Source organism: Salvelinus alpinus, chromosome 2, assembly GCF_045679555.1.
Source record: "Salvelinus alpinus chromosome 2, SLU_Salpinus.1, whole genome shotgun sequence".
Lineage (NCBI taxonomy): Eukaryota > Metazoa > Chordata > Actinopteri > Salmoniformes > Salmonidae > Salvelinus > Salvelinus alpinus.
This window is the reverse complement of record NC_092087.1, coordinates 98,637,638-98,709,538: the sequence shown is the minus strand read 5'-3', so window position 1 is coordinate 98,709,538 and position 71,901 is coordinate 98,637,638. Positions and strand designations below refer to the sequence as shown.

Sequence of the window (71,901 nt, the reverse complement as noted above, 5' to 3'; positions counted from 1 at the left end):
AATTTGCAGTACGTTTGCCAATCGGTTGTACAGCCAGACCTATTTACCATTTATTTTGCCTCATCCCTCTCAACCATACAATTTTTCAGATCCTCATCAATCCACGGGGATTTAAGTTTTTACATTCATTTTCTTAATGGGTGCTTATTAGTAACTGGAATAAGTCAATTAATAAATGTGTCAAGTGCAGCATCTGGTTGCTTCTCATTACACACCACGGACCAACAGATATTCCTTAATAACACAACATTGGAATCACTACACGACTTATTGTATGACCTCTTATACACTATATTAGGCCCAGCCTTTGGAACGTTGGTTTTCCTAGATATGGCTACTGTATTGTGATCACTACATCCGATGGATTTGTGTAGAGGGTCATTTTTATGTTTTGGTCTTCAAAGTATCACAGCCTATTTCTGCATATTGATTATGAATTTGGACATTGAAAACTGGTGTTTTGACACTGGGTTGTAAATCAAAAATATGACAACAGGAAGCAGTAACAGTATAATTTAAGTTATGTTTTATGAATATAAAATGGTACTTTTTACAGTTTCTCGATCGCTTTGGCTAATTTTTTTGAAACAGTCTTAATATTTTCTAAACTCTAAGTGAAATTGTCACAACAGTTTTATGGGACATCACAACTCTATTGCCCCCAAAACATTTAATTCATGCTTCAAAATCTAGTTATTTTTCAGTAAATTGGCCAATGCCCCCAAAATGAAACAGTTTTTTTTGTCATTGTGTTGAGCCGTACTGGTCAAAATGTTTAGATGTTTTTTCACCATGGCAACCCTGGAAATGTTTTATATACACATGTCAGTTTTGTTCTACTTCTTTGTTGACACTGACTGCTTACGGTACTATACCAGAATGTCAGTTCTCTCTAGCTGAATGCTGTTGTGTATCACACTGAGCTTTTTAGATACCGATCTCAACAGTCGGTAAAAGTTTGCTGGGAAGAGTCAATACTGTCGTACACAGAAAAAAAGGAAATGCACATATGTATGTCTACAGTAAATATATTTTTGTAGCAATGTGTTACATGTAAACAGAAACATTTGCATGTCCATTTTTACATTTCTTACATGTAAAGTCATATAGTGAACAGAAAAATTTGCCACAAAATGACATCCATGTAAAATAAAAAAATGTAAAACAAGCAACAATGAAAACCTGAGGTAGTTCTGTAAAAAAACTAACTGTACCTCCTCACAGTACATCACACTACAAGTTCCCATCTTCTTGGTGGACATCCTGTCGCTCTTGTTGGTCTGGCCAGAGATTTTTTGTCAACATCCCATCATATCTTGGCTAATAATAGAATCCAGTCCCTCTGGGCCCAGACGTCAATTCAACGTCTATTCCACGTTGGTTCAATGTAATTTCATTGAAATGACATGGAAACAACGTTGTTCAACCAGTGATTGAAATAAGCTAGCAAGCTTACCTCAATTACCTCGTTAGACTCTTGTATTGCCCTTGATCATGATGTTCAGTTCCGTTACATCACACAGAAGAGAGATTGGACAGAGGCAGCTTCTGAATGGGGAAGTTGTGTTAATTAGGAGCCACAATGCTCGGTCTGAACATTAACAAGCATCGCTTGCGATTAGGTTTTGGAATCTGCATCTTTAAAAAAAAATATATATATATATACAAAAGGTTCAATTGATACACACCTTAACATTTTGTTGCTGCAAATATATTTTCCGATTTTGGTTTGCGCAAATGTGTAAGCTAGTTCTAAGGCCCTTTCGAGACTGCTCTCCAATCATGTCCTTTCCCAGCCTCCGTACTTTCTGCTGGCCCCGCCCCTTTGTTGCTTCTTCTCGAAAGCGTACAGGCCGCTCTTTGAAAAGCTAGTTAGATAGCTAACTAGAAGACAATTGGACACTTCGAAATGAAAACATAAAACTTGAGCTGGTGAGTAAAGCATTAGATATCTACCAATGGTCATAACGGGTCGCCCAAACGTCGTTATTAGTCGTTAGGTTTGCATAACCACTAGCTAGCTATCTGCCCCTCAGACCAGCTGCTGTTTAGCTTGGTAGCTAGCTAGCTAATAGCTCATACTAACCCATTTGAAGCGGTGCTCAAACTCAGTCGATACACAAATACAATTATTGTTTTCTGACTGGTAACTACATGCAGATCGATTATAGCTGTAAAGAATCAACGAGTTACTGTTGTACTTTCTGTTCGTGTTAGCTATGTTAGTTATCTTGTTAGCTAGCGGAATTATGCTTCCAGGTTGGATCCTTCAAAATAAAAGCCGTCATAGGAATATTGAAATTAATTAATGGTCACTGATATTGTTCTATTTAGTAAAAACAAAATATTTAAAATTAATGATAGAAAATGTAACGATTTGACACACTTGACAGCAATGGAATCTGACTATACATGTAGATATTGGATCGTACAGAGTGTTTTGTATTACACCACATCCTCCTATCTACACAGGTGACCTCACAAGGAATTCCCCTCCTGCTCTGGTGGGAGGAAGAAGATCCAGTGTTATGAGAACTCAGAACCTGGGATAACTTGTCTTGGTCGGAGACTCACAAAGCAGCACTTGCTAAAACTCCCAGTGGGAAGAGAGATCTAGGAGACCTTTGAATCCATATGAAAGGAAAGACACCTCACCCTATTTTGGACCAAGACACATTGTAACTCATCAGAATAGGATCATTAAGAATCTGCTGGGACCAAAATGGATCGAGAGATCTAGGAGACCTTTTGAATCCATATGAAAGGAAAGACACCTCACCCTATTTTGGACCGAGACACATTGTAACTCATCAGAATAGGATCACTAAGAATCTGCTGGGACCAAAATGGATCGAGAGAAAGGAATGTTGATGGATGAAATAGAAAAGGGTTTATGGAATTTAACCGAGGACAATTTACGTTACCTTTGTGAACGCCATGGACACGGTGGCAAAGATGGCTTCGAAGTTAAAGGCATGGATCACCGCTCGTTGCGGCGTAAAATCCTGGAGGAAATGTGGGACAATACGGATTCAATGAAATCAGAGGAGCAGGGAATATCTTGGTTAGTCCGACTGAAGGAGGACATCAGAAAGATACAGGAGGATGCTAGCAGTGCTGATGAAGATGATGCTGTAGACTGTGACGAAGAATGGAACGGAGAGGGCGGGGTTCAGTTACCTAGCAATGGGTTGGAGGTGGAGCCCATGAGTTCCAGCCAATCTGATGATGATGATGGCGATGTAGACTGTGATGAAGAAAGAGACGAGGAGGTCAGGGATTGGATGGCTAGCGATGGGCTGGAGGTGGAGTTGTCTCCAGAGAGACACACACCAGAGCAGAGAGTGAGAGGGGTGAGTATTTCATTTCCCAGTCTTACATTATGTTTCACAGGTCTTTCCTTGATTCCTCGACCTCCTTTTATAAAAGGATCTGATGTTCCTCCTCTTGGTCTTTCTCCACATCTGGGGTGTAATCATTATTCCAAACAGTTGCAAAAAGTTTCACAACAGGGGGGGGAAAAAGTGTTTATATTAGACGAAGTCGGGTAGGTCCCTCCCCGTTTTCATTCCGTTGACTTCTGTTTGTGTTGTAGTGAATACACGCCTGGTGTTCCTCCTCTTGGCCTTTCTCCTTCAATGGATTTTGAGAAGTAGTTTGAATAATTGAGGATGAGAGGAATTGAGGAAAGACTTGCCGGGTAGGAGATGGTGTCCCACCCTGTTTTATTCGGTCACTATTTTTACCATTTCCAGGACAAGCCTCCCCGGCCCCCCTCCACCCTCTCGAAGTCCCCGGGTCGTGCGTCCCGCGGTAGCGCCCTACTGCGCTGTCTGAAGAAGAGGGTGTCTGTGCAGCTAGACGACAGCAAGACAACTCGCACAGGAGAGAAATCTCACAGCTCGTCTAGAGCTAAACGATGCCAGAAAACTCTCCCAGGAGACAGGCCTAGCTCCCATATCTGTGATCACTGTGGGAAGAATTTAGGAAGTCAAAAAAGCCTGAAAAGCCACATGCGCGTTCATACCGAAGACAAACCTCACGAGTGCTCCGAGTGTGGGGAGACGTTCCGTCTGTTAAGAAGCCTAAAAAAACATCAGAAACTTCACACTGGTGAGGTTAGAGGGACGAAGAAAGTCAAAGTCCCGCATCCGTGTCCTCACTGCGGGACGATGCTAGCTTCGAAGAAAGAATTAAAGGATCATCTGCGAATCCGCCACACTGAAAAAACTCAGCTCTGCTCTGAATGTGGCAAGAGATTCTCTAGCACCTACGCCCTGAGGAAACACCAGAGACTACACACTGGGGAACAGCTCCACCTTTGCCCTGACTGTGGGAAGACCTTCTATACTCAGGCACACTTGATATCTCACCAGAGGGTCCATGCTGAACACAGGGAAAGGCCGCATGTGTGTCCCGTCTGTGGGAGGGGCTTTACAGCAGCTTCGTCCTTGAAGTCACATCAGAGTATTCACACCGGAGAGAAACCTTACCTCTGCTCTGAATGCGGGAAGAGTTTCAGAACATTAGGACACTTCACAACACACCAGAAGCAGCATGTAGAAGCAAAGCCATCTTTCCCTTGCCCTGTTTGCAATCAGTGTCTCTCAACAAAGCGAAATCTTCTATTTCACCAGAGAATGCACACGGGAGAGAAGCCTTACCACTGCACTCAGTGTGACCGGCGCTTTGTTAATGAGCAGAAATTGAAAAGTCATCAGCGTGTACACACTGGAGAGAAGCCCTACCTTTGCTCCCAGTGTGGGAAAAGTTTCGCTCTTTCACAAAATCTTAAAAAGCATCTCAGGGTGCATTCAGGTGAGAGGCGTTACAGATGTACCTATTGTGTAAAGAGTTTCATTTCTTCATCTGGTCTGAAATCACACCTGCAAACACACACTGGAGTGAAACCCTGCCACTGCCCTGAATGTGGGAAAGGTTTCTCAGAGAAGAGAGCTCTGAAGAATCACATGCTCACACACGGGAGAGAAACCGCTCCAACGTTCCAATGTCTGTGAGAATGTAACACAGGAGATACACACTGGGGTTGAAGAGCATAAATAACTGCCATTAGACTGAGTCGCTCTGGATAAGAGCGTCTGCTAAATTACTAAAACATTTTTAAAATACAACTTAGATATTGTACACCGCTGCCTTCCCGACTCCCACGTGATAGTTCATTTCTGTCTTATTTTCTCTGAAAAGGCTTACTAAAACTACCATAACTAGTTATTTGGTGTCTGGGTGTTCTGTTTTATGAGTTGTCTGCTTGCTTTGAACTGTTCTATCTAGCCTGAATCCAGAACCTGTTTTGTGCTAGTATCTATGTATGTGTGTGTGTGTGTGTATATATATGTATATATGACTCCCATTTTGGCATGTATTTAACAGTGCAGTACCAATGTGACCACTAAAAGGACACCACTTGCCTGTTTTTTTAATGTTGTGACGTTGCTTCACTTGTCTTCTACTATGGTGGGCTCCCGCTATGGCAGTTTTAGAAGAAGTCTGCCAAGACAACTGTACAAATCTGAACGAAGCAACGAGATAAATACATGATGACATCTTATTCCCGAGGTAACGGACACGCCTGCACTGATCTGTCTCGTATCTTTTGCAAAGAGTCATGGGATTGATCAAAAGGACTCCGCCTACAATGGGCTGTTATAACGTTCAAAATAATACTGAAGTGAAGTAAATTTTTGTCAAACAGACTGAATTTAAGCGAAATCGATGTTTATTTTGGGGGGGGGGGTTGTGCTGAGGGTATCTTAGTCGGTTGCTCATTGTAAATAAGAATTTGTTCTTTACTGACTTGCCTAGTTAAATCAAAAATATATATATATTTTTGGATGACGTGATGATGTCATTACTGCTCGTGGTGCAACCTGTGCGCATTGAGTGCTAGTGTGCATGTGAGTTGGTCCCAATGAAAAGACTGCAACCCGGAGATATACAGTGCGGCAGGTAACCTAGCGGTTAAGAGCTTTGGGCCAGTAACCGAAAGGTCGCTGGTTCGAATCCCTGAGATGAAAAGGTGAAAAATCTGCCCTTGAGCAAGGCACTTAACCCTAATTGCTCCTGTAAATCGCTCTGGATTAGAGCGTCTGCTAAATGTTTTAAAATGTTTTATATGGACCGTCCACAAGTCAGCGTTTTGCGAACGTGAGTAGGTTACGTTGAAAACAGTCTTCCATTTTGAATGCTGTCTCCAGTTAATTTATAGGCCGAGGCTAGGAATATAAAGTTTTCACCTCCGCCTCCGTCCCTCCCCTTTTAGAAACATATTTCTCAAAAGCTAAGGATACAAATCATGTTTTGCGTATGTGTTTATTTTACACACGCATTGAAGTTTCTATCTTTTAATCTATGCTTTACTCCCCCTCTTCTGAACCCTCGACCAATGTGATCGACATGGTGCTGTAGCCTCTATCTGCCTCATATATTTCTGAACAGCTGGAATATATAAACTCTGTGGCGATTTTGAAAGAATATTCCCCAAAATATATATGTGAAGGCTAACTGTCTGTTGTGACGGATATTGCCTTGAATAAGACGCAGTCTACACGCTGCATTGGAGCAAAAACGATCAGCGTTTTGTGTGATGATGTCATCTTCATAGTTAAACTGCCATATAGCCAGAGTTCCTAAACACTAAATGCGTCCTCCATAAGCTAGCTAGCTACTGGCAACATTTATGTTATCGCAATAAATGAGTTTGTACTAATAATAATAATAATATCCATGAATTAAATGGCAGTTTAGAAGAAGTCTGAAGAAGCAACTAGCTACATATGTGTTTATATATTTATTTAAAAGGCTCCAATTCTTCTGAATGAGTGCATCTCTATCCGCTTCTTGTAATGTGTCATTGCTTAATAACTAATGTATGATATTTTAACAGACCCACGTTCCCCGGGCGCTGAAGACGTCGATTTAAAGGCGGCCTCCCCGCACCGCTCTGATTCAGAGGGGTTGGGTTAAATGTAGAAGACCCATTTCAGTTGAAGGTATTCAGTTGTACAACTGACTAGGTATCCCCCTTTCCTTTCCATTTCCATAGTAATGGACCGACAGGTAACATAAAGTGTTTTAATTGGCTGTTGCATTTCAGTTGAAGGTATCCCCCATTTTTCCCTGGACTCCCAGGAGTCATCTTTTAGTTCTACATCAATACATGCACCATTCATCATGTAGATTATAGTGTAGTGTAGTGTAGTCATAGTGTAGTTTTTAGCTTACACTGTTCATAGTGTAGTCTGTAGTTTTTAGCTTACACTGTCCATAGTGTACATACTGTATGTGAATTGTGTAAATGCTGCGTGTATATCTAGTTTGTTGTCTGTCTGTAGCCTATATTCTGTTTATTGTGTCAGTGCCATATCACCGAGTCAAATTCCTGCACATGCAAATGTGTTTGGCGAATAAAGGTGATTCTCCGTTCCATCTGTTGATTGGAGGGGGAAGTTACAGATGTTGATTGGAGGGGGAAGTTACAGATGTTGACATGATGTCTCACACAGTTGTTCATCTAAAGTTTCATTCTGATATGTTTTTTTTTTTTATGTTTAAAAATTAAACACGTGTTTTTCAAATAATAAGTGATGTTTGTTCCTGTTTGGCCCCAGTGGTGAGACTGGTTTGGATGCTGAGTCATGAAGTTGAGCTAATCTTTCAGTCTTGTATCTTTCTTTCTTCAGCCAGGGTTTCCCAACCAATCTCGGTCCTCTGGAAACCAAGGGTTGCCACGTTTTGATTTTTGCCCCTCCCCCCCTAGCACTACACAGCTGAATCAACTAATCATCCAGATTTGACCGTTTGAATCAGCTGTGTAGTGTTAGGGCACAAACCAAAACGTGCACCCTTTTCGGTCCTGAGGACCGAGTTTGGGAAACGCTGACTTCATCCCGGCGGAAGCTAAAGCGGTTTGAAGTGGATAGAAATTGGGATGTATTCATTGGTTGCAGACCATAGCAAACAGTTTTGCAACATAATGCAATGTTATGCAATGAAAACTAGTTTCGTTTGGACAAATTCCTAGTGAATACACCCAATGGATTAATTTATAGATCATTTCATAAAACTACTTTCAAGTTTGCTTTCACCACCCCATTTGGTAAATTGCTCAATCATAAACATAAAACTAGTGAAAATCACATGTAAACGCACTGGACACTCCTCTTTCTCTCTGTGCCGTGTCATTACATAGGCACGTGGGATAGTACGTGTACTGAGTAATTGTTCTTATTATTTAGCTATGATGCAATATAGTGTATCTATGACCTCAATGAGCATAGTCGTATTACTATTCTCGACTCTCTCTACCCTCGGCCTTCTGCTCTCATGTCCTTTCTGCTAGCCTCGCCCCTTTGTTTTCTGCTCATCTGGGAACGTGAACAGGCCGCTTGCGTTTCAACAGGTAGCTAGAAGACGACTGAATACTAAGAAAGGATTATGTTACAATCGAACCGGTGAGTAAATCATTAGGTATCTACTAACGGCCAGAAGGGGTCGTCCAACAGATGTAATTAGCAAGTAGTTAGGTTTACATAACCGCTAATTTAGCTGGCTAGCTGCTCTTCAGACTAGCTGCCTTTTTAGCTTGGTAGCTAGCTAGCTAATTGCTCCTGTAAACAATGTTTAAGCTGTAGTCAAACTGAGTCGATATTCGAATAAAATGAATGTTTTCTGACTCGTAGCTACAGGCATATCGATTGTAGCTATATGAAATCATCAACGAGTTACTGTTGTATTTTCTGTCTGTATTAGCCATGTTAGCTAACGTTAGCTGCTTCTTCTTCTTTAGGATTTGGTTGGCGGATCGCATCCAACCTTTAGGTGCGTACAGCGCCACCTACTGTACTGGTGTGTGAGGCCATTCGGCCTACGTACGTTAATTGATATGGTAATACAAAATTAGGGGAAATGAAAATTGCCCTGCCAACTATTAGCCCTCTATATAAAAAAAACACCACCCCATTCCACTATTTAACCCTCTTCTAATTCTACTCTAGACCAATGGTCTGAGAGAACAGAACACTACCACTCAACACCCCCCTGCAGCTGTTTTGCAGTAAATCCTCGCAATCTCAAGTACTTCTCAGCCACTGCCACCACAACCTCTATTTTCTGTGACTTCTGATCCATTTCTGCAGTACAATTAACAACCGTGTCTATGAACGCTAAAAAGCCCCACCTTACTGAATCACATTATTTCCTTCACTCTGCCTACTCACAGGAATCCTCTCGGTATCCCTCAGCCTGTAACCATCGTTCTCTACCACTGTCCACTGCCTCAGCCTGTAACCATCGTTCTCTACCACTGTCCACTGCCTCAGCCTGTAACCATCGTTCTCTACCACTGTCCACTGCCTCAGCCTGTAACCATCGTTCTCTACCACTGTCCACTGCCTCAGCCTGTAACCATCGTTCTCTACCACTGTCCACTGCCTCAGCCTGTAACCATCGTTCTCTACCACTGTCCACTGCCTCAGCCTGTAACCATCGTTCTCTACCACTGTCCACTGCCTCAGCCTGTAACCATCGTTCTCTACCACTGTCCACTGCCTCAGCCTGTAACCATCGTTCTCTACCACTGTCCACTGCCTCAGCCTGTAACCATCGTTCTCTACCACTGTCCACTCCCTCAGCCTGTAACCATCGTTCTCTACCACTGTCCACTGCCTCAGCCTGTAACCATCGTTCTCTACCACTGTCCACTGCCTCAGCCTGTAACCATCGTTCTCTACCACTGTCCACTGCCTCAGCCTGTAACCATCGTTCTCTACCACTGTCCACTCCCTCAGCCTGTAACCATCGTTCTCTACCACTGTCCACTGCCTCAGCCTGTAACCATCGTTCTCTACCACTGTCCACTGCCTCAGCCTGTAACCATCGTTCTCTACCACTGTCCACTGCCTCAGCCTGTAACCATCGTTCTCTACCACTGTCCACTGCCTCAGCCTGTAACCATCGTTCTCTACCACTGTCCACTGCCTCAGCCTGTAACCATCGTTCTCTACCACTGTCCACTGCCTCAGCCTGTAACCATCGTTCTCTACCACTGTCCACTGCCTCAGCCTGTAACCATCGTTCTCTACCACTGTCCACTGCCTCAGCCTGTAACCATCGTTCTCTACCACTGTCCACTGCCTCAGCCTGTAACCATCGTTCTCTACCACTGTCCACTGCCTCAGCCTGTAACCATCGTTCTCTACCACTGTCCACTGCCTCAGCCTGTAACCATCGTTCTCTACCACTGTCCACTCCCTCAGCCTGTAACCATCGTTCTCTACCACTGTCCACTGCCTCAGCCTGTAACCATCGTTCTCTACCACTGTCCACTGCCTCAGCCTGTAACCATCGTTCTCTACCACTGTCCACTGCCTCAGCCTGTAACCATCGTTCTCTACCACTGTCCACTGCCTCAGCCTGTAACCATCGTTCTCTACCACTGTCCACTGCCTCAGCCTGTAACCATCGTTCTCTACCACTGTCCACTGCCTCAGCCTGTAACCATCGTTCTCTACCACTGTCCACTGCCTCAGCCTGTAACCATCGTTCTCTACCACTGTCCACTGCCTCAGCCTGTAACCATCGTTCTCTACCACTGTCCACTGCCTCAGCCTGTAACCATCGTTCTCTACCACTGTCCACTGCCTCAGCCTGTAACCATCGTTCTCTACCACTGTCCACTCCCTCAGCCTGTAACCATCGTTCTCTACCACTGTCCACTCCCTCAGCCTGTAACCATCGTTCTCTACCACTGTCCACTGCCTCAGCCTGTAACCATCGTTCTCTACCACTGTCCACTGCCTCAGCCTGTAACCATCGTTCTCTACCACTGTCCACTGCCTCAGCCTGTAACCATCGTTCTCTACCACTGTCCACTGCCTCAGCCTGTAACCATCGTTCTCTACCACTGTCCACTGCCTCAGCCTGTAACCATCGTTCTCTACCACTGTCCACTGCCTCAGCCTGTAACCATCGTTCTCTACCACTGTCCACTGCCTCAGCCTGTAACCATCGTTCTCTACCACTGTCCACTGCCTCAGCCTGTAACCATCGTTCTCTACCACTGTCCACTGCCTCAGCCTGTAACCATCGTTCTCTACCACTGTCCACTGCCTCAGCCTGTAACCATCGTTCTCTACCACTGTCCACTCCCTCAGCCTGTAACCATCGTTCTCTACCACTGTCCACTGCCTCAGCCTGTAACCATCGTTCTCTACCACTGTCCACTGCCTCAGCATGCAACACCTTCTGTACTACTGTAACCCTGGCAACCTCAACCTGTCTTTCTCTCACCTGACACCTCCGGTCTCCAACCCCATGGGCACCCCCGCAACTAACACCCCCCCACAACTAACACCCCCCCACAACTAACACACACCCGCAACTAACACACACACACAACTAACACACACACACACAATTGTCTCCAACGATACTACACATTGCTTCGTCTTATGCCCTCCTGAACACTTCTCACATCTAGGACTCTCCCTCCTGAACACTTCTCACATCTAGGACTCTCCCTCCTGAACACTTCTCACATCTAGGACTCTCCCTCCTGAACACTTCTCACATCTAGGACTCTCCCTCCTGAACACTTCTCACATCTAGGACTCTCCCTCCTGAACACTTCTCACATCTAGGACTCTCCCTCCTGAACACTTCTCACATCTAGGACTCTCCCTCCTGAACACTTCTCACGTCTAGGACTCTACCTCCTGAACACTTCTCACATCGAGGACTCTCCCTCCTGAACACTTCTCACATCTAGGACTCTCCCTCCTGAACACTTCTCACATCTAGGACTCTCCCTCCTGAACACTTCTCACATCGAGGACTCTCCCTCCTGAACACTTCTCACATCGAGGACTCTCCCTCCTGAACACTTCTCACATCTAGGACTCTCCCTCCTGAACACTTCTCACATCTAGGACTCTCCCTCCTGAACACTTCTCACATCTAGGACTCTCCCTCCTGAACACTTCTCACATCTAGGACTCTCCCTCCTGAACACTTCTCACATCTAGGACTCTCCCTCCTGAACACTTCTGCAACATGGCCCATCAACATCATAGTATTTTCAGAACAAAAGCAGAATAACTTAGACTTTCTAACTTAACCATGTCGGGCAAAGACTCTACATCGAAACTCAGGACAGACAATGTCTTCTCTGTTTCCCCACCAGGTCTGCGTCGCACCAAACAGCAGGTGTTACAGACACTGGGGAATCTTCAATTTCAACTGATCCTCCTCAACACTTAAACCCCCAAACCCCCCCCCCCCCCCCATGTATCAGTCCTTTTAAAGACGCCCTGCGCCATAGAGCAAAGCAAATGTCCCTAATCACGTGATCTGTAGCGCCCACTCCCCCTGGTCCCTAATCACGTGATCTGTAGCACCCACTCCCCCTGGACTGAAGAAACACAGTAAATCATCACTAATCCACTCCGAGTTACTCTCACCACCTCAACAGTCCCAAACCTCTTCTCCACCCAACCTGACAGCATATATGGATCTTCCAAAAAATGCAAGGATCCATTCTCTCCACAAATCTCACTCTCACTGGGCCAGAATTATCCTCTTGACGAGGCCCGAACTCGGCGGTCCTCGCCGCAGGTGAGCTTGTAGTAGCTGTTGGATCCTTCCAAATAAAAACAAGTATGGGTCGCTGCAGCCCAATATGGCGACCGGAGTATGGGAGAGTGGGTGTGTCGGAGGGAGTGGGTGTATGGAAAGCGAATCAGCTAATTGGGCAGATTTGTTGCCACTCAAGAACGTTTTGTGTGGCTGATTGGGCTGCACAGCGAATCGATAAGTCAGCGACCAGTGTTGTATCGGTCTGCATGCCGACCTGAAGTGCTTCCTACTGGGTATCACAGCAACACCGGGACACAGTGCCCTTCGCTCCCGCTTGAGAAGAACTACTGTCCAGTATCGGACTGCCTGCCGACTTGAAGTGCTTCATTCTGGGTATCACAGTCTTGTGGGAGGCGGCAGCTAACGTGGCCATGTTTTTATCTCACAAGATTTTATCTCAAGTAGAATAGCAGCCTACACAAGAAATAACTACTACTGATAACCATCTAGATGCCACCTTGATACATAGCCTACATGCAGTCTGCTACTCAATGGGGGGGGGGGGGGGGGGGGGGGGCATAAACGGCAACGCCGGGACACAGTGCCCTTTCGACACGCCCACTACTTTCCTTTCGACACGCCCACTACTTTCCTTTTGACACGCCCACTACTTTCCTTTTGACACACCCACCCCTTTCTACACGCCCACTACTTTCCTTTCGACACACCCACCCCTTTCGACACGCCCACTACTTTCCTTTTGACACACCCACCCCTTTCTACACGCCCACTACTTTCCTTTTGACACACCCACCCCTTTCTACACGCCCACTACTTTCCTTTCGACACACCCACCCCTTTCTACACGCCCACTACTTTCCTTTCGACACGCCCACTACTTTCCTTTCGACACGCCCACTACTTTCCTTTCGACACGCCCACTACTTTCCTTTCGACACGCCCACTACTTTCCTTTTGACACGCCCACTACTTTCCTTTTGACACGCCCACTACTTTCCTTTTGACACACCCACCCCTTTCTACACGCCCACTACTTTCCTTTCGACACACCCACCCCTTTCGACACGCCCACTACTTTCCTTTTGACACACCCACCCCTTTCTACACGCCCACTACTTTCCTTTCGACACACCCACCCCTTTCTACACGCCCACTACTTTCCTTTCGACACACTCACCCCTTTCTACACGCCCACTACTTTCCTTTCGACACACCCACCCCTTTTGACACGCCCACCCCCTTCGACATGCCCACTACTTTCCTTTTGACACGCCCACTACTTTCCTTTTGGCACGCCCACCCCTTTCGACACGCCCACTACTTTCCTTTAAACTGATGGGCGATTCACAGCATACAGTACCAGTCAAGAGTTTGGACACACCTACTCATTCCAGGGTTTTCCTTTATTTTGACTATTTACTACATTGTAGAATAATAGTGAAGACATCAAAACTATGAAATAACACATGAAATCATGTAGGAAACAAAAAAAGTGTTAAACAAATCAAATATATTTTTTATTTGAGATTCTTCAAAGTAGCCACTTAACATTCTCTCAACCAGCTTCATGGGGAATGCTTTTCCAACAGTCTTAAAGAAGGTCCCACATATGCTGAGCACTTGTTGGATGCTTTTCTTTCGCTCTGCGGTCCAACTCATCCCAAACCATCTCAATTGGGTTGAGGTCAGGTGATTGTTTGTAAACAAAATAAATGTAAACAAACACTATATAGTCTCAAAATATAGTTAAAACTGTAATTTAGATTACAGTCCTTGCATCTATAGCTCTGTCAATGAATTTGAGAGTGGTTAGATTTCTCCTGCCCCATCCCTCCAGGGTCGGGGATGACGCTTTGTTGTTGTTTTAACTGCTGATCGGTGCTTTAAGTAAAAAATGTAAGATTGACAATCTAATGTTGAAAATGGTTTGATTTGACAGACTCCGCAAAAAAAAAATGCAGCTACACATCTAGATAGATAGTAAAAAAATAAATAATAATAATTCACACCATGTTCTCCTATTTCCACAGGTGACCTCACAAGGAGATTCCACAGGTGACCTCACAAGGAGATCCACAGGTGACCTCACAAGGAGATTCCACAGGTGACCTCACAAGGAGGTTTACACATGTTGTATTTGGCGCATGTGAAAAAGAACATTTGATTTGACACAGGAGAGAGACACCTCACACTTGTTGCAGCTCCATTCAATAACCAGTTGTTATTGCTACTTTTACCAAGAAACATTCAAACTCTGCTGGGACAAAAATGAATCGAGAGGAGGGAGCGTTGATGGATGAAATTGAAAAGAGTTTATGGAATTTGACTGAGGACAATTTACGTTACCTGTGTGAACGTCGTGGACATGATGGATCTGAAGTTAAAGGCATGGATCACCGCTCGCTGAGGCGTAAAATCATGGAGGAAATGTGGGACAATACTGATTCAATGAAATCAGAGGAGCAGGGAATGTCTTGGTTAGTCCAACTGAAGGATGACATCAGGAGGATACTGGAGGATGGTAGTGGTGCACCGTCGAGTCCCCTCCAGGCTGAGGAGGCTGTAGACTGGGATGAAGAGTGGAGCGGAGAGGGAAGGGCTGGGTTACCTAGCAACGGGTTGGAGGCGGAGTCCGTGAGTCCCAGACAATCCAACGACGCTGCAGACTGCGACGTGGAGGATGCGGATTGGTTACCTAGCAACAGACTGGAGGCGGAGTTATCCCCAGAAAGGCACACACTAGAGCAAAGTGTGAGAGGCGTGAGTATTTATGTTCCCAGCCGGAAAGGGAGTGTTTATTTTCCCAGCCGGAAAGGGAGTGTTTATTGTCCAAGCCGGAAAGGGAGTGTTTATTTTTTGTCCCAGTAAGAAAGGGAGTGTTTATTTTCCCAGCCGGAAAGGGAGTGCTTATTTTCCCAGTCGGAAAGGTAGTATTTATTGTCCCAGTCGCAAAGGGAGTGTTTATTGCCCCAGTGGGAAAGGGAGTGTTTATTGCCCCAGTGGGAAAGGGAGTGTTTATTGCCCCAGTCGGAAAGGGAGTGTTTGTCCCAATCGGAAAGGGAGTGTTTGTCCCAATCGGAAAGGGAGTGTTTATTTATTTATTGTCCCAGTCGGAAAGGGAGTGTTTATTGTCCCAGTCGGAAAGGGAGTGTTTATTGTCCCAGTCGGAAAGGGAGTATTTATTTTCCCAGACAGTGTTTCTCAACAGTCCTTCATTGATTCCTCAACTTCCTTCTATAAAAGACATTGGAGGAGAATATCTGAGGTTCTTCCTCTTGACCTTTCTCCTTTTTGAGAAGGAGGTTACGTAATCGTGGATGAGGGGAATTTAAAGACTTTAAAATTAATTGACAGGTAGAAGAGCATTTCCCACCCTGATTAATTCCGTCTCTATTTTTGTGATTTACAGGACACGTCTCTCCCGCCCCCCTCCACTCTCCCGAAGACCCTGTGTCGTGCCACTCCCGGTAGCGCCTTAATTTGGGGTCTGAAGAGGGTGTCTGTGCAGCTGATGGACTGCAGGAAAACACCAGGGCAGAAAACCCACTCCTATGCTCAAGGCGGGAAGAGTTTTGCAACAAAAGACATTCTGGAGCGACATCTGCTAACTCTCACTGGAGAGAAACAGAAAAATATATGTGCTGAATGTGGGGGAGTATTCAGTACATTTTCCAGCCTTTCCAGGCATCTGAAAACTCATACTGGAGAGAAATGTCATGTTTCTGAAACCACATGCTCTGAATGCGGAAAAACATTCAGTACACATTCCAGTCTTAGGAGACATCTGCTAACTCACACTGGAGAGAAACCGTACGTTTGCCCCCGTGGGAAGAATTTCAATGATCCAGGAAACTTAAAGAAACACATCTTTAGAACTCACTCAGGAGAACATGTTGAAGAGGAACCTTCCAAAAACAATGTTGGTTCCTCAGAACATGATGTGGCCGTGAAGAAACAAGTCCTTCATCCATGTGCTCACTGTGGTAAGAAGTTGTCAACCAAGACAAGACTAAAGATTCACCTGAAGACCCACACTGGAGAGAAATCTCACGTCTGCCCCGACTGTGGGAAGAGCTTTGCTTTCCGTCCCTCCTTGACCAAACATCAGAAACTTTGTCATTCAGAGCACGGAGGAGTGAAACGGCACGAATGTTCAGTCTGTGGGAAAGTCTTTAATCAACCGGGAGCCTTGAGGTCCCATCAAAGAACCCACACTGGAGAGAAACCCCACCTCTGCTCCGACTGTGGGAAGAGTTTCTGTTTTCGTTCGTCTCTGAGAAGACATCAGGTACTCCACGCAGGAGACAGTGCGAAGCCCCACGTGTGCTCTGTCTGTGGGAAAGGCTTCAGAGATTCTGGATACTTAAAAAAACATCATTCTATCCATTCAGGAGAGAAACCTCACCTCTGCTCCAATTGTGGAAAAACTTTCACGTCCTTCCTTAGCTTAACAAATCATTCCAAATCACATCGTCTAGATAGAGACCAATTCCAATGCCCTGAATGTAAGCGCCATTTCCCAACAAAGGAAAGGCTGTCAAGCCACCAGAGGACGCATACTGGTGAAAAACCTTTCTGCTGCGCCCAATGCCACAAGCGCTTCTCTCATTCAAATAGTTATCAAAGGCACCTTCGTATGCACTCCGGTGAGAAACCCTTTGTGTGTCCTCTCTGTGGGAAGCGATTTAACGACTCTTCGAACCTTAGAACACATGTTAGAAGACATAAAGGAGAAAAGGTAGGAAAGACACAGGTCTCTGAGCCATGCCCTCACTGTGGGAAGAGGCTGGCTTCTAAGGCAGGGTTAGAGACTCACCTGCGGATCCACACTGGAGAGAAACCTCACCTCTGCGCCAACTGTGGCAAGCGCTTTACCTTCCTCTCCGCCTTGAGAAGACATCAGAAAACGCAGCACAGAGAGCAAGTAGCAAAGCCACACGTCTGTTCTGTCTGTGGGAAAGGCTTCGTGGAGTCTGGAGCGCTGAAGAAACATGTGGTGACCCACGAGGAGAAACAGCACCTTTGCTCTGATTGCGGGAAGAGTTTCAGGGTGCTTCAGGCCTTGTCGATTCATCAGAAAACCAAGCATCAGAAAACAAATGAGCAAGTAAGAGAGAACAATTCATACCTCTGCCTTACTTGCGGCCAGGAATTCAATTCAAAGCATAGATTGGTAATCCACGAGAGAAAGCACACAGGAGAGAAACCTTACCAATGCTCCCAGTGTGGCAGGTGCTTCGCTGATAAGACTAACATGAGACGTCACCAGACGGTGCACACAGGAGAGAAACCATTCCAATGCTCCGTCTGCGACATGAAGTTCTCTCAAGTCGCCTCTTTAATACGGCACCGGCTAATACACTCGGGTCAGAAACCGCACCACTGCACTTACTGCGACAAGAGTTTCTCTCAGTCGAACACGCTGAAAACGCACATACTAACCCACACCGGAGAGAAACCATACCAGTGCCCCGACTGTGGGAAGGGTTTCACTGAAAAGAAAGCCATTAAGAAACACCAACGCGACACACACGGGACAGGGGCACACAGCAACACACTGCTGTCTCATAGAGATTGAGTCAAGACCGGAGCCCTCGAGCAAAGCCGTACCAATGCCCTGACTGTGGCAAATGTTTCTCCGAGAAAAGAGCTCTTGTGAAAAACCAGAAGACACACCGGAGAGACAGCGCCCCCTATTGTTTCATTTTGATCTGAAGGTTTGAGAATGTTTTAAAATAAACATGTGCTTTTTAAAATAATGTTTTTTTTTCTCCACTTGGCCCCAATTGTGAGTCTGGTTTGGAGACAGTCATGAATTTGAGCTCAGAACATTTTCTGGTCTTGAATGTGATGTTTATTTTTGTAGCTGTATAGATTAACCTCTCTGGCGCAGGCGTGCTGCTAGCGACCCACCTCGACAACATCCGGTGAAATTGCAGAGCGCCAAATTCAAAATACAGAAATAGTCATAATTAACATTCATAAAAATACAAGTGTTATACATCGGCTTAAAGATTAACTACTTGTTAATCCAGCCGATTTGTCAGATTTCAAAAAGGCTTTATGGCGAAAGCATACCATGCGATTATCTGAGGACAGCACCCGCTTACAAAAGCATACAAACATTTTCCAACAAAGTAGAGTAGTCACGAAAGTCAGAAATAGCGATAAAATCACTTACCTTTGAAAATCTTCATCTGGTTGCAGTCACAAGAGTCCCAGCTACACAATAAATGTTTGTTTTGTTTGATAAGGTCCCTCTTTATATCCCAAAAACTCTGTTTTGTTGGCGCGTTTTGTTCAGTAATCCACTGGCTCAAAGGCGCTCAAAACATGCAGACGAATACATCCTAATAGTACCGGTAAAGTTCGTCGAAAAATGTCAATCGATGTTTATAATTAATCCTCAGGTTGTCAATTGTCTAAATAATCGATAGAATTTCAACTGGACAATAGCGTATTCAATAGAAAGGAAAAACAATGATCTCGCACGCAAAACTGCATGCTTCCTCAGTCCACTGACAGAAAGGTCTCATTCTTCTTCATTTTTCAGAAAACAAGCCTGAAACAATGTCTAAAGACTGTTGACATCTAGTGGAAGCCATAGGAACTGCAATCTGGGTCCTAACCCATTAGATACTCAATAGGCATTCAATTGAAAACCACCCACATCAAAATAATCCCACTTCCTGGATGGATTTTCCTCAGGTTTTCCCCTGCCACATCAGTTCTGTTATACTCAGACATTATTTTAACAGTTTTGGAAACTTTAGAGTGTTTTCTATCCAAATCTACCAATTGTATGCATATCCTAGCTTCTGGGCCTGAGTAACAGGCAGTTTACTGTGGGCACGCTTGTCATCCAGACGTCAAAATACTGCCCCCAAGCCCAAAGAAGTTAATCATCTGGAAGCTAAAGTGGTCTCAAGTGGATAGAAACATAGATTTATATATTGATATTTCAATAATACTGTTGCATTCATCTGCTGGTTTTTGGCAAATTGCTTTAAAGTGTGCATTAATTTGCTGGTTTTGGCAAAGTGCTCAATCATAAACATTCTAACCAAACTAGTGAAATCACCAGCAAACTGACCATCCTTTCTGAGCTGTATCATCATGACATGGGCGTTTACCCAGCGTGGGTAAAACAGATCATTTCATGGGTACGTGTATTAACTCAACAATCATCCTATTGAGTGTTAGGTTTGATGCAGTGTGTCCATGTCCTCAATGAGGACATCTTCATTAGTTTTCTCCTCTCGCACCTCTTTACATGTGATAGGAAAGCATCCAACAGGAAGGTGGGATTACTGCCAGGAAACAGAGACAGTGGAGCATGTTCTGATACAGTGTGGTCAGTAGTAGAGAGACTGATACAGTGTGGTCAGTAGGAGAGAGACTGATACAGTGTGGTCAGTAGTAAAGACTGATACAGTGTGGTCAGTAGGAGAGAGACTGATACAGTGTGGTCAGTAGTAGAGACTGATACAGTGTGGTCAGTAGGAGAGAGACTGATACAGTGTGGTCAGTAGTAGAGAGACTGATACAGTGTGGTCAGTAGTAGAGAGACTGATACAGTGTGGTCAGTAGGAGAGACTGATACAGTGTGGTCAGTAGTAGAGAGACTGATACAGTGTGGTCAATGGGAGAGAGACTGATAGTGTGGTCAGTAGTAGAGAGACTGATACAGTGTGGTCAGTAGTAGAGAGACTGATACAGTGTGGTCAGTAGGAGAGAGACTGATACAGTGTGGTCAGTAGTAGAGAGACTGATACAGTGTGGTCAGTAGGAGAGACTGATACAGTGTGGTCAGTAGTAGAGAGACTGATACAGTGTGGTCAGTAGTAGAGAGACTGATACAGTGTGGTCAGTAGTAGAGAGACTGATAGTGTGGTCAGTAGTAGAGAGACTGATACAGTGTGGTCAGTAGTAGAGAGACTGATACAGTGTGGTCAGTAGTAGAGAGACTGATACAGTGTGGTCAGTAGTAGAGAGACTGATAGTGTGGTCAGTAGGAGAGAGACTGATACAGTGTGGTCAGTAGGAGAGAGACTGATACAGTGTGGTCAGTAGGAGAGAGACTGATACAGTGTGGTCAGTAGGAGAGAGACTGATACAGTGTGGTCAGTAGTAGAGAGACTGATACAGTGTGGTCAGTAGAGAGACTGATACAGTGTGGTCAGTGGTAGAGAGACTGATACAGTGTGGTCAGTAGGAGAGAGACTGATACAGTGTGGTCAGTAGGAGAGAGACTGATACAGTGTGGTTAGTAGCAGAGAGACTGATACAGTGTGGTTAGTAGCAGAGAGACTGATACAGTGTGGTCAGTAGTAGAGAGACTGATACAGTGTGGTCAGTAGTAGAGAGACTGATAGTGTGGTCAGTAGTAGGAGAGACTGATACAGTGTGGTCAGTAGGAGAGACTGATACAGTGTGGTCAGTAGTAGAGAGACTGATACAGTGTGGTCAGTAGTAGAGAGACTGATACAGTGTGGTCAGTAGTAGAGAGACTGATACAGTGTGGTCAGTAGTAGAGAGACTGATACAGTGTGGTCAGTAGGAGAGACTGATACAGTGTGGTCAGTAGAGAGACTGATACAGTGTGGTCAGTAGTAGAGAGACTGATACAGTGTGGTCAGTAGTAGAGAGACTGATACAGTGTGGTCAGTAGTAGAGAGACTGATACAGTGTGGTCAGTAGTAGAGAGACTGATACAGTGTGGTCAGTAGTAGAGAGACTGATACAGTGTGGTCAGTAGGAGAGACTGATACAGTGTGGTCAGTAGTAGAGAGACTGATACAGTGTGGTCAGTAGTAGAGAGACTGATACAGTGTGGTCAGTAGTAGAGAGACTGATACAGTGTGGTCAGTAGTAGAGAGACTGATACAGTGTGGTCAGTAGTAGAGAGACTGATACAGTGTGGTCAGTAGGAGAGACTGATACAGTGTGGCCAGTAGGAGAGACTGATACAGTGTGGTCAGTAGTAGAGAGACTGATACAGTGTGGTCAGTAGTAGAGACTGATACAGTGTGGTCAGTAGTATAGAGACTGATACAGTGTGGTCAGTAGGAGAGAGACTGATACAGTGTGGTCAGTAGGAGAGAGACTGATACAGTGTGGTCAGTAGTAGAGAGACTGATACAGTGTGGTCAGTAGTAGAGAGACTGATACAGTGTGGCCAGTAATCGAATCTCCCAGATAACATTCCTTAATAATAAAATATATGGGGTGCCCCAGAGCGAGACATTTCACTGCCTAATTTCTTCTGGGCAGGCAAGCAGGGAGGGGGCAATAAGTAGACCAGAGCCAGCCAATAGCCATGAGCTCACGCGAGAGCGGGAACGCCCACTTACACTGACCGGAACCTTGAATATTTTTTTTTGTGGTAAATGGCCTGAATAAACTATCTTATTTATCCACCATCTTTGGGAGTACAAAATATTAATATCAAAAGATTGGAGACTGTATGTAATGATGTTCTGGGCTGCTTGGGTGGGGGCCACAAACAATCTGAACATCATGAGGGGTTCACAGTGGCTCAAGGGTCTGCATACCCACATCCATACCCCCCCCCCCCCCTTCCCTTTGACAGAGGAGATCAAATGTTGCAGTTTTAAAGTAAGTTGGCTGCAATTCTACACATTTTGACATGAGACAGAGAGAAGATTTTGCACTTTGATATCTAATTCCATGGAATTCTACACATTTTGCTATGGGACAGAGAAAGCCACTTGCCGTTTTACAGCAAATTTCCTTCTACACATTTTACCATAGGGTGGAGAGAAATGTTTTCTGTTTTTAATATAATATTTGAGTGACTAAAAAAATCTATGGGGGTCCCAGCGGTCGGTAATTCACCCACGATTACAAGAAGTTTAGATAGCTGGTTGGACTAATTTACAGATCTAAACAATGTTAGCTGACATGGGCTAGTTGAGGGACTGACATAAGAGAAAAACTGCTGAGTTTTATTAAATATCCAAATGTCACCTTGTGTATTCTACTATTCTAACTCTCAACAGGAAGTTAATACCCCGACTGAGCCCCCCCCCCCCAAAACAATCTTACAAAAATAAATGTAAAAAAACATTTGTTTTGGAAATTGATGGGCCAGCAGTTGCCCATCCCTGTTGTACATGAACAGTGGAGTCAATCAGTGACCAGATGCAACCTGGACTCATGGGTAGACGTAACATAGTAAATGGAAACAGTCCAATTAGTATGATATGGTATATATCAATTTGTGGATGTCCGTTATCCACTTCTTATATGTCCCGAATTAAAATCCGTATGATATGTTACGAATGGAAATTAGTACAATATGTTATGAAAGTTAATTTGCACAATATGTTATACACTTAAAGGTTAAAAGGGGTCCCTGTTAAAAGGTAATGCTAAGGTAATGTTAGCTAACATGCAAAGTAGCTAAAAGGTAGTAAGTAGTTGCAATGTTGCTAAAATGCTGAAGTTGTCTGTGATGAAATTCGAACATGCAACCTTTGAGTTGCTAGATGTTTGCGTACATTTTTGCCTGTAACCTGTTTTATGTAACCATACCAAAACGTAACATATCATACTAATTTGAGTGTCCCCGGATTTACGTTCACTATGTTACGTCTAATCTATGCGGCCAGGCTGACAGAAGTGGGCTGGTTCTGATTCATTGTATTTCTGAAGAACAGAAGAAAATTGCACAAGGACTCGCAACCATCGCAAATTCCCAAGTAACGTGCTTTGAACTTCAGATTATTTTCTTGAGGTACTCAGCCTCAACTGCCATAGACACCCCGGAGATGACTTGAGGTATTCAGCCTCAACTGCCATAGACACCCCGGAGATGACTTGAGGTATTCAGCCTCAACTGCCATAGACACCCCGGAGATGACTTGAGGTACTCAGCCTCAACTGCCATAGACACCCCGGAGATGATTCCTTTAACAGGGACCCTACTCTGGTGTGGTTGGTGCCCGTTGCCTGAGATGACTCCTTTAACAGGGACCCTACTCTGGTGTGGTTGGTGCCCGTTGCCTGAGAGGATTCCTTTAACAGGGACCCTACTCTGGTGTGGTTGGTGCCCGTTGCCTGAGATGATTCCTTTAACAGGGACCCTACTCTGGTGTGGTTGGTGCCCGTTGCCTGAGATGACTCCTTTAACAGGGACCCTACTCTGGTGTGGTTGGTGCCCGTTGCCTGAGATGACTCCTTTAACAGGGACCCTACTCTGGTGTGGTTGGTGCCCGTTGCCTGAGATGACTCCTTTAACAGGGACCCTACTCTGGTGTGGTTGGTGCCTGTTGCCTGAGATGATTCCTTTAACAGGGACCCTACTCTGGTGTGGTTGGTGCCCGTTGCCTGAGATGATTCCTTTAACAGGGACCCTACTCTGGTGTGGTTGGTGCCCGTTGCCTGAGATGACTCCTTTAACAGGGACCCTACTCTGGTGTGGTTGGTGCCCGTTGCCTGAGATGACTCCTATAACAGGGACCCTACTCTGGTGTGGTTGGTGCCTGTTGCCTGAGATGATTCTTTTAACAGGGACCCTACTCTGGTGTGGTTGGTGCCCGTTGCCTGAGATGACTCCTTTAACAGGGACCCTACTCTGGTGTGGTTGGTGCCCGTTGCCTGAGATGACTCCTTTAACAGGGACCCTACTCTGGTGTGGTTGGTGCCCGTTGCCTGAGATGACTCCTTTAACAGGGACCCTACTCTGGTGTGGTTGGTGCCCGTTGCCTGAGATGATTGGTGAACAGTAATACACATGAATCTAAAAGAGAAAGATGTATATGTGATGGGATGTATAGACATTATGGACAGTATGTGGAAAGAATATTTTGTATATCTAGAATTCGTAGGATAGAATAGTATATGCACAGCAATAGTTGAATACCGTATGTACATATGAAATGAGTGTTCCCTTATTAAAGTGAGGCGGAAGGGTTTGTTTCATGATGAACAACTCATGGTGTGATTGTGGTAATGTGCAGGAACTCAAGTCCTTCTGTTCTCCGGATCTGAAATACCTCACCATCATATGCCGACCGCATTACTTCACGAAAATGGTTTTATTTGGTCGTCGTCACTGCCGTGTATATTCCCAAGCCGACGCCGCAACGACTCTCAGGGAACTACACGGGACTATTTGCAAACTGGAAACCGCATATCCCGAGGCCACATTCATTGTTGCTAGGGATTTAAAACCGTTTGACAGGCAGCTCAATCCTGCAGTTGAGCTAATTTGAACAGCAAATTCTTCATGAAATTAAACATATTCATTTTGTTTGCCATATTTTATCATCTCAAACACTGCTATTTATCAAACTCACATTTTTAAACACCCATTCAAAGATGGTTGAAAACCAGGAAGTGAACGTGAGCAAAACCAAACCTCATTTACCACAAATGTTTTTGTACTAATTGTGTATAAAATGGGAAATTACAAGGTTGTAAAGTAATTTAAGGATGATTAAATTACTATTATGTTGTTGTTTTATAATTTAAAGAACTCTTTAAAAATATGCTCTACAGGTGGTTGAGTTGCCCATTAAAGGAATGCTATTAAGTCAAAACTAGTGATAATGGGACAATGGAGAAATATTGTTACGGGATCTTGTTGTCTGTGCAAGTACAAAGATCCTTTCAAATCCATATCATTATTTACAGTCTGCCTGTTATCTTCAATATGTTTCACAATATAATTCAGTACATGTAATTTTACTGGTATTCTAAGCATATACAGTGCATTCGGAAAGTATTCAGACCCCTTGACTTTCTCCACATTTTGTTACGTTACAGCCTTATTATAAAATTGATTAAATTAATTGTTTTCATCATCAATCTACACACAATACCCCATATTGACAAAGCAAAAACAGAAATACAGTATTTACATACGTATTAAGACCCTTTGCTATGAGTCTCGAAATTGAGCTCGGGTGCATCCTGTTTCCATTGATCCTCCTTGAGATGTTTCTACAACTTGATTGGAGTCCACCTGTGGTCACAAGGTGGATTGGGGAAGGTAACCAAAAAATGTCTGCAGCACTGAAGGTCCCCAAGAACACAGTGGGCTCCATCATTCTTAAATGGAAGAAGTTTGGAACCACCAAGACTCTTCTTAAAGCTGGCCGCCCAGCCAAACTGAGCAATCAGGGGAGATGGGCGTTGGTCAGGGAGGTGACCAAGAACCTGACGGTCACTCTGACAGAGCTCCAGAGTTCCTCTGTGGAAGATGGGAGAAACTTCCAGAAGGACAACCATCTCTGCATCACTCCACCAATCAGGCCTTTATGGTAGAGTGGTCAGACGGAAGCCGCTCCTCAGTAAAAGGCACATGACAGCCAAAAGGCACCTAAAGACTCAGACCGTGAGAAATTAGATTCTATTGTCTGATGAAACCAAGAATGAACTCTGGCCTAAATGGCAAGCGTTACGTCTGGAGGAAACCTGGCACCATCCCGACGGTGAAGCATGGGGGTGGCGGCATCATGCTGTGGGCAAGTTTTTCAGCGGCAGGGACTGGTAGACTAGTCAGGATCGAGGCAAAGTACAGAGAGATCCTTGATGAAAACCTGCTCCAGAGCACTCAGGAGCTCAGACTGGGGCGAAGGTTCACATTCCAACAGGACAACGACCCTAAGCACACAGCCAAGACAACGCAGGAGTGGCTTCGGGACAAGTCTCTGAATGTCCTTGAGTGGCCCAGCCAGAGCCCAGACTTGAACCCAATCTAACATCTCAGGAGAGACCTGAAAATAGCTGTGCAGCTACACTCCCCATCCAACCTGACAGAGCTTGATAGGATCTACAGAGAAGAATTTGAGAAACTTCCCAAATACAGGTGTGCCAAGCTTGTAGCGTCATACCCAAGAAGACTCGAGGCTGTAGTCGCTGCCAAAGGTGCTTCAACAAAGTACTGAGTAAAGGATATGAATACTTATGTAAATGTGGTGATTATTCATTTATTTAATTTTTTTAAATACATTTGTTAAAATGTCTTAAAACCTGTTTTTGCTTTGTCATTATGGGGTATTGTGTGTTGATTGGTGAGGGGGAAAAACAATTTAATACATTTTGGAATAAGGCTAAATTTAGGGTCACGCAGAGTGTTTCTTGTAAGTCTTAAACAAATCTACTTTGAAACAAAAGTATACACCTCACACACATGGTTATGGGCTTTAAAAAAGAAGACAGTGTACCATGTCAGATATAGAGTTGAAATGTATTCAATTTGGAGATTGCATCCCAATATTACACTTTATATACATCACAGAAGACTGAAATATAACAAAACCGTTTGACATAGAAATACCAGATTTTCTGCTGTTTAAAAAAAATATATAAATATTTATGTAATTATGAAAAATATGAATAACATTTCACCCATGAGGCCACTAAGTAATTTGACTGCAGGAAAGGGCTATAGGGCAATCTGCAGTTCAAACAACAACAAAGTGGGCACCCTGTCATTGTTATGGTAACAAGCTGAGGGATAAGGTTTAGAGAAATGTAGCCACTGTCAAATTGATAGACAGAGCTATAGCCGCAAGAACTCACCATTCATGATATCAAAATTATAGTTTTAATCGTGTTTTGAAGCTATACAGTGTTTGTTTACAAACAATGGAGTAAAACAAGATGTGTATTTGGGGTTTTGATAGGGTACGATAGTTGAACTAAAACTCATGAGGTATTTATAAGTTATTTTCTTCAAGGATCAATGGGTATATAGAATAAATTAGTCCAAAAATGGGTGGACCAATCACAGATTGAACCTTTAAAGTTTGCATTCATCTGCCGGTTTTGGTAAATTGCTTTAAAGTTTGCATTCATCTGCCGGTTTTGGTAAATTGCTTTAAAGTTTGCATTCATCTGCCGGTTTTGGTAAACTGCTCAATCATAACCATTGTAAACAAACTAGTGAAAATCACAAGGAAACTCAATGAACACTCCTCTTTGTCACTGTGCTGTGTCATTACATAGGCAAGGGGTTAATAAAGACACATTAATTCATTTGTACGTATATTGAGTAATGTTACTTTTTATTTAGCTATGATGCAATATAACGTGTATCCATGTCCTCAATGAGGATACCTTCATTAGTTCTCATCTCTCACTCATTATGCCAGTGGTTCCCAACCTTTTCCGGTTACTGTACCACCAACTGAATTTTGCTCTTTAACAGAAAGCCTATGGTCTCATGAATCTTTTCAAGTACCCCCTGTGGATGGGCCGAGTACCCCCAGGGGTCCTAGTACCCCTGGTTGAGAACCACTGCTCTCCTCGCATGTCATATCCTTTCTCAGCCTCCGTACTTTGTTGTCCCCGCCCCTTTGTTTCTTTTCTCCTCGAACGTGAACAGGTCGCGTTTGAAAAGCTAGCTAGCTAATAGTACACTGCTAAATACAGGGAAATATTTTTTCTTAAATCGAGCTGGTAAGTTAAGTATTAGGTATCTACCAACAGTCATAAAGGTCCTCTAAACGTTGTTATTAGTTGATAGGTTTGCATAACCGTTAGCTAGGCTAGCTACCTGCTCTGCTTAGCTTCTGTTTAGCTTGGTAACGTTAGCTAGCTAGCTAATTGCTCCTCCTAACTCATTTGAAGCTGTGCTCAAATTGAGTCGATATAACAATACAAGTATTGTTTTCTGCTGACTGGTAGCTGCATGCAGATCGATTGTAGCTGTGTATAATCAATTAGTTACTGTTGTACTTTCTGTTCCTCTTTTCTTAGCTTGTTAGCTAGCGGAATAATGCTTCCGGGTTGGATCCTTCAAAATAAAACCCCTCATGGGAACATTGAAATGTTATTAAATCGGTAAATAAATGTGCCACTGATATTGTTCTATTAAGTAAAAATACAAATTCATTATACAAAAGGTATATATTTGACACACTTGACAAAAATAGAATCGGACTATACATGTAGATATTGAATGGTAGAAGCAGTTTTTGTTTCACTCCATATCCTCCTATGTACACAGGTGACCATACAAGATCTGGTGTTATGAGACTCCAGTTCCAGAAGACCTGTGAATAAACACAGCCCACTTGGCACACACTGATTGAATCGGCGTTGTTTTCACATCATTTTAATTAAATTACTTTGAACCAACATGAAATAGACCTTGAATTGACGTCTGTGCCCAGCGGGAGGAGAGACACCTCAAACTTGCGACAGCTCCATTCAATAGCTAGGTGTTATTATTGCTGTTTTTACCAAGAAACGTTCTAACTCAACAGACAATATGAGTCAAAAGAAGGGAACATTGATGGATGAAATCGAAAAGACTTTATGGAATTTAACTGAGGACAATTTACGCTCCCTTTGTGAACGTTATGGCCAAGATGCATCCGAAGTTAAAGGCATGGATCACCGCTCGTTGCGGCGTAAAATCATGGAGGAAATGTGGGACAATACGGATTCAATGAAATCAGTGGAGCAGGGAATGTCTTGGTTAGTCCAACTGAAAGAGGACATCAGGAGGATACAGGAGGATGGTAGTGGTGCACCCGTGAGTCCCAGCAAAGCCGATGATGATGATCCTGTAGACGGCGATGAAGAATGGAATGGAGAGGGAGGGGCTGGGTTACCTAGCAACAGGTTGGAGGTGGAGCCCATGAGTCCCAGCCAATCTGATGATGATGACGCTGCAGACTGTGACGCAGGGGACACGGATTGGTTGCCTAGCAATGGGCTGGAGGCGGAGTCCATGAGTCCCAGCCAGTCCGATGATTGTGATGCTGCAGACTGCGATGAGGAATTGGACAGGGAGGTCAGGGATTGGATGGTTTGCGATGGGCTGGAGGCGGAGTTATCCCCAGAGAAGCACACACCAGAGCAGAAAGTGAGTATTTATTTTCCCAGTCAGAAAGTGAATATTTATTTTCCCAGTTAGAAAGTTAGTATTTATTTTACCAGTCAAAGTGAATATTTAGTATTTATTTTCCCAGTCAGAAAGTGAATATGTTGTATGTATTTTCCTCGGTCAGAAAGTGAGTATTTATTTTCCCAGTTAGAAAGTGAGTATTTATTTTCCCAGTCAGAAAGTGAGTATTTCTTTTCCCAATGCTTTCATTGATTCCTCAACAACTTCCGCAAAAGGCTTTGGGAGAATATCTGATGTTCTTCCTCTTAGACTTTCTCCTTTATTGAGGAGGAGGAGGTTGAGGATGAGAGGACGAGAGGAATTGAAAGACTTCAAAGTTCATTGACAGGTAGGAGAGGGTTTCCCATCCTCATTAATAAAGTCTCTTTTTGTGATTTCTAGGACAAGTGTCGCCCACCGGAGACCCTGTGTCGTGCCTCTCCCGGTAGCGCCTTCATTTTGGGTCTGAAGAGGGTGTCTGTGCAGCTGATGGACTGCAGGAAAACACCGGGGCAGAAAACCTGCAAGAAAACCCACTCCTGTGTTCAGTGTGGGAAGAGTTTTGCCACAAAAGACATTCTGGAGCGACATCTGCTAACTCACACTGGAGAGAAACAGAAAAATATATGTGCTGAATGTGGGGGAGTATTCAGTACATTTTCCAGCCTTTCCAGGCATCTGAAAACTCATACTGGAGAGAAATGTCATGTTTCTGAAACCACATGCTCTGAATGCGGAAAGACATTCAGTACACATTCCAGTCTTAGGAGACATCTGCTAACTCACACTGGAGAGAAACCGTACGTTTGCCCTCGTTGTAAGAAAGGTTTCAATGATCCAGGAAACTTAAAGAAACACATCAGGAGAGCTCACCCAGGAGAGAAGTTGGGTGTGGAGAGGCTCTACCGTGAACCGTGTCCTCACTGTGGGGAGAAGTTTCCCACAAAGAAGGCTTTGGAGGAGCACCTGGTAACCCACACAGGAGAGAAACCTCACCAGTGCTCTGACTGCGGGAGGGGATTCAATGAATTGTCTAGTCTTAAGAGGCATCTGAGAACTCATACTGGGGAGAAACCATACATTTGCCCTCGTTGTGGCAAGCCTTTTAATGATCCAGGAAACTTGAAGAAACACATAAAAAGAACTCACTCCGGAGAACTTTCCAAAGAGAAACCTTCTGAGAACAATGTTGGTTCTTCAGAACAGGAGGAGACAGTAAAGAAGCCAGTCCTTCATCCATGTTCTCACTGTGGGAAGAAGTTGTCAACCAAGACAAGACTAAAGATTCACCTGAAGACCCACACTGTAGAGAAATCTCACGTCTGCCCCGACTGTGGGAAGAGCTTTGCTTTCCGTCCCTCCTTGACCAAACATCAGAAACTTAGTCATTCAGAGCACGGAGGAGTGAAACGGCACGAATGTTCAGTCTGTGGGAAAGTCTTTAATCAACCAGGAGCCTTGAGGTCCCATCAAAGAACCCACACTGGAGAGAAACCTCACCTCTGTGCTGACTGTGGGAAGAGTTTCTCTTTTCAGTCGTCTCTGAAAAGACATCAGGCACTTCACGCAGCAGGTAGTGCGAAGCCCCACATGTGCTCTGTCTGTGGGAAAGGCTTTAGAGATTCTGGATACTTAAAAAAACACCAAGCCATCCATTCGGAAGAGAAACCTCACCTCTGCTCTGATTGTGGAAAGACTTTTGCATCCTTATTTACCTTAACAAATCATTCCAAATTGCACCGTTTAAACAGAGACCAATTCCAATGCCCTGAATGCAAGCGCCATTTCCCAACAAAGGAAAGGCTGACAAGCCACCAGAGAACGCATACCGGAGAGAAACCATTTCGCTGCTCCCAATGCCACAAACGCTTCTCTCACTCAAGTAGTTATCAAAGGCACCTTCGTATGCACACTGGGGAGAAACCCTTCATTTGCCCCCTTTGCGGGAAGCAATTTAACGACTCTTCGAATCTTAGAACACATGTTAGAAGACATAAAGGAGAGAAGGTAGGCAAAACACAGGTCTCTGAGCCATGCCCTCACTGTGGGAAGAGGCTGGCTTCTAAGGCAGGGTTAGAGACTCACCTGCGGACCCACACTGGAGAGAAACCTCACCTCTGCGCCGACTGCGGCAAGAGCTTCGGCTTCCACTCAGCTTTGAGAAGACATCAGAAAACGCAGCACGGAGAGCAATTAGCGAAGCCGCACGTCTGTTCTGTCTGTGGAAAAGGTTTCATGGAATCTGGAGCGCTGAAGAAACATGTGGTGACCCACGAGGAGAAACAGCATCTCTGCCCTGACTGCGGGAAGACCTTCAGGGTGTTTCAGGCCTTGTCAAATCATCAGAGAACCAAGCATCAAAAAACAAACGAGCAAGTAAGAGAGAAGAATCCGTTCCTGTGCCTTACTTGCGGCCAGGAATTCAATTCAAAGCATAGATTGGTAATCCACGAGCGAAAGCACACAGGCGAGAAGCCTTACCAATGCTCCCATTGCGACAAACGCTTCACTGAGAAGTCTTACATGAAACGTCACCAGACGGTGCACACGGGAGATAAACCTTTCCAATGCTCCGTCTGCGATATGAAGTTCTCGCATGGTGCATCTTTAATACGGCACCGCCTAATACACTCAGGTGAGAAACCGTACCACTGCACTTACTGCGACAAGAGTTTCTCTCAGTCAAATACGCTGAAAACACACATACTAACGCACACCGGAGAGAAACCGTACCCATGCCTCGACTGCGGGAAGCGTTTCACTGAAAAGAAAGCCATGAAGAAACACCAGCGCGACACACACGGGTCAGGGGCACACAACTCTGCTTTCTCTTTGCCTGGTAAAAAACAGAGATTGAGTCAAGACCGGAGCCCTCGAGCAAAGCCGTACCAATGCCCTGACTGTGGCAAGTGTTTCTCTGAGAAAAGAGCTCTTACGAAACACCAGAAGACACACCGGAGAGACAGCGCCCCCTATTGGTCCGGTATACTGCAGCGATGGAGTCAAGACCCGCAACACTCTAATACTGACTCAGACTCTGAGCAAGACCAAGACTGGACCTCTTTATAAAGACAGACCAAGACTCAAAGACAGGACAGACCAAGACCTCTTTATAAAGACTCAGACCAAGACTCAGACAGGACCTCTTTATAAAGACTCATACCTCTTTATAAAGACTCAGACCAGGACAGACTCAGACCTCTTTATAAAGACTCAGACCAGAACAGACTCAGACCTCTTTATAAAGACTCAGACCAAGACAGGACCTCTTTATAAAGACTCAGACCAAGACAGGACCTCTTTATAAAGACTCAGACCAAGACATGAAAGACCAAGACCTCTTTATAAAGACTCAGACCAGAACAGACTCAGACCTCTTTATAAAGACTCAGACCAAGACAGGACCTCTTTATAAAGACTCAGACCAAGACAGGACCTCTTTATAAAGACTCAGACCAAGACATGAAAGACCAAGACCTCTTTATAAAGACTCAGACAGGACCTCAGTATTGACCCCCCAGTCAGATGAGACCAGGACCTCATTTAAACAGGGCAGATATGATTGTGTTGTTTTGGCCAGCAGTTCTCCAGGCTTTTTCCCCTTCTTCACACTATGTCAACCTTCAGTATGCCAATTCTGCTTTAATTAGGAGACATTTTGTTTCGTTGCATGTTGTATTGAGACTTGAGATTTTGCCCAATTATATAACATAATATCTATTATTGAAGAAGAAGAATTACACCAAGAGCTTGAGATCATCTGGTCGGGAGTCTGGAAACACCAAGAACAATGAGATTATCTGGAGTCTGGAAACACCAAGAGCAATGAGATCATCTGGTCTGGAGTCTGGAAACACCAAGAGCAATGAGATCATCTGGTCGGGAGTCTGGAAACACCAAGAACAATGAGATCATCTGGTCTGGAGTCTGGAAACACCAAGAACAATGAGATCATCTGGTCGGGAGTCTGGAAACACCAAAAACAATGAGATCATCTGGAGTCTGGAAACACCAAGAGCAATGAGATCATCTGGAGTCTGGAAACACCAAGAACAATGAGATCATCTGGAGTCTGGAAACACCAAGAACAATGAGATCATCTGGAGTCTGGAAACACCAAGAGCAATGAGATCATCTGGTCGGGAGTCTGGAAACACCAAGAACAATGAGATCATCTGGAGTCTGGAAACACCAAGAGCAATGAGATCATCTGGAGTCTGGAAACACCAAGAGCAATGAGATCATCTGGAGTCTGGAAACACCAAGAGCAATGAGATCATCTGGTCTGGAGTCTGGAAACACCAAGAGCAATGAGATCATCTGGTCGGGAGTCTGGAAACACCAAGAACAATGAGATCATCTGGTCGGGAGTCTGGAAACACCAAGAGCAATGAGATCATCTGGAGTCTGGAAACACCAAGAGCAATGAGATCATCTGGTCTGGAGTCTGGAAACACCAAGAGCAATGAGATCATCTGGAGTCTGGAAACACCAAGAGCAATGAGATCATCTGGAGTCTGGAAACACCAAGAACAATGAGATCATCTGGAGTCTGGAAACACCAAGAGCAATGAGATCATCTGGAGTCTGGAAACACCAAGAACAATGAGATCATCTGGAGTCTGGAAACACCAAGAACAATGAGATCATCTGGAGTCTGGAAACACCAAGAGCAATGAGATCATCTGGTCGGGAGTCTGGAAACACCAAGAACAATGAGATCATCTGGAGTCTGGAAACACCAAGAGCAATGAGATCATCTGGAGTCTGGAAACACCAAGAACAATGAGATCATCTGGAGTCTGGAAACACCAAGAACAATGAGATCATCTGGAGTCTGGAAACACCAAGAACAATGAGATCATCTGGAGTCTGGAAACACCAAGAACATCGAGATCATCTGGAGTCTGGAAACACCAAGACGACCAGATCACCAGTCCATCTTCGGTATAAACAAGCTAAGGGATGGGAAGGGGGGAAAACAACCTCAAATTCATACACAGACATGGCAACAGAAAGCTGCCCATAGCATTTTACACAGCTAACAACCATTGGATTTAAAATGGATTCATTCATTGACTGTTCTTTGTCCTAACAACCATTGGATTTAAAAATTGATTAATTCATTGACTGTTCTTTGTCCTAAACAACCATTGGATTTAAAAATTGATTAATTCATTGACTGTTCTTTGTCCTAAACAACCATTGGATTTAAAAATTGATTCATTCATTGACTGTTCTTTGTCCTAAACAACCATTGGATTTAAAAATTGATTCATTCATTGACTGTTCTTTATCCTTCAAGATAACATTTCCACAACTCTTTAGTTACCAGGAAACAAGACAATCAGAAACAAGCGCCCCCCTCCACCACACACATACCTAAGAGACTCAATGAACTTAGAGTATATTGACGTGTTTCACAGTTGTGTACAGCAAGTAATTAGTTTGACATTTTTAATGGCTCTATTCGATCAGATCCACTTTAGTGGTGTCGGAGGTGGAACTGCGTTAGAACCGTCAAATCCACAAGCGGCTCCTGGCATTATACCTAAAGCGGACATTGCGATCGGTATTGCACAGTCACAGAAGTCCCATGCAGCCTTGTTTAGAAGTTGGAACACTGGAATGTGTGATGTAATCTACAGCCAGTTGAATGATTTTTAAATCTTGAGTGTATTCTTGCCATGTGCAGTCGACAGTTCCAACAGTTCCCCCCTCAGACGCCCCCAAAACATCTGCTATGCCGGTTAATGATCTCATTGAATCGAGGCCTGAGTATATACTTTGGCAGATGATATTGAAGAATGTTGTGCGTTTCAAAGGCTGTTTGAGTCTATGTAAAAACACCATGGAAACCGTGACAGTAAACGTGTTTGAACTGAGTTCTGATGTTCTCGTCTTCAGTTATTTGACTGTCTGGTCAGTGGAGAGTTTTACAGCAGAGATTATCAATATGGACATGAAGGTTATTTGACTGTCTGGTCAGTGGAGAGTTTTACAGCAGAGATTATCAATATGGACATGAAGGTTATTTCACTGGTCAGTGAAGAGTTTTACAGCAGAGGTTATCAATATGGACATGAAGGTTATTTGACTGGTCAGTGGAGAGTTTTACAGCAGAGATTATCAATATGGACATGAAGGTTATTTGACTGTCTGGTCAGTGGAGAGTTTTACAGCAGAGATTATCAATATGGACATGAAGGTTATTTCACTGGTCAGTGAAGAGTTTTACAGCAGAGGTTATCAATATGGACATGAAGGTTATTGGACTGGTCAGTGGAGAGTTTTACAGCAGAGCTAGAGATTATCAATATGGACATGAAGGTTATTTGACTGTCTGGCCAGTGGAGAGTTTTACAGCAGAGCCAGAGATTATCAATATGGACATGAAGTGTAATGAATCTGAGGTGCAGTTAGATAATTACATGTCATTCTGAGTAACACTGTCCAGATAGCATTGATACTGGCTTTCTAGCCTTTACTGCCGGTCAGTTGGGTGCCTTCGTTGGCAGGGACGTAAGAAACATTTAAATTGTGATGTGGCCTGCGCCATCATATCCACGACCAGGGTTGGCACTTCACAGGCAACTGACAGACATTTAGAAAAACTTCTTCCACTTGTAGAAATTGAAGGATAAACTGATTGGAGCTCATTTCCTAATAAAAACACGTGGCACCTTCAGGTTTGATTATATTTGTCAAGACGCAGGTGATGTGGATCTACGTCTATACAGGTTAGTGTTGAAACAATACTGAACTATAAGAAAACACGCACACCGACGGCCGAGATGTAACGTTGCCGTGGATACAGAACAGTACTAAATAGATCCCACACCGACGGCTGAGATGTAACGTTGCCGTGGATACAGAACAGTACTAAATAGATCCTACACCGACGGCTGAGATGTAACGTTGCCGTGGATACAGAATACTAAATAGATCCCACACCGACGGCCGAGATGTAACGTTGCCGTGGATACAGAACAGTACTAAATAGATCCCACACCGACGGCTGAGACATAACGTTGCCGTGGATACAGAACAATACTAAATAGATCCCACACCGACGGCTGATGTAACGTTGCCGTGGATACAGAACAGTACTAAATAGATCCCACACCGACGGCTGAGATGTAACGTTGCCGTGGATACAGAACAGTACTAAATAGATCCCACACCGACGGCTGAGATGTAACGTTGCCGTGGATACAGAACAGTACTAAATAGATCCTACACCGACGGCCGAGATGTAACGTTGCCGTGGATACAGAACAGTACTAAATAGATCCTACACCGATGGCTGAGACATAACGTTGCCGTGGATACAGAACAGTACTAAATAGATCCTACACCGACGGCTGAGATGTAACGTTGCCGTGGATACAGAACAGTACTAAATAGATCCTACACTGACGGCTGAGATGTAACGTTGCCGTGGATACAGAACAGTACTAAATAGATCCCACACCGACGGCTGAGACGTAACGTTGCCGTGGATACAGAACAGTACTAAACAGATGAAAAAAGGAACACAGTGAATTACTAAGAAACGTTCTTTAATTGTTCCTGTTCATAAGGAAATATTCGTTTTAACATTTTTCATACAAAAAACCGCACATACGTATTCGTAACGTCGACACATTTTGCATTGATACAATATTTGACACAGTTGCAGGGGGGGGGAGAGGAGTTACAACGAGGGGAAAGTAAAGACAGCAAAAAATAGAGACATTTAAAAAAAACGCCACAAAAAATGTCTTCCATACAAAAGTAATAATGCCACTAGACTGTTGTAGGGAAAAGACCAACCACGTCTCTTGGTTGTATTCACAAAATGGCTCCCTATTCCCTTTGTAGTACACTGCACTATACAGGGAACCATTTAGGATACACACCCTTGGAGAAGGTTCTAGCAGGATCTATAAAATTAGAGGGGAGGGGCTTTAACTTAGGATACACACCCTTGGAGAAGGTTCTAGCAGGATCTATAAAATTAGAGAGGGGCTTTAACTTTATACACACATATATATATAAAAAAAAAAAGGAAGTTAATTAAACTAGATTTAAAATATTATAACAGCACCGGGACAGTATTACACTAGAATCAGTCAAGTGGCATTTGGGGGGGGGGGGGTTTAAGAGACACTTAATGGTTCACTATGAACGGGACACGGAGGCAACATTTTTTACGGTTAAAACTAAACCGGTTTGACACCGGTAACAGACACGGTGAGGGGGAAAGATTTCAGACTCGGTGACAGTAACTCGGTGGTCGTGGAACAACTAGCCTGGCCTGGTGTTCAGGACGATACGACGTAGAAAACACACACCAGATGAACGACGCGATTCCCTCTTCTATAGAACAAAGAAGCGCATCAAATCTAGATAGTGTTTTTTTTCTAGATGAATATTCTGTAACGTCGATCCTCATGGAACACAGACCCTGGCTGTGTACCAAATGGCCCCCCCATCCCCTATATTAGAGCACTAGTTTTGACCAGAGCGCTATAGACCCTGGCTGTGTAACAAATTCCCCCCCCATCCCCTATATAGAGCACTAGTTTTGACCAGAGCGCTACAGACCCTGGCTGTGTACCAAATGCCCCCCATCCCCTATATTAGAGCACTAGTTTTGACCAGAGCGCTATAGACCCTGGCTGTGTACCAAATGCCCCCCCATCCCCTATATTAGAGCACTAGTTTTGACCAGAGCGCTACAGACCCTGGCTGTGTACCAAATGCCCCCCCCATCCCCTATATTAGAGCACTCGTTTTGACCAGAGCGCTATAGACCCTGGCTGTGTACCAAATGCCCCCCCATCCCCTATATTAGAGCACTAGTTTTGACCAGAGCGCTACAGACCCTGGCTGTGTACCAAATGCCCCCCCATCCCCTATATTAGAGCACTAGTTTTGACCAGAGCGCTACAGACCCTGGCTGTGTACCAAATGCCCCCCCATCCCCTATATAGAGCACTAGTTTTGACCAGAGCGCTATAGACCCTGGCTGTGTATCAAATGCCCCCCCCATCCCCTATATTAGAGCACTAGTTTTGACCAGAGCGCTACAGACCCTGGTTAAGAGTAGTGGACCAGACATCAGACTGCCATTTCAGACCCTGATGGGTGAGGTGATTAGAACTACGCCTGGGTGATGAGTTCTCCCTCTGTATTGAACAGGTGTCCGTAGCACCACAACATGCAGAGTGGTAACTACCTAATCCATCACGATACAGGGGATTTATCAATCAATACATCAGAATTGAAAAAACAACGAGCAAAATAAAAAGACAAGTGGGGGAAAAAAATATTGATTATGTCCCAAATGGCACCCTAATTCAATCCATAGTGCACTACTTTGAACCAGAGCGCTATTGACCGTGGTTAAAAGTAGTGCACTACTTTGAACCAGAGCGCTATTGACCGTGGTTAAAAGTAGTGCACTATATAGAGAATAGGGAGCCAATTTAGGACTGTTTTTTTCTTTCCTAAAGGAATATCCTGCTTTGCCACATGCTGAGGACTCCTGTCATGAATTATGGCTTTAAGACGTTTCTCTCAGCCAGTCAGATTAGTGCAGCTGGTTGAAACTTCAGGCCTAGTTCCAAACCCGGTCCTAGGGGGTAGGAGTCAAGTGGCCAGGGGTAGGAGGTAGGAACCAAGGTGGTAAGGAGCCAGGGGCTCGGTTCCATCGCTACCAGACCTCAGGAACGTCGAACAGAGAAGACGTCGTCTCTGCACCTAGAGGGAGGGAAAGATGAGACACAGAGACAGTCCCAGTCAGTCAACCTGAGGTACACCACTGGTGTTTTGTTGTACTGGTGACGTTGCTACGGGCAACTGTTCCAATACACAGAAGCAGAGAGCAAACGCACAGCCAAGTTTAAGCTCTTAGGCTCCAACTATCAGGGTCTGGCACCAGAGGATGTTAGCTCCACAGATAAACTACACTATTAGTGATTTACATACTTGGATGGTTCAACTTCCTGCAGCTGAATCAAGGCCCGAGGTTCCTATGACTGGAGCAGAAACAGAGAGAATCTGGACGTACATTTTAAATTCACCAGCAATAAAAGGAACATTGATACAGAGAGACTCAACCTCTTATTACCAGCAGGCTTGACTACTGTAATGCTCTCCTGTCTGGTCTACTACCCAAGAAAGCCATCGGTCAACTGTAAAACATACAGAACGCTGCAGCGCGGGTACTGACCAAGACCAGACGGACATCACACCGGTTTTAACGTCTCTGGACTGGCTGAGAGTTTTACAATTCATGTTAAGATTCTTCTATTGGTTTTTAAATCAAATCCATGATTGTGCACCTCAATACATGTCAGACATGTCTATGTGATTGTACCCAGTAGGTCCCTCAGGTCCTCTGGCCTTTTAACTCTCCCAAAGCCAAGGACCACGAGGCATGGAGAGGCAGCCTTTAGTTACTCTGCCCCCAGCCTTTAGTTATTCTGCCCCCAGCCTCTGGAATAGCCTGTCAGAGAACCTGAGGGGGACCAAGAGGCATGGAGAGGCAGCCTCTAGTTACTCTGCCCCCAGCCTCTAGTTACTCTGCCCCCGCCTCTAGTTACTCTGCCCCCCCGCCTCTAGTTACTCTGCCCCCCCGCCTCTAGTTACTCTGCCCCCCCGCCTCTAGTTACTCTGCCCCCAGCCTTTAGTTACTCTGCCCCCAGCCTTTAGTTACTCTGCCCCCAGCCTCTAGTTACTCTGCCCCCCGCCTCTAGTTACTCTGCCCCCCGCCTCTAGTTACTCTGCCCCCCGCCTCTAGTTACTCTGCCCCCCGCCTCTAGTTAACTCTGCCCCCCGCCTCTAGTTAACTCTGCCCCCCGCCTCTAGTTAACTCTGCCCCCCGCCTCTAGTTAACTCTGCCCCCCGCCTCTAGTTAACTCTGCCCCCCGCCTCTAGTTAACTCTGCCCCCCGCCTCTAGTTAACTCTGCCCCCCGCCTCTAGTTAACTCTGCCCCCCGCCTCTAGTTAACTCTGCCCCCCGCCTCTAGTTAACTCTGCCCCCCGCCTCTAGTTAACTCTGCCCCCCGCCTCTAGTTAACTCTGCCCCCCGCCTCTAGTTAACTCTGCCCCCCGCCTCTAGTTAACTCTGCCCCCCGCCTCTAGTTAACTCTGCCCCCCGCCTCTAGTTAACTCTGCCCCCCGCCTCTAGTTAACTCTGCCCCCCGCCTCTAGTTAACTCTGCCCCCAGCCTCTAGTTAACTCTGCCCCCAGCCTCTAGTTAACTCTGCCCCCAGCCTCTAGTTAACTCTGCCCCCAGCCTCTAGTTAACTCTGCCCCCAGCCTCTAGTTAACTCTGCCCCCAGCCTCTAGTTAACTCTGCCCCCAGCCTCTAGTTAACTCTGCCCCCAGCCTCTAGTTAACTCTGCCCCCAGCCTCTAGTTAACTCTGCCCCCAGCCTCTAGTTAACTCTGCCCCCAGCCTCTAGTTAACTCTGCCCCCAGCCTCTAGTTAACTCTGCCCCCAGCCTCTAGTTAACTCTGCCCCCAGCCTCTAGTTAACTCTGCCCCCAGCCTCTAGTTAACTCTGCCCCCAGCCTCTAGTTAACTCTGCCCCCAGCCTCTAGTTAACTCTGCCCCCAGCCTCTAGTTAACTCTGCCCCCAGCCTCTAGTTAACTCTGCCCCCAGCCTCTAGTTAACTCTGCCCCCAGCCTCTAGTTAACTCTGCCCCCAGCCTCTAGTTAACTCTGCCCCCAGCCTCTAGTTAACTCTGCCCCCAGCCTCTAGTTACTCTGTCCCCAGCCTCTAGTTACTCTGTCCCCAGCCTCTAGTTACTCTGTCCCCAGCCTCTAGTTACTCTGTCCCCAGCCTCTAGTTACTCTGTCCCCAGCCTCTAGTTACTCTGCCCCCAGCCTTTAGTTACTCTGCCCCTAGCCTTTAGTTACTCTGCCCCCAGCCTTTAGTTACTCTGCCAGAGAACCTGAGGGGGGACAAAACTGTGGACATTTTTTAAAATGTCCATTTGTAGCTTTGCATTTTCTTCAGGTGCTTTTTAGTCGTCCAGTTGTTATTATTGTTATTCAGTTTTTTTAATCCACTTATGTTAGTTGTGTAGTAAATATTTCAGTTTCTATTCTCAGTGTTTTTAATCCATGGTTTGTGGACGGTCATGTCTGAAATGTGCTGTTAGAAATAAAGCTTGATTTGACGGATCAATACAGACTTTAAGACAAGCCTTCCAGGAACACACGGCTCTCTCACTCGTCTCACCGTCCGTCTTCTTCCTCTTGTTGTTGTTCTTGCGGCTCTTCTTGCTCTGATTGGTAGAAGGCTGCTGTTGCCATTCGCCCGCCGCCGGATCACTGGCGTCGTCTACCGCCTCCGACCCCACCTCTTCCTGGATCGGGCTCATGCTCGACGAATCAGACCCAGACCTACAGGGAACAGCAACCAATCACAGGCTTAGCTGCCTTCAACGAAGAACCGGGTAGTTTTTCCAAGTTTAAGGCCCCACTATCAGTACTGGAGTTACATGTTCAACTGTACACATCTTTACTTACTGAGTTTTCAGCCAGCCTTCTGACGTCCTACTGTCCACTACTCCTGCATACGTCCGTACACACACCCCTGGAGACAACACAGACCACATCAGATCCACACCCCCCTGTAGACAACACAGACCACATCAGATCCCCCCCCCCCCCCCCCTGTAGACAACACAGACCACATCAGATCCACACCCCCCTGGAGACAACACAGACCACATCAGATCCACACCCCTGGAGACAACACAGACCACATCAGATCCACACCCCCCTGGAGACAACACAGACCACATCAGATCCACACACCCCTGGAGACAACACAGACCACATCAGATCCACACCCCCCTGGAGACAACACAGACCACATCAGATCCACACCCCTGGAGACAACACAGACCACATCAGATCCACACCCCCTGGAGACAACACAGACCGCATCAGATCCACACCCCCCCTGGAGACAACAACACAGACCTACACCCCTGGAGACAACACAGACCACATCAGATCCACCCCCCCCTGGAGACAACACAGACCACATCAGATCCACACCCCTGGAGACAACAACACAGACCACATCAGATCCACACCCCTGGAGACAACAACACAGACCACATCAGATCCACACCCCCCTGGAGACAACACAGACCACATCAGATCCACACCCCCCTGGAGACAACACAGACCACATCAGATCCACACCCCTGGAGACAACACAGACCACATCAGATCCACACACCCCTGGAGACAACACAGACCACATCAGATCCACACACCCCCCTGTAGACAACACAGACCACATCAGATCCACACACCCCCCTGTAGACAACACAGACCACATCAGATCCACACACCCCCCTGTAGACAACACAGACCACATCAGATCCACACACCCCTGGAGACAACACAGACCACATCAGATCCACACACCCCTGGAGACAACAACACAGACCACATCAGATCCACACACCCCTGGAGACAACACAGACCACATCAGATCCACACCCCCCCTAGAGACAACAACACAGACCATATCAGATCCACACACCCCTGGAGACAACAACACAGACCACATCAGATCCACACACCCCTGGAGACAACAGACCACATCAGATCCACACCCCTGGAGACAACAACACAGACAACATCAGATCCACACCCCCCTGGAGACAACACAGACCACATCAGATCCACACCCCCCTGGAGACAACACAGACCACATCAGATCCACACCCCTGGAGACAACACAGACCACATCAGATCCACCCCCCTAGAGACAACAACACAGACCACATCAGATCCACCCCCCTGGAGACAACACAGACCACATCAGATCCACACCCCTGGAGACAACACAGACCACATCAGATCCACACCCCTGTAGACAACACAGACCACATCAGATCCACACACCCCTGGAGACAACAACACAGACCACATCAGATCCACACCCCCCTGGAGACAACACAGACCACATCAGATCCACACCCCCCTGGAGACAACACAGACCACATCAGATCCACACCCCTGGAGACAACAACACAGACCACATCAGATCCACACCCCCCTGGAGACAACACAGACCACATCAGATCCACACCCCCCTGGAGACAACACAGACCACATCAGATCCACACCCCTGGAGACAACACAGACCACATCAGATCCACACCCCTGGAGACAACACAGACCACATCAGATCCACACCCCCCTGGAGACAACAACACAGACCACATCAGATCCACACCCCCCTGGAGACAACACAGACCACATCAGATCCACACCCCCCTGGAGACAACACAGACCACATCAGATCCACACACCCCTGGAGACAACACAGACCACATCAGATCCACACCCCCCTGGAGACAACAACACAGACCACATCAGATCCACACCCCCCTGGAGACAACAACACAGACCACATCAGATCCACACCCCCCTGGAGACAACACAGACCACATCAGATCCACACCCCCCTGGAGACAACACAGACCACATCAGATCCACACCCCCCTGGAGACAACACAGACCACATCAGATCCACACCCCCCTGGAGACAACAACACAGACCACATCAGATCTACACCCCCCTGGAGACAACAACACAGACCACATCAGATCTACACCCCTGGAGACAACAACACAGACCACATCAGAACAGGTGTTTCTTGATTCTTGTTTTCCTTTAAAACATTTTGTTCATGATTTGTACTCTGGTGGTGGATATATACACTTAGTTACTGTCTTCTAGCAGGGGAGTGTGTCTGTCTCTGTCTCTGTGTGTGTGTGTCTCTGTGTCTTACCGTCGGTCCTGATCTTCTTGCTGCCCGTGTCAGAGTGTGTGTGTGTGTAGCCACTCCATCCGTCAGCGTGTCTCTGAGCCTCTCCGTCTGTAGGCTGCTCCTCCTGGATAGGACTGACGCAGCGCTTCCCCAATGACGGCCTGACACGTACAACAAGGTACAACACACGGACCAGCCTTCACATTTAAACATCAACCTGCCTTAGAGATTCCATGGAGGACAAGGTACAACACACTTCACATTTAAACATCAACCTGCCTTAGAGATTCCATGGAGAAAGTGTAGAACGCTGGAGGACATCCTGAGCTTCTTTTAATAACAAACATGGACATTTTCTTTGACTGAAGCCTTTCAAGACACTCTTCCATTAAAAAGTCCATGAAGTGGTGTGTGTGTGTGTGTGTGTGTGTGTGTGTGTGTGTAAGAGGCGTGTACCTGTTGTGACCGTAGCTGTAGCCAGTAGGACCAGCACCAACGGTAGATGGGGAGGTGTAGTGTGGTTTAACCCAGCCGTCCTCATCCCAGGACTGGGTAGAGTGGCCCTGGCTCTCCCTGACCTGCCGTCTGCCCTGGACGTACTCTGCATACGTCTGGATACGGTAGCTCTCCGCATAGCGACTGGTGTTAATCGCTAGACACACAGAGGAGAGAACGGGAGTCAGTCAGAATAAATATCAACTTTGACTCATTTGAAGTGAAATGTTCAGTTGTTTTCTATTACAGTGTTGGTCAACCTGGTGACACATCAACCTCTGGTTAAAGGGCGGGGGAACCGGGCCTCTGGTTAAAGGGCGGGGGAACCGGGCCTCTGGTTAAAGGGCGGGGGAACCGGGCCTCTGGTTAGAGGGCGGGGGAACCGGGCCTCTGGTTAGAGGGCGGGGGAACCGGGCCTCTGGTTAGAGGGCGGGGGAACCGGGCCTCTGGTTAGAGGGCGGGGGAACCGGGCCTCTGGTTAGAGGGCGGGGGAACCGGGCCTCTGGTTAGAGGGCGGGGGAACCGGGCCTCTGGTTAGAGGGCGGGGGAACCGGGCCTCTGGTTAGAGGGCGGGGGGCCGGGCCTCTGGTTAGAGGGCGGGGGGCCGGGCCTCTGGTTAGAGGGCGGGGGGCCGGGCCTCTGGTTAGAGGGCGGGGGGCCGGGCCTCTGGTTAGAGGGCGGGGGGCCGGGCCTCTGGTTAGAGGGCGGGGGGCCGGGCCTCTGGTTAGAGGGCGGGGGGCCGGGCCTCTGGTTAGAGGGCGGGGGGCCGGGCCTCTGGTTAGAGGGCGGGGGGCCGGGCCTCTGGTTAGAGGGCGGGGGGCCGGGCCTCTGGTTAGAGGGCGGGGGGCCGGGCCTCTGGTTAGAGGGCGGGGGCCGGGCCTCTGGTTAAAGGGCGGGGGTCGGGCCTCTGGTTAAAGGGCGGGGGTCGGGCCTCTGGTTAAAGGGCGGGGGTCGGGCCTCTGGTTAAAGGGCGGGGGTCGGGCCTCTGGTTAAAGGGCGGGGGTCGGGCCTCTGGTTAAAGGGCGGGGGTCGGGCCTCTGGTTAAAGGGCGGGGGTCGGGCCTCTGGTTAAAGGGCGGGGGTCGGGCCTCTGGTTAAAGGGCGGGGGTCGGGCCTCTGGTTAAAGGGCGGGGGTCGGGCCTCTGGTTAAAGGGCGGGGGTCGGGCCTCTGGTTAAAGGGCGGGGGTCGGGCCTCTGGTTAAAGGGCGGGGGTCGGGCCTCTGGTTAAAGGGCGGGGGTCGGGCCTCTGGTTAAAGGGCGGGGGAACAGGGTCAGGCCTCTGATTAAAGGTAGTGCACTATATAGGGAACAGGGTCAGGCCTCTGATTAAAGGTAGTGCACTATATAGGGAACAGGGCTGGTCTCTGGGTCAAAGGTAGTGCACTATATAGGGAACAGGGCTGGTCTCTGGGTCAAACGTAGTGCACTATATAGGGAACAGGGCTGGTCTCTGGGTCAAAGGTAGTGCACTATATAGGGAACAGGGCTGGTCTCTGGGTCAAACGTAGTGCACTATATAGGGAACAGGCTTATGGATAGGCCAGTACTCACCGATCTGTACCTGGTCTGTCTGACTCAGACACACAAACGCTGACGTGTCATCAATCCACGACACCTGGATGTTACCTAGGAGACATGCGGGAAGACATGGGAATTAAAAAGGTTCTGGTGTGGTGGCCCAGTTGGCAGCGACTGGCCCAGTTGGCAGCGACTGGTCCGCGTGGTGGCCCAGTTGGCAGCGACTGGTCCGCGTGGTGGCCCAGTTGGCAGCGACTGGTCCGCGTGGTGGCCCAGTTGGCAGCGACTGGTCCGCGTGGTGGCCCAGTTGGCAGCGACTGGCCCAGTTGGCAGCGACTGGCCCAGTTGGCAGCGACTGGCCCAGTTGGCAGCGACTGGCCCAGTTGGCAGTGACTGGCCCAGTTCGTATCAAGGCCAGGACGGTGGCTTTGATTCCCACTGGGACCACCAATGCCAAATTGTACGTTGTTTTGGGTAAAAAGTGTCTGCTAAAACAGCCTATATTATTACCATCATATTATGTGGTGTGTCTTACCGAAGGCACTGAACAGCTGGTAGAGGTCACTGGTCTTCCACTCCTTAGGGAAGGTGACGTACAGAACGTGATCCCTCTTGGGCTGGACTGTAGAGGGGGATGAAGGGAAGGGGGGGGGGGGGGGGGGGGAACAAGGAACGTTCTCAGTCACCACTGACCAATGATAGGTTCATATACATCATTGCCACGGCCCATTTCTATATGCCATCTTTAATAAATCCTCTCCATTTTCCTTTGGCTGCCGACGAGGTAGTGTCTAATACTACTGTGTTGTACAGTATATAGTATCACATTAAACTACTAATACTACTGAGCTGTAGGATATGGTGTTGTACTGTATATAGTATCACATTAAACTACTAATACTACTGAGTTGTAGGCTATGGTGTTGTACAGTATATAGTATTACATTAAACTACTAATACTACTGAGTTGTACAGTATATAGTATCACATTAAACTACTAATACTACTGTGTTGTACAGTATATAATATCACATTAAACTACTAATACTACTGTGCTGTAGGGTATGGTGTTGTACAGTATATAATATCACATTAAACTACTAATACTACTGTGCTGTAGGGTATGGTGTTGTACAGTATATAATATCACATTAAACTACTAATACTACTGTGTTGTACAGTATATAGTATCACATTAAACTACTAATACTACTGTGTTGTACAGTATATAGTATCACATTAAACTACTAATACTACTGTGTTGTACAGTATATAGTATCACATTAAACTACTAATACTACTGTGTTGTACAGTATATAGTATCACATTAAACTACTAATACTACTGTGCTGTAGGATATGGTGTTGTACTGTATATAGTATCACATTAAACTACTAATACTACTGTGTTGTAGGATATAGTATCACATTAAACTACTAATACTACTGTGCTGTAGGATATGGTGTTGTACTGTATATAGTATCACATTAAACTACTAATACTACTGTGCTGTAGGATATGGTGTTGTACAGTATATAGTATCACATTGAACTACTAATACTACTGTGTTGTATAGTATATAGTATCACATTATACTAATACTACTGTGCTGTAGGATATGGTGTTGTACAGTATATAGTATCACATTAAACTACTAATACTACTGTGTTGTACAGTATATAGTATCACATTAAACTACTAATACTACTGAGCTGTAGGATATGGTGTTGTACAGTATATAGTATCACATTAAACTACTAATATTACTGTGTTGTACAGTATATAGTATCACATTAAACTACTAATACTACTGTGTTGTACAGTATATAGTATCACATTAAACTACTAATACTACTGTGCTGTAGGATATGGTGATGCACAGTATATAGTATCACATTGAACTACTCACGGTCTGGTCCGCTGATGTTGAGGTAGGGAATATCTATGATCCTCATCAGGAACAGTCTGGCGAAGACATGAGACGTCAATGTAGCATTATAAAGCTTCATACAGCTGACAGATGCATTATAACTACACTAAGACATGCTGAGGTAGAGGATATATGAGTCCCCATAGGAGAGGTAAAGAAACTGAAGGGGACAACAAAGATCTTACTTGTTGACGAAGGGTTGGATGAGTTTAGATTGGGATGGGATGTGGGCTCTGGGGGGAGTCAGGAAAGTGCCTGAGAAGGAAAGAGAAAACGTTTTAAAGATTGAGAAACAGCCACCGATGACCAAACACATATTACAGCAGCTACTGCTACAGTCTACACGGCATCATAGAGATTCAACGCTGTCCATGGAACTGCCCCCCCCCCCCCCCCATCCGTTTTCACTAACGGTAAGCGGTAGCGTTACCATGGAGATGGCCTTTTCTCCATTTGGATTTGCTCAACTCCCGCATTCTCTCACGCCTCCTTTTGAAAAAGGTCAGAGGTAAATCGAGGAGAGGCAGCGATGAGGGAACGTGGATGAAATGAGGTCTCCACTAGCACCACATGAGGCAAATTACATTTACAAGGGGTGGGATCTCAAAAGAAAATGTGTAATGTGACGAAAACAAATTAAGTTGCGGAATACTTTTTATAGATAAAAACAATATGCTGCTTATTGTTTTTAAGTGAGTACATGCTCGTCTCCTCCGACAACACCTGATTCAAAAGGGGTGTGGCAGATCAACTCCTCAATGAAGGACTTAGGGTAGGATACACTTCACTGTCCTCCATGAAGGACTTAGGGTAGGATACACTTCACTGTCCTCCATGAAGGACTTAGGGTAGGATACACTTCACTGTCCTCCATGAAGGACTTAGGGTAGGATACACTTCACTGTCCTCCATGAAGGACTTAGGGTAGGATACACTTCACTGTCCTCCATGAAGGACTTAGGGTAGGAAACACTTCACTGTCCTCAATGAAGGACTTAGGGTAGGATACACTTCACTGTCCTCCATGAAGGACTTAGGGGTAGGATACACTTCACTGTCCTCAATGAAGAACTTGGGGTAGGATACACCTCACTGTCCTCAATGAAGGACTTGGGGTAGGAAACACTTCACTGTCCTCCATGAAGGACTTAGGGTAGGATACACTTCACTGTCCTCAATGAAGGACTTAGGGTAGGATACACTTCACTGTCCTCCATGAAGGACTTAGGGTAGGATACACTTCACTGTCCTCCATGAAGGACTTAGGGTAGGATACACTTCACTGTCCTCCATGAAGGACTTAGGGTAGGATACACTTCACTGTCCTCCATGAAGGACTTAGGGTAGGAAACACTTCACTGTCCTCAATGAAGGACTTAGGGTAGGATACACTTCACTGTCCTCCATGAAGGACTTAGGGGTAGGATACACTTCACTGTCCTCAATGAAGAACTTGGGGTAGGATACACCTCACTGTCCTCAATGAAGGACTTGGGGTAGGAAACACTTCACTGTCCTCCATGAAGGACTTAGGGTAGGATACACTTCACTGTCCTCCATGAAGGACTTAGGGTAGGATACACTTCACTGTCCTCCATGAAGGACTTAGGGTAGGATACACTTCACTGTCCTCCATGAAGGACTTAGGGTAGGATACACTTCACTGTCCTCCATGAAGGACTTAGGGGTAGGATACACTTCACTGTCCTCAATGAAGAACTTGGGGTAGGATACACCTCACTGTCCTCAATGAAGGACTTGGGGTAGGAAACACTTCACTGTCCTCCATGAAGGACTTAGGGTAGGATACACTTCACTGTCCTCAATGAAGGACTTAGGGTAGGATACACGTCACTGTCCTCAATGAAGGACTTAGGGTAGGATACACGTCACTGTCCTCAATGGAAAGGTGGCTGTCGAGGAGGACTTCCGTTCCCTACTAACCAATTGACATCTTTGACCACAGGAGGAGAGAAAGGAGAGCAGACTTTTGCCCAAATGAGAAAAGGCCATTGAAGTACAGGCCAGCGGTGTAGGGTTAGAGCCATGGGCCAGCGGCGTAGGGTTAGAGTAACAGTAGGATTAATAGTAGTAGAGAGAGCAGAGACAATAGCGGTATACAGTGTAAAAGGTAGTACCTATAGCGGTACACAGTGTAAAAGGTAGTACCTATAGCGGTACACAGTGTAAAAGGTAGTACCTATAGCGGTACACAGTGTAAAAGGTAGTACCTATAGCGGTACACAGTGTAAAAGGTAGTACCTATAGCGGTACACAGTGTAAAAGGTAGTACCTATAGCGGTACATAGTGTAAAAGGTAGTACCTATAGCAGTATACAGTGTAAAAGGTAGTACCTATAGCGGTATACAGTGTAAAAGGTAGTACCTAGGTAGTTGTGATGTAGGGTTAGAGTATAGGCCAGTGGTGTAGGGTTAGAGTAACAGTAGGATTAATAGTAGTAGAGAGAGCAGAGACAATAGCAGTATACAGTGTAAAAGGTAGTACCTAGGTAGTTGGCCATGGAGATGAAGCAGAGGCCAGTGATATAGGCATCGTAGCCCGCCTCGTGGAGCTGTTCCTGGGCTGTATCGTAGCTGGGGAACCCCTCCGCCGTTACTGGACCACGGAGGAAAGAAGCAGGGATAAATCAGACATTACATTAGCCGTGGACGGAGACCTGTCCTATTCTACTGTAATCAGACATGGACAGAGACCTATTCTACTGTAAATCAGACATGGACAGAGACCTGTCCTATTCTACTGTAATCAGACATGGACAGAGACCTGTCCTATTCTACTGTAACCAGACATGGACAGAGACCTGTCCTATTCTACTGTAACCAGACATGGACAGAGACCTGTCCTATTCTACTGTAATCAGACATGGACAGAGACCTGTCCTATTCTACTGTAATCAGACATGGACAGAGACCTGTCCTATTCTACTGTAATCAGACACTACATTAGCCGTGGACGGAGACCTGTCCTATTCTACTGACGTGCATACGTATATAACGTAAGTACATGACGTAATGACGCCACGAAAAATACAGCGCGACACCAGAGAAACAGTAAGTGTACACTTCCAACAACTAAACAAGTTCAAGTCCAGCAGTCATTTGAAAGAGTAATTACATTTCAGCGAGACAACTCAAAAGGCGAAATCCATTAACGCCAAGATAACGGAATTCATGATGCTGCTTGCTATGGGCGTCACGACTTCCATTCGGACCTGCGATATCATCCCCATGAGCATGCGGAGTCTGACAGCACAGTGGGTCGATGAGGATTTCTTACTGAGGAAAGCCGTATTGCTGAAGAATGTGCTGGTTCTCATACCGCTGCTGCCATTTCAATGGCATTTGAGAACATGAACACACTCCTAGCTCCATTCGAACAACTGACTGGAGAAATAAGCTCATCAACTGCGTCTGCAGCAGACGTGATACCCTCTGTATTGAAACGCCTGCTCAACAAAACCCCACGATCTGTGTCAGCAGTTAACTTACAAAAGTACTCGAGGCTGTGAACAAGCGATTCCGTGGCATTCTCTATGAGCCTCTTTACGGCGTCGCCACCATGCTCGTTGCTAGGTACAAGGACCGCTACTTCGATGCAGACAAGAAACAGGGTTTACGTGAAAATGTTAGACACAGCAGGACAACATGGAAACAGACACAGCAGGACAACATGGAAACAGACACAGCAGGACAACATGGAAACAGACACAGCAGGACAACATGGAAACAGACACAGCAGGACAACATGGAAACAGACACAGCAGGACAACATGGAAACAGACACAGCAGGACAACATGGAAACAGACACAGCAGGACAACATGGAAACAGACACAGCAGGACAACATGGAAACAGACACAGCAGGACAACATGGAAACAGACACAGCAGGACAACATGGAAACAGACACAGCAGGACAACATGGAAAGCTCTTGATTTCTTTTCGACTTGCGTTAACGCTCCGTGGTTCGACGTCGATAGTTGTTTAGCAGTTCAAAAAAAAATTGTTAACATTAACTTACATTAACTTAACCTACAGCATGGTCAAGCAACTGTTTGTTACATGCTAAATGATTTGTGGACATCACCAGACAGATGATGCTGTCTGGTTTTGTGATGAAACAAAAAAGGTGTGTTTGAATTCATTCTGCCACTGTCTTATTGTCTGGGCCTTAGGCCTATATAACACAGTGGCAAGGCATATGAACTAACAGGTTACAGAGCAAACAAAGCAAGTATCACAACAGGTTTTTTCCCATGAGCTTGGCCTCATTTCTATTACACCATATTGATGACTGTCATTCATATTCCATTCACCCAGTTCAATGTAACATCTATAGGTTTAGGTTACTGTCATTCATATTCCATTCACCCTGTTCAATGTAACATCCATAAGTTTAGGTTACTGTCATTCATATTCCATTCACCCAGTTCAATGTAACATCTATAGGTTTAGGTTACTGTCATTCATATTCCATTCACCCAGTTCAATGTAACATCTATAGGTTTAGGTTACTGTCATTCATATTCCATTCACCCAGTTCAATGTAACATCTATAGGTTTAGGTTACTGTCATTCATATTCCATTCACCCTGTTCAATGTAACATCTATAGGTTTAGGTTACTGTCATTCATATTCCATTCACCCTGTTCAATGTAACATCCATAGGTTTAGGTTACTGTCATTCATATTCCATTCACCCTGTTCAATGTAACATCCATAGGTTTAGGCTTCTACACGATACTCAAATTGTCCCTGATCCCATCATGAGGTTGCTACAACACAGGTGCACACAGGTCGAGATAAACATTTGAGGTGACCGTGACACATTGAACAATGCCTTGCACACTCTTGCCTGCATCTAGCGGATGTAATCATTAGTCCAAGTTGCATAAAAGAGGTTCTATTGGACAAATTCAGGTATGTTTAACCTCGTTTTTGTTCCATTTGCTTTTTTAAAAGTTAACAGAATCGGATAAATGAATACACCCCCTTATCACGTGTTGACTTTCATAGCAGCCACGTTGTATTCCTTCTCACATGCGCTCTCCTCCTCTCATCCCTTCGCTTGTGGACTTCAATGCACAACACATCAGCTGTGTGACCAGGCGTAAAACAACCTTCCAAGCCATACCATATAACCGCTACACAAGGTCTACATCGTTGTCACCATATTAGCTAAAGTAACGTCATAGTCAACACAGCTAATAGAACTAACGCGTTAGTAAACCTGCTACAATCATGCAGTAACGTTACAGTGTACAGCCAGTAAGTAGTTTACCACTTATATTGGCGAGCCCCGGTGGCAATAAATTAGTCAAACCAAAAGCTTACCTTGACTTGGAATAGTTCCAGTGTTGTGTTGGATAGTCATTGCCAGCTAGCTAACATAGCATCCCTCTGTCATAGCCAGCTAGCTAACATAGCATCCCTCTGTCATAGCCAGCTAGCTAACATAGCATCCCTCTGTCATAGCCAGCTAGCTAACATAGCATCCCTATGTCATAGCCAGCTAGCTAACATAGCATCCCTCTGTTTGAGCAGCGTGTTTCAGTAGGCTAAACTAGGTAACTGCACTTGCTAGCTACGTGAGTAAAACTGAAAATAACTAATCTCTAGCTTCTTTATTTTGGAAGAAATTACTTTGTTCCAAAAAAAATTCAACTATTGTATTTCTCTGTTTGAGTCAACTATTCACCGCAGTGCTAGCTAGCTATAGCTTCTGCTTTCAGTACAAGATTCTGACATTCTCTGATCCTGTGATTGGATGGACAACATGTCAGTTCATACAAAAGCTCTGATAGGTTGGAGGACGTCTTCCGGAAGTTGTCAAAATTACTGTGTAAGTCAATGGAAGGGGGTCAGAACCATAAGCCATGAACCATGAACCAAAACATGCACCCATTGGGGTCCCGAGGATAGAGTTTGGGAAACGCTGACATGGGTTGGTTATACATAAAAAAAACTAAAATCTGGCTCTGCTTCCCCAGTGATTTTGTCCACACACTGCTACCGCTTGCAACCCAAAATCTAATGACGATAAACTTAGATTTTTGTTAGTACATGGTCCCATACAATAATCTGTACTCCTAAAAAAGCGACCCCACTGCAGTTGCCCTGGGGTCGCTTCCCCGACTTGGAATACCACTGCATTACAGTATCTACACAGGTCCTATAGATCAATGGTTCAACCTCGGGTAAAATACCAAGTATAATTTCTCTCTGTCCGGAGTACCCCTGAAGTACTCCCTCTTACATTTTAACAGTAAGCCTATGGTATTAGGAGCCTTCTCAAGCACCCCATGTGGATAGGTCTAGTACCACCAGGGGCTCCTAGTACCCCTGGTTGAGAACCACTGCTATAGAATCTTGTCCCTTTACTATAGACAATATAGGTTGAGTAAGTTAGAATTTTGTACACAAATGTACCACCATTTATATTATATGTTAAACATTGTATGATTTAGTTCATGTGATGTAGTTATTCTGTTAGATACTCCTCCCTATTAGCTGAAATCATATTTTTTTCAAAGCCATTTTAGCCTTTGCATCAGCTGTCCGAGCGCCAGCTGTCCGAGCGCCAGCTGCTAGCTTTTGAGATAACTTCCTGTTCCTTTAACATGGTGTAGTTGTCATGTTCTCTTACCAACTTTCGGAGATTTGAAGGGGCTCTCTTTCAGCTGTTTCTGCAGCTCTGCTAGAGATGTGATGTTGATCAACTCCTAGAAGGGTTCAAATAAAGTCACAATAAATATTCTTCAGACTTCCACAGGGGGTTTCATGACATCCTTTATTAACCCTGACATCTAAATACTTGAAATAGTTTTACCTTGAAAGGTTGCGTAGTGGCCATGAGCTTGGTGTCCAACAGCCTGAGGAAACAATAGAGAAAATACTTGGTCCATTGGTTAAAGAGGAACATCTGCCTTTACCAACACCACCACATACACACGCGCTGAGGGGGAGGGCGACGCGTTGAGGGGGAGGGCGACGCGTTGAGGGGGAGGGCGACGCGTTGAGGGGGAGGGCGACGCGTTGAGGGGGAGGGCGACGCGTTGAGGGGGAGGGCGACGCGTTGAGTGCCTTGCACAATGGCAGGAGATGGTACATGGGATCAGAGCAGCAGCCTTCCAGCAGTCAGTTCATTCCCATGTGTGTCGCCGGCTCTTCCAGCTGCTGGTCCTCCTCTCCAACCTCTGGGCTACTGGAGAGGTTTCTAGGTCAACAGTGCACCAGATAAATACACCGACTCCCAGAGAGGTTAGGTTAAAGTAGTGGGAAGCCTTGTCGGAGCCAGAACGGCCCATAGAGAGAAGTAGTAGCATTATGTCTGTACCCGGGGAAGACCCAGCGAAACCCTGACGCAGCAGAACGTATTTACCCGGGGAAGACCCAGCGAAACCCTGACGCAGCAGTACGTATTTACCCGGGGAAGACCCAGCGAAACCCTGACGCAGCAGTGCGTATTTACCCGGGGAAGACCCAGCGAAACCCTGACGCAGCAGAGCGTATTTACCCGGGGAAGACCCAGCGAAACCCTGACGCAGCAGTGCGTATTTACCCGGGGAAGACCCAGCGAAACCCTGACGCAGCAGTGCGTATTTACCCGGGGAAGACCCAGCGAAACCCTGACGCAGCAGTGCGTATTTACCCGGGGAAGACCCAGCGAAACCCTGACGCAGCAGTGCGTATTTACCCGGGGAAGACCCAGCGAAACCCTGACGCAGCAGAGCGTATTTACCCGGGGAAGACCCAGCGAAACCCTGACGCAGCAGAACGTATTTACCCGGGGAAGACCCAGCGAAACCCTGACGCAGCAGAACGTATTTACCCGGGGAAGACCCAGCGAAACCCTGACGCAGCAGAACGTATTTACCCGGGGAAGACCCAGCGAAACCCTGACGCAGCAGAACGTATTTACCCGGGGAAGACCCAGCGAAACCCTGACGCAGCAGAACGTATTTACCCGGGGAAGACCCAGCGAAACCCTGACGCAGCAGAACGTATTTACCCGGGGAAGACCCAGCGAAACCCTGACGCAGCAGAACGTATTTACCCGGGGAAGACCCAGCGAAACCCTGACGCAGCAGAACGTATTTACCCGGGGAAGACCCAGCGAAACCCTGACGCAGCAGAACGTATTTACCCGGGGAAGACCCAGCGAAACCCTGACGCAGCAGAACGTATTTACCCGGGGAAGACCCAGCGAAACCCTGACGCAGCAGAACGTATTTACCCGGGGAAGACCCACCGAAACCCTGACGCAGCAGTATGTATTTACCCGGGGAAGACCCAGCGAAACCCTGACGCAGCAGAATGTCTTTACCCGGGGAAGACCCACTGAAACCCTGACGCAGCAGTATGTATTTACCTGGGGAAGACACACTGAGTGACTTCTTTAAAGTCATTCAGGTCCTGTAGGGGAAGAAAGAAAAGACTTTGTCAAATAGAAAAGATACAAGGTTCTTCTAAAACACCGTGTCTCCGATTCTAAAACACCGTGTCTCCGATTCTAAAACACCGTGTCTCCGATTCTAAAACACCGTGTCTCCGATTCTAAAACACCGTGTCTCCGATTCTAAAACACCGCGTCTCCGATTCTAAAACACCGCGTCTCCGGCTCTAAAACACCGCGTCTCCGGCTCTAAAACACCGCGTCTCCGGCTCTAAAACACCGCGTCTCCGGCTCTAAAACACCGCGTCTCCGGCTCTAAAACACCGCGTCTCCGGCTCTAAAACACCGCGTCTCCGGCTCTAAAACACCGCGTCTCCGGCTCTAAAACACCGCGTCTCCGGCTCTAAAACACCGCGTCTCCGGCTCTAAAACACCGCGTCTCCGGCTCTAAAACACCGCGTCTCCGGCTCTAAAACACCGCGTCTCCGGTTCTAAAACACCGCGTCTCCGGTTCTAAAACTCCGCGTCTCCGGTTCTAAAACACCGCGTTTCCGATTCTAAAACACCGCGTTTCCGATTCTAAAACACCGCGTTTCCGATTCTAAAACACCGCGTTTCCGATTCTAAAACACCGTGTTTACGGCCTCATTCCGTCAGTAGAGGACGCCTGGTTATTCTTTAAAAGTACTTTCCTCACAATCTTAAATAAGCATGCCCCATTCAAAAAATGTAGAACCAGGAACAGATATAGCCCTTGGTTCACTCCAGACCTGACTGCCCTTGACTAGCACAAAAACATCCTGTGGCGTACTGCATTAGCATCGAATAGACCCTGCGATATGCAACTTTTCAGGGAAGTTAGGAACCAATATACACAGGCAGTTAGGAAAGCTAAGGCTAGCTTTTTCAAACAGAAATTTGCATCCTGCAGCACAAACTCCAAAAAGTTCTGGGACACTAAAGTCCATGGAGAATAAGAGCACCTCCTCCCAGCTGCCCACTGCACTGAGGCTAGGAAACACTAACCGATAAATTTGTTTTTTGAAATTTGAGAATTTCAAAAAACATTTTTCTATGGCTGGCCATGCTTTCCACCTGGCCACCCCCGGTCAACAGCCCTGCACCCCCCACAGCAATTTGCCCAAGCCTCCCCCATTTCTCCTTCACCCAAATCCTGATAGCTGATGTTCTGAAAGAGCTGCAAAATCTGGATCCCTACAAATCAGCCAGATTAGACAATCTGGACCCTCTCTAAAATTATCAGCCGAAATTGTTGCAACCCCTATTACTAGCCTGTTCAACCTCTCTTTCGTATCGTCTGAGATTCCCAAAGATTGGAAAGCTGCCGCGGTCATCCCCCTCTTCAAAGGGGGAGACACTCTAGACCCAAACTGCTACAGACCTATATCTAGCCTACCCTGCCTTTCTAAGGTCTTCGAAAGCCAAGTTAAACAGATCACCGACCATTTAGAATCCCACCGTACCTTCTCCGCTATGCAATCTGGTTTCCGAGCTGGTCATGGGTGCACCTCAGCCACGCTCAAGGTCCTAAACGAAATCATAACCTCCATCGATAGGAGACAATACTGTGCAGCTGTATTCATCGACCTGGCCAAGGCTTTCGACTCTGTCAATCACCATATTCTTATCGGCAGACTCGGTTTCTCAAATGATTGCCTCGCCTGGTTCACCAACTACTTCTCAGACCGTTCAGTGTGTCAAATCGGAGGGCCTGTTGTCCGGACCTCTGGCAGTCTATGGGGGTGCCACAGAGTTCAATTCTTGGGCCGACTCTTTTCTCTGTATACATCAATGATGTTGCTCTTGCTGCTGGTGATTCTCGGATCCACCTCCACGCAGACGATACCATTCTGTATACTTCTGGCCCTTCTTTGGACACTTAAACCTCCAGACAAGCTTCAATGCAATACAAATCTCCTTCCGTGGCCTCCAACTGCTCTTAAATGCAAGTAAAACTAAATGCATGCTTTTCAACCGATCGCTACCAGCACATGCCCGCCCATCCAGCATCACTACTCTGGACGGTTCTGACATCTACAAATACCTAGGTGTCTGGTTAGACTGTAAACTCTCCTTCCAGACTCACATTAAGCATCTCCAATACAAAATTACATCTAGAATCGGCTTCCTATTTCGCAACAAAGCATCCTTCACTCATGCTACCAAACATATTCCTCGTAAAACTGACTATCCTACCGATCCTCGATGTCATTTACAAAATAGCCTTAAACACTCTACTCAGCAAATTGGATGCAGTCTATCACAGTGCCATCCGTTTTGTCATCAAAGCCCCATATACCACCCACCACTGCGACCTGTATGCTCTCGTTGGCTGGCCCTCGCTTCATATTCGTCGCCAAACCCACTGGCTCCAGGTCATCTATAAGTCTTTGCTAGGTAAAGCCCCGCCTTATCTCAGCTCACTGGTCACCATAGCAGCACCCACCCCGTAGCACGCGCTCCAGCAGGTATATTTCACTGGTCACCCCCAAAGCCAATTCCTCATTTAGCCGCCTTTCCTTCCAGTTCTCTACTGCCAATGACTGGAGCGAATTGCAAAAATCACTGAAGCTGGAGTCTCATATCTCCCTCACTAACTTTAAGCATCAGCTGTCAGAGCATCTTACAGATCACTGTACATAGCTCATCTCTAAATAGCCCATCCAACTACCTTATCCCTATACTGTTATTATTTAATTTTTTTGCTCCTTTGCACCCCAGTATCGCTACTCGCCACTATGGCCTATTTATTGCCTTACCTCCCTAATCTTAACTCATTTGCACACACTGTATGTTTGTTTATTCCATGTGTAACTCCGTGTTGTTGTTTGTGTCGCACTGCTTTGCTTTATCTTGGCCAGGTGGCAGTTGTAAATGAGAACTTGTTCTCAACTAGCCTACCTGGTTAAATAAAGGTGAAATAAAACATTTTAAGAAATGAACCATAGTGTTCATATAAATGGTGCGTGTTTGTACCTCTGGCAGTACGCAGTAGAACTGATGGATGGTGTGCATGACATCCAGCAGCATGTTGTGGCCAACCACCAACTTTCCCTGGGTTGGAGAGAGGGGGAAAAGAGATGAGTCCCATCCTAAAAGTATAGCGCCCAAGAGAGATAAAGGAGAACTCACTCAAATACAATATTCCTTATAGTTTCAGTGCTGGATTGCAAAGGCAGTTGGGCATATACTGTACATCGTAACATAACAGAAGATACAGATTAAAACTCAAACAACAAGTTGACAACAGGTTGTCAGGGTAACTCACAGATTTGGAGATGGCGTGTATGACCCTGGAGAATCCCACAGCGTCATTCAGCTCCTCCTGGGGGGATTGACGAGGGACATGTTCAGTAGGAAACACAGCAAAACATTGCAAAGAAACTACAAAAGGAATGTCTCTTATTGGACAAGTCATCTCCCAGATTCAAAACGTTGCCCCTCCTGATCGTGTTTCTTCGAGGGGGGGGGGGTGTGAAGGTTTGGAACATTTCAAGAAGAAATGTTCCGTCTCTGCTTTTTAGATCCAGTAGAAGGAGATTCGGCTGGTCATGTGATTTAGGAGTTAGTGTGTTCAGACTGGTTCCATCTAGAACACCACAGGGAGAAATGTTCCGGAATGTTGGTTCGCTTTGTAGAAAAACAAGAGTGGAAGGAACGTCACCTGTTCTCTCTCCTGTTTCTGACGTTCTCTCCTCTTCCGCTCCTCGTCGTCCACCTTGCTGATCTGGATGTAACGCTCTTTCTGAAACACCGTATATCATCACATAACACAACCGTCTATGATGTACATCAACACACACCTACTGACTGGAGTCAAGCCCACAGCATCACTCACATCACATGATAGTATTTCTGTACTCTAAGCATTGTGTTATTCCTTCTAGATCTGGATGAGACCAAGAACACTGGCAGGCGGTCAGACCAAGAACACTGGCAGGCGGTCAGACCAAGAACACTGGCAGGCGGTCAGACGTAGACAACCCCTGAGTAACTCCTGATTACTGACGTAGAAATTCCCTGAGTAGCTCCTGATTACTGACGTAGAAAATCCCTGAGTAACTCCTGATTACTGACGTAGAAAATCCCTAAGTAACTCCTGATTACTAACGTAGAAAATCCCTGAGTAACTCCTGATTACTAACGTAGAAAATCCCTGAGTAGCTCCTGATTACTAACGTAGAAAATCCCTGAGTAGCTCCTGATTACTAACGTAGAAAATCCCTGAGTAGCTCCTGATTACTAACGTAGAAAATCCCTGAGTAGCTCCTGATTACTAACGTAGAAAATCCCTGAGTAGCTCCTGATTCCTAACGTAGAAAATCCCTGAGTAGCTCCTGATTCCTAACGTAGAAAATCCCTGAGTAGCTCCTGATTCCTAACGTAGAAAATCCCTGAGTAGCTCCTGATTCCTAACGTAGAAAATCCCTGAGTAACTCCTGATTCCTAACGTAGAAAATCCCTGAGTAACTCCTGATTCCTAACGTAGAAAATCCCTGAGTAGCTCCTGATTCCTAACGTAGAAAATCCCTGAGTAGCTCCTGATTCCTAACGTAGAAAATCCCTGAGTAACTCCTGATTCCTAACGTAGAAAATCCCTCAGTTACTCCTGATTCCTAACGTAGAAAATCCCTCAGTAACTCGGCCATAGGTATAAAGACAGTTAAAATGGAGCACTAAACTAAAGTTGAAACTGGTATCAGGCATTACATCCTCTAGCTTAATGAATTTATTTAACTAGGCAAGTCAGTTAAGAACTAATTCTTATTTTACAATGCCGGCCTACCCCTCCCCTAACCCGGTTGATGCTGGGCCAATTGTTCGCCGCCCTACGGGACTCCTGATCACAACCGGTTGTGATACAGCCCGGGATTGAACCAGGGTCTGTAGTGACACCTCTAGCACTTTCGATGCAGTGCCTTAAACCACTGCGCCACTCAGGAACCGTGCCCCTAATATAAAAGGTATTGATGATTAGTTGAATCAGGTGTGCTAGCGGTTTAAAGGCACTGCATCGAAAGTGCTAGAGGCGTCACTACAGACCCTGGTTCGATCCCGGGCTGTATCACAACCGGCCGTGATCATGAGTCCCATAGGGCTCTGGAATAGATCAAATACATGGACTGGCTGGGGGTCCCCCCTGAGGAGATGTTTGAGAACCACTGATCTAGCTGGCAGACTGACCTTCTCCGTCTCCAAGGTCTCAACATGAAGGCCCTTTGGGAACCTATAGGAGATTAGTTCAACATTATCCTTCTACAAAGATATGTCATCTCTGTACAATATACACACTCAGTACTGGTAAATATATAAACATTTAATGATTAACATTAACTGTGACTAAGCAGCGTTAAAACTACAGTTATAAACCCCAATTCATTTGTTTTAGAAATAGCAGAATGTAAACAAACAATTAAAAAGTGGATTTCATTCATCTCCCTGTATTGATGGGGTGGAACACTGAATCTACAGAGTTCTAGAACATTGCTGCTCCTGAAGGACAGGAAACAGGAAGTACTTACTTGGAGTTGAGTGTCTGGTAGATCAGCTTCCTCTGAAACCTGGAGTGGAGCAGAGAACAGGAGGAATGGAGCTTTTTAAGAAACAAAACAATGGTCAATGTTGCTGGGGGATCAGGAGAACCATGTTAACTTGGTAAAGCCCTTTGAGACTGAAAACAAAAGTGTTGTATAAATGCACATTACTCTCTCACACACACACACACGTTTCTTTACCCAGTGCAGGGCTCCAGGTCCACAGTCTTCTCTGAGGTAGTGAACAGAGACTCCACCTTCCCTCTGCAAAGGGGACAAAAGGAAAGACTTAACAAAACGACTACAGGGAAGCATTCAGGGTTGGAGCTGAAGGGTGGTGTCTGGACTGTTACCATGGATGTCTGCTCCGCTGGACATAAATCAGTACCATGTGACCACACTGTGGACCGTAGGACGGGTTCCGCACTGAGGCTATAACACCCGTTTGGAGGAGTTTAAACCATGCCTTATATGAAGGACAACTATGGAGGAACTGGTGTCAGCAGGTGGCTAGGGAGGGAAAGGGGCTAGTGGTGGCTGGAGGAACTGGTGTCAGCGGGTGGCTAGGGAGGGAAAGGGGCTAGGGGCAGCTGGAGGAACTGGTGTCAGCAGGTGGCTAGGGAGGGAAAGGGGCTAGGGGCGGCTGGAGGAACTGGTGTCAGCAGGTGGCTAGGGAGGGAAAGGGGCTAGGGGCGGCTGGAGGAACTGGTGTCAGCAGGTGGCTAGGGAGGGAAAGGGGCTAGGGGCGGCTGGAGGAACTGGTGTCAGCAGGTGGCTAGGGAGGGAAAGGGGCTGGAGGAACTGGTGTCAGCAGGTGGCTAGGGAGGGAAAGGGGCTAGAGGACCTGGTGTCAGCAGGTGGCTAGGGAGGGAAAGGGGCTGGAGGAACTGGTGTCAGCAGGTGGCTAGGGAGGGAAAGGGGCTGGAGGAACTGGTGTCAGCAGGTGGCTAGGGAGGGAAAGGGGCTGGTGGGGGCTGGAGGAACTGGTGTCAGCAGGTGGCTAGGGAGGGAAAGGGGCTAGGGGCGGCTGGAGGAACTGGTGTCAGCAGGTGGCTAGGGAGGGAAAGGGGCGGCTGGAGGAACTGGTGTCAGCAGGTGGCTAGGGAGGGAAAGTGGCTAGGGGTGGCTGGAGGAACTGGTGTCAGCAGGTGGCTAGGGAGGGAAAGGGGCTGGATGAACTGGTGTCAGCAGGTGGCTAGGGAGGGAAAGGGGCTAGTGGGGGCTGGAGGAACTGGTGTCAGCAGGTGGCTAGGGAGGGAAAGGGGCTGGAGGAACTGGTGTCAGCAGGTGGCTAGGGAGGGAAAGGGGCTAGAGGACCTGGTGTCAGCAGGTGGCTAGGGAGGGAAAGGGGCTGGAGGAACTGGTGTCAGCAGGTGGCTAGGGAGGGAAAGGGGCTGGAGGAACTGGTGTCAGCAGGTGGCTAGGGAGGGAAAGGGGCTGGTGGGGGCTGGAGGAACTGGTGTCAGCAGGTGGCTAGGGAGGGAAAGGGGCTAGGGGCGGCTGGAGGAACTGGTGTCAGCAGGTGGCTAGGGAGGGAAAGGGGCGGCTGGAGGAACTGGTGTCAGCAGGTGGCTAGGGAGGGAAAGGGGCTAGGGGGGGCTGGAGGAACTGGTGTCAGCAGGTGGCTAGGGAGGGAAAGGGGCTAGGGGGGGCTGGAGGAACTGGTGTCAGCAGGTGGCTAGGGAGGGAAAGGGGCTAGTGGGGGCTGGAGGAACTGGTGTCAGCAGGTGGCTAGGGAGGGAAAGGGGCTAGTGGCGGCTGGAGGAACTGGTGTCAGCAGGTGGCTAGGGAGGGAAAGGGGCTAGGGGCGGCTGGAGGAACTGGTGTCAGCAGGTGGCTAGGGAGGGAAAGGGGCTAGAGGGGGCTGGAGGAACTGGTGTCAGCAGGTGGCTAGGGAGGGAAAGGGGCTAGGGGCGGCTGGAGGAACTGGTGTCAGCAGGTGGCTAGGGAGGGAAAGGGGCGGCTGGAGGAACTGGTGTTAGCAGGTGGCTAGGGAGGGAAAGGGGCTAGGGGCGGCTGGAGGAACTGGTGTCAGCAGGTGGCTAGGGAGGGAAAGGGGCTAGTGGCGGCTGGAGGAACTGGTGTCAGCAGGTGGCTAGGGAGGGAAAGGGGCTAGGGGCGGCTGGAGGAACTGGTGTCAGCAGGTGGCTAGGGAGGGAAAGGGGCTGGTGGGGGCTGGAGGAACTGGTGTCAGCAGGTGGCTAGGGAGGGAAAGGGGCTAGGGGCGGCGGGAGGAACTGGTGTCAGCAGGTGGCTAGGGAGGGAAAGGGGCTAGGGGCGGCTGGAGGAACTGGTGTCAGCAGGTGGCTAGGGAGGGAAAGGGGCTAGAGGAACTGGTGTCAGCAGGTGGCTAGGGAGGGAAAGGGGCTGGTGGGGGCTGGAGGAACTGGTGTCAGCAGGTGGCTAGGGAGGGAAAGGGGCTAGTGGCGGCTGGAGGAACTGGTGTCAGCAGGTGGCTAGGGAGGGAAAGGGGCTAGTGGCGGCTGGAGGAACTGGTGTCAGCAGGTGGCTAGGGAGGGAAAGGGGTGGCTGGAGGAACTGGTGTCAGCAGGTGGCTAGGGAGGGAAAGGGGCGGCTGGAGGAACTGGTGTCAGCAGGTGGCTAGGGAGGGAAAGGGGCGGCTGGAGGAACTGGTGTCAGCAGGTGGCTAGGGAGGGAAAGGGGCTAGGGGGGGCTGGAGGAACTGGTGTCAGCAGGTGGCTAGGGAGGGAAAGGGGCTAGTGGCGGCTGGAGGAACTGGTGTCAGCAGGTGGCTAGGGAGGGAAAGGGGCTGGTGGGGGCTGGAGGAACTGGTGTCAGCAGGTGGCTAGGGAGGGAAAGGGGCTGGATGAACTGGTGTCAGCAGGTGGCTAGGGAGGGAAAGGGGCTAGTGGGGGCTGGAGGAACTGGTGTCAGCAGGTGGCTAGGGAGGGAAAGTGGCTAGGGGTGGCTGGAGGAACTGGTGTCAGCAGGTGGCTAGGGAGGGAAAGGGGCTAGTGGGGGCTGGAGGAACTGGTGTCAGCAGGTGGCTAGGGAGGGAAAGGGGCTAGTGGGGGCTGGAGGAACTGGTGTCAGCAGGTGGCTAGGGAGGGAAAGTGGCTAGGGGTGGCTGGAGGAACTGGTGTCAGCAGGTGGCTAGGGAGGGAAAGGGGCTGGAGGAACTGGTGTCAGCAGGTGACTAGGGAGGGAAAGGGGCTGGAGGAACTGGTGTCAGCAGGTCGCTAGGGAGGGAAAGGGGCTGGAGGAACTGGTGTCAGCAAGTGGCTAGGGAGGGAAAGGGGCTGGAGGAACTGGTGTCAGCAGGTGGCTAGGGAGGGAAAGGGGCTAGGGGAGGCTGGAGGAACTGGTGTCAGCAGGTGGCTAGGGAGGGAAAGGGGCTAGTGGTGGCTGGAGGAACTGGTGTCAGCAGGTGGCTAGGGAGGGAAAGGGGAGGCTGGAGGAACTGGTGTCAGCAGGTGGCTAGGGAGGGAAAGGGGCTAGTGGTGGCTGGAGGAACTGGTGTCAGCAGGTGGCTAGGGAAAGGGTCAGATTTGAGACCAGGCTGTCATCTCTCTCACCACTCCGTTACCACATGCAACTACAACCTAAAGTTGTAACTAGAAATGGGAGTCAGGTTTAAACTTACACCACTCGTCCGATGTACTCCCTGTGCTCCTCGGGGATGCTGCCGGGGCCTTTGTTTGAGTTGGGGGAGATGTAGGAGGGGTTTCCTGATCCGTTACTCTGACTCCGCCTCTCCTCATACTGCTCCCGCAGCTGCACTTCCTCTTCTTGGTTCAGGTACGGGATCCCTACGGCAACCAGAAAAGGAGGCGGGGTTAGATGGCGGCGTGTTGGTTAGCTTAAGTCAATCACTTAGTCATCTTTATTGTCCCAGTTGGAATATCTAGAGCAACCAGAACAGGGGAGGGGTTAGCTAGAGTAGCTTCAATCAATAAAATCAATCGATCATCTTTATTGTCCCAGTTGGGATTTCTACGGCAACCAGACAGAATGCCACCTACCGTGACGGAACACTTTGTTGAAGTCAAAACCCTGACTGGCCAGGAAGTCTATGCTGGAACTCTGAAATAACAAACACAAACATATTTAAGGAAACACCGCCAGGGGCAACATGGGTCCTATTCTCCAGGAATGAAAGGGAAGCAAAAGGGCTGAAACAGGGAGTGACTACCTAAACCTGTCCAATAAGAAATGCTTGTACCACCCAGATTAAATAAAACAGACCAAGGTTTTCTAACCTGGCAGATGAACTTGGTGTCTGGTGAGGTTCTGTTGAATGGCTTTGGGAATATATAAAAATTAAAAGTCTTTATGACGTACCTGTGGGGACAAAAACACCGGGAGAGAAAGAACAGCAGGTCAGGTAGGTTAAACATTCCTATAGCCTGCTGCATAGAGATCACATCATTCAATATAGCTGACTTAGACTTCTATTTAACACTAAATCAGCCTTCTATTTCATTCTGTGGCAGACTGGACCCAGATCTGTATTTCTAACACAACCCGTTTGTTATGACAGTGTCACAACACAGCAGAGAAGAGTTGGCTAAATCTCTAACTGATCTGGAGTCAGGTCAGGGGTCCTATGCGTCAAGCTTCTCCAAGTAAGATGGCCGATATAGGATCAGGTCCATATGGAACCAAATTCAGAATGATCCGAAAGGCTAAAAACTGATCCTAAACCAGCACTCCTACTCTGAGAAGCTTCATGTTACTCAGATGTCACTCAGTTCAAACCGACTGCGTGTTAAAGGTTAAATCTAAGAGAGATAAATCCCACTCACTTGGACTCCGCCTGGTCATATGTGAACGTACACAGTCCAAACTGAAACAGCAAGAAGTCCATGGAATGCTGGGGGGGGGGGGGGGGGCAGAGGAGTGGAGAGTCAAACGTGTACATTTAAAGCAGGACCGATAGCACGTGGCCTTGTGGCCCATACATAGACTCCAGGATTCAAAAACACCCGAAAACCATGATCATATAAAAAGTTATGCGAGCTACCTCGCTATATTATTAGTTATATACAGACGGAAGTTTACATACACTTAGGTTGAAGTCATTAAAACTAGTTTCAACCACTCCACAAATTTCTTGTTAACAAACTATAGTTTTGAGAAATCGGTTAAGACATCTACTTTGTGCATGACAAGTAATTTTTCCAACGATTGTTTACAGACAGATTATTTCACTTATAAATCACTGAATCACAATTCCAGTGGGTCAGAAGTTTACATACACTAAGTTGACTGTGCCTTCAAACAGCTTGGAAAATTCCAGAAAATGTCATGGCTTTAGAAGCTTCTGATTGACTCAAATTTTGTCAATTCGCCTATTGGAGGTGTACCTGTGGATGTATTTCAAGGCCAACCTTCAAACTCAGTGCCTCTTTGCTTGACATCATGGGAAAATCAAAAGAAATCAGCCAAGACCTCAGAAAACAAAATGGTAAACCTCCACAAGTCTGGTTCATCCTTGGGAGCAATTTCCAAACGCCTGAAGGTACCACGTTCATCTGTACAAACAATAGTACGCAAGTATAAACATAATGTGACCACGCAGCTGTCATACCGCTCAGGAAGGTGACGCGTTCTGTCTCCTAGAGATGAATGTACTTTGGTGCGAAAAGTGCAAATTAATCCCAGAACAACAGCAAAGGACCTTGTGAAGATGCTGGAGGAAACGGGTACAAAATTGTCTATATCAACAGTAAAACGAGTCCTATAATCGACATAACCTGAAAGGCCGCTCAGCAAGGAAGAAGCCAGTGCTCCAAAATTGCCATAAAAAAGCCAGACTACGGTTTGCAACTGCACACGGGGACAAAGATCATACTTTTTAGAGAAATGTGTCTGGTCTGATGAAACAAAAATAACTGTTTGGCCATAATGGCCAACGTTATGTTTGGAGGAAAAAGGGGGAGGCTTGCAAGCCAAAGAACACCATCCCAACCGTGAAGCAAGGGGGTGGCAGCATCATGTTGTGGGGTTGCTTTGCTGCAGGAGGGACTGGTGCACTTCACAAAATAGATGGCATCATAAAGGAAAATTATGTGGATATATTGAAGCAACATCACAAGACCTCAGTCAGGAAGTTAAAGCTTGGTTGCAAATGGGTCTTCCAAATGGACATTAACCCGAAGCATACTTCCAAAGTTGTGGCAAAATGGCTTGAGGACAACAAAGTCAAGGTATTGGAGTGGCTATCACAAAGCCCTGACCTCAATACTACAGAAAATGTGTGGGCAGAACTGAAAAAGTGTATGCGAGCAAGGAGGCCTACAAACCTGACTCAGTTACACCAGCTCTGTCAGAAGGAATGGGCCAAAATTCACCCAACTTATTGTGGGAAGCTTGTGGAAGGCCAACCAAAACGTTTGACCCAAGTTAAACAATTAAAAGGCAATGCTACCAAATACTAATTGAGTATATGTAAACTTCTGACCCACTGGGAATGTGATGAAAGAAATAAAAGCTGGGGGGGGAAATTTGCTCCACTATTATTCTGGCATTTCACATTCTTAAAATAAAGTGGTGATCCTAACTGACCTAAAACAGGGACTTTTTACTAGGATTAAATGTCAGGAATTATGAAAAACTGAGTTTAAATCTTTGGCTAAGGTGTATGTAAACTTCTGACTTCAACTGTAGCTACTCACTCAGTACCTGACCGACAGTTGTAACCAGGGCCATATATTTAGTGTTAGGCAATCTGTTAGAGTTTTGAATATCGTTCTCATTCTAGACATTCCGTTCCATAGCATTGTTAAATATTCCCCGTGTTAAACTAACGGGGAACCAACATGGCTGCCATAAAACGTTGTAGTGTCAAGTAAATGCAGCACAATGCAGAAACCGCATTGCCCCCAACTCTAAACGCATGCCTCTCTTGACGGTTACCTTTTTTAGCTTCATGTAGCGCTCCTCTGGCGTGTCCAACCCGTTAGTCAGTGCGCTGACGTTGGGCCCATCGCTAATACCTGAAACCGAAAAAAGTGTATTTTCTACTGTATTAACTAGATATGAAGATGTCAGAGTTCAAAACCGACTGCGCGTGTGGCTTGAAGCAGCCACGGGAACTGGTTGGCCAGCGAGCTAGCTAAGATGTAACTATAAACGTTTGCTAGCTAACAATGGCTTACCTGAAAATTCCCCATCGATTGCGAGAAAGTCTGCTTCCTCTATTGCGCTGTACACAGTGCTTAAACTGTCTTTGAAATCTGTAATACAAAAACAACAATCAGCCAACATGCGTTGGTGGTTACTCAACACGCAAGCTAGCTAGTTAGCGGGTTAGCATTCACAACCTCGCGGACGTGAACGGAATCATATTCGTGCGATTGTGCGGTGAGAAACGACAGCTAACGTTGTGTATCTAATAGCATATGAATATAATCTTGGTGTATATTCTCTATAAGGGTGCATAAAGAGGTGAATTACTTGTTCGTGTCACCTCCATCCCTACAGAAAGAAAAAAATACAATGTACCAAACCGCTGCTGTCACTCAAGAGGATTTTAATCTTTCCAACAAACACTTCCGGCGTAGTGACGTTTTTGACACGGCGTCAATCAAAATATGGCTACGACAAAATAAAAGCCGTATGATGCACGAATCACGTTTACGCGCTTTCTAGCTCGAATGTACAGTATGGATTTATTAGTCGTGCGGTGAGCATAACTGAAAATGTTATAAGGAGTGTCCCCCATTTTGAATAGCAATTTTAATTTGTCTTTTCACGCCACCAACAGTCACCCGATGCAAAAGCACAAAACTCTGCCATGAATGACGGACTGAAATGAAGATCGACATTTTTTAGATAGGTGACAAATAATGGTAGTATAGCAATCTTATCCGGGTAATGTGTGTTTATGTAAAAAATTACACATATGACTATTGTTATCTAACTTAAGATAGAATTACACCTTTATTGTCATTATTGATCAATTAGAAAATAATTACAAATCTAAGATTTTTTTTAATTTCTGTCCTCACAAAATGTTGATGTAACACTACATACATGCACTTTGCCTGTGACGCTTGAACCCTTGGTATACTAGGACCCTAGATTATACTAGGACCCTTGGTTATACAAGGACCCTAGGTTATACAAGGACCCTAAATTATACTAGGACCCTAGATTATGCATAATCCTTCTTACTCATAAAGATCTACTCCAACAACACATTGCTGTCACCATTTTTATTAACTCTAGTTGGTGTTCAGCAATAAATTGACAACATTCCTTGAAATGGACAACATACACTACATGACCAGAATTATGTGACCTGCTCGTCAAACATCTCATTCCAAAATGATGGGCATCAATATGCAGTTGGTCCCCCCCCCTTTGCTGCTATAACAGCCTCCACTCTTCTGGGACGGCTTTGGAACATTGCTGCGGGGACTTGCTTCAATTCAGCCACGAGCATTAGTGAGGTCGGGCACTGATGCTAGTAATTAGGCCTGGCTTGCGATTAGGCCTGGCTGGGTGAGGTCAGTGCTCTGTGCAGGCAAGTCAAGTTCTTCCACATCGATCTCGACAAACCATTTCTGAATGGACCTCGCTTTGTGCACAGGAGCATTGTCATTCTGAAACAGGAAAGGGCTTTCCCCAAACTGTAGCCACAAAGTTGAATCATCTAGAATGTCATTGTACGCTGTCGTGTTAAGATTTCCCTTCACTGGAACTTAAGAGCCTGAACCATGAAAAGCAGCCACAGACCATTACTTATCGTAGGCTTGTGTGCAGCTGCTCAGCCATTGAAACCCATTTCCTAAAGCTCCCGACGAACAGTTATTGTGCTGATGTTGCTTCCAGAGGCAGTTTGGTACTCGGTAGTGAGTTTTGCAACCAAATTCAGACGATTTGTACACGCTGTGCGTTTCAGCACTCGGTGGTCCCGTTCTGTGAGCTTGTGTGGTCTACCACTTCGCGGCTGAGACGTCGTTGCTCCGAGATGTTTCCACTTCACAATAACAGCACTTACAGTTGACCTGAGCAGCTCTAGCAGGGCAGAAATTTGATGAACTGACTTGTTGGAAAGGTGGAATCCTATGACGATGCTACGTTGAAAGTCACTGAGCTCTTCAGTAAGGCCATTTTACTGCCAATGTTTGTCCATGGATATTGTTTGTCTATGGAGATTGCATGGATGTGTGCTCGATTTTATACACCTGTCAGCAACAGGTGTGGCTGAAATAGCCAAATCCACTCATTTGAAGGGGTGTTCACATACACAAGTATCTTAACATCAACCCTTGATACAAGAACTCAACTTGAACAGGGAGCCGAGCAGCAGTATTTCAGTTTGAGACAGATTGACAAAATATAATTATATTCCCAAGTTATACATACAGGATACAACAGCATGGCATTTTTTTATGTATTATGAACTAGTCATGGTGGTAAGACTGCTGACAAGTCTTTTAAAACCAGAAATCAAGACACATGGACCCAATGGGCCCAGTCCTAAATTCCCCCTAGACCCTAGACCTAGATCCTAGACCCTAGCCCCTAGTCCTAGACCCTAGTCCTAGACCTTAGACCCTAGTCCTAGACCCTAGACCCTAGCCCCTGACCCTAGCCCCTGACTCTAGACCCTAGTCCTAGACCCTACGCCATATGCACTTGTGGAGATCGGAGAGGTTTGGTCAGGTGTAAGCAATATGGTAATAGCTCTACCACTCAATGATAGGCGGAAGTCATACCATATTGCTTACAACCAATTAG

The 71,901-nt window shown here is 46.4% G+C and overlaps 3 protein-coding genes and 1 pseudogene across 4 annotated transcripts; 3 read left to right on the top strand and 1 right to left on the bottom strand.

The window, feature by feature from the left end:
- The first annotated feature begins 1,780 nt into the window (after positions 1–1,780).
- LOC139568376 (zinc finger protein ZFP2-like) lies at positions 1,781–5,704 on the top strand. The gene is made up of 3 exons (XM_071390157.1): positions 1,781–1,932; positions 2,473–3,353; positions 3,756–5,704. Exons 2-3 carry the CDS (start codon positions 2,847–2,849, stop codon positions 5,016–5,018), a joined length of 1,770 nt encoding a protein of 589 aa, XP_071246258.1. The 5' UTR covers positions 1,781–1,932; positions 2,473–2,846; the 3' UTR covers positions 5,019–5,704.
- Positions 5,705–8,225: 2,521 nt separating this feature from the next.
- LOC139568369 (zinc finger protein 585A-like) lies at positions 8,226–18,368 on the top strand (annotated as a pseudogene).
- Positions 18,369–27,940: 9,572 nt separating this feature from the next.
- On the top strand, positions 27,941–35,364 carry LOC139568368 (zinc finger protein 585A-like). Its single transcript, XM_071390145.1, has 3 exons — positions 27,941–28,044; positions 28,595–29,458; positions 29,882–35,364. The coding sequence occupies exons 2-3, from the start codon at positions 28,859–28,861 to the stop codon at positions 32,546–32,548; spliced, it is 3,267 nt and encodes a 1,088-aa protein (XP_071246246.1). The 5' UTR covers positions 27,941–28,044; positions 28,595–28,858; the 3' UTR covers positions 32,549–35,364.
- A 1,660-nt stretch (positions 35,365–37,024) lies between these two features.
- On the bottom strand, positions 37,025–69,761 carry LOC139568372 (poly(A)-specific ribonuclease PARN-like). 2 transcript variants are annotated; one of them, XM_071390154.1, is made up of 26 exons: positions 69,610–69,761; positions 69,312–69,389; positions 69,070–69,149; positions 66,957–67,024; positions 66,411–66,492; positions 66,174–66,234; positions 65,795–65,960; positions 62,392–62,454; positions 62,179–62,217; positions 61,841–61,883; positions 60,321–60,401; positions 59,925–59,981; positions 59,633–59,710; positions 56,612–56,655; positions 55,070–55,112; positions 54,887–54,962; positions 50,725–50,835; positions 48,404–48,473; positions 48,198–48,253; positions 46,824–46,910; positions 46,322–46,396; positions 44,733–44,928; positions 44,298–44,437; positions 42,007–42,073; positions 41,717–41,880; positions 37,025–39,226 (listed from the first exon to the last, which is right to left on the bottom strand). In XM_071390154.1, exons 1-26 carry the CDS (start codon positions 69,626–69,628, stop codon positions 39,180–39,182), a joined length of 2,091 nt encoding a protein of 696 aa, XP_071246255.1. In that variant the 5' UTR covers positions 69,629–69,761; the 3' UTR covers positions 37,025–39,179. The 2 variants fall into 2 exon arrangements, with proteins under 2 accessions (XP_071246255.1, XP_071246256.1); XM_071390155.1 differs by lacking the exon at positions 37,025–39,226 and having other exon boundaries at positions 41,734–41,880; positions 42,007–42,110.
- Between the last annotated feature and the right edge of the window lie 2,140 nt (positions 69,762–71,901).

Bases quoted from the DNA above. Each gene is read 5' to 3' on its own strand.
- LOC139568368 (XM_071390145.1), top strand. From the start codon at position 28,859: ATGAGTCAAAAGAAGGGAACATTGATGGATGAAATCGAAAAGACTTTA. The intron at 29,459-29,881 runs GTGAGTATTTAT...TGTGATTTCTAG, and splicing joins AGCACACACCAGAGCAGAAA to GACAAGTGTCGCCCACCGGA.
- LOC139568372 (XM_071390154.1), bottom strand. The intron at 62,455-65,794 runs GTAAGTTTAAAC...TCCCCTTTGCAG, and splicing joins GAGTACATCGGACGAGTGGT to AGGGAAGGTGGAGTCTCTGT. The intron at 46,397-46,823 runs GTAAGACACACC...CATGTCTCCTAG, and splicing joins CCAGCTGTTCAGTGCCTTCG to GTAACATCCAGGTGTCGTGG.
- LOC139568376 (XM_071390157.1), top strand. From the start codon at position 2,847: ATGGATCGAGAGAAAGGAATGTTGATGGATGAAATAGAAAAGGGTTTA. The intron at 3,354-3,755 runs GTGAGTATTTCA...TACCATTTCCAG, and splicing joins CAGAGCAGAGAGTGAGAGGG to GACAAGCCTCCCCGGCCCCC.